The sequence below is a fragment of the Nicotiana sylvestris genome, chromosome 7 (assembly GCF_000393655.2).
Source record: "Nicotiana sylvestris chromosome 7, ASM39365v2, whole genome shotgun sequence".
Classification (NCBI taxonomy): domain Eukaryota; kingdom Viridiplantae; phylum Streptophyta; class Magnoliopsida; order Solanales; family Solanaceae; genus Nicotiana; species Nicotiana sylvestris.
Window position 1 is genome coordinate 104,835,616 of NC_091063.1, and position 60,948 is coordinate 104,896,563.

The window sequence follows — 60,948 nt, forward strand, 5'->3', positions numbered from 1 at the left end:
TATAAGCTATTATTGCAAAATGTGCAATTCTAGCCTAAAAATGCAAATATAATTATAAAAAATGAAATAAAAATATTTAAACACTTTATGGGCATAAATGATGAATTTAGATGATTAAATCATCACAAAATAATATGACGGATAATTATTTGGTATTTGTATACTAGAAATGCAAGGATCAATTGATTTAAAGCCCTTTAAAAATTTATAGAAAAATTGTAAAAATACTTGTACATGCTTGTATGTCTAATAACAATCTGTGTGCACTATTTTAAATATACATATATATATATATATATATATGCATATTTAAAATATATGAGGGAAAAATTGGGTATCAATAGTATTTAGTTGAATTTCAGTGCGGGATTATGGCAGTAATAGAGTATGGGTATTGTGAGTTATTTAATGTTTTGTTCTATGGCTTTGGGCGGGGAGTCTGCTATCAACGATTTGATTTCATGGTTGGGTGTTGTATTAGTTTCGGTTTGAGGCATAGTTGTGAATCAATTATGACTTACAAAGGTTGAGATCCAGGATGACTCGAGTAAGGGAATTTCTGTATACAGGTTATATTACACTTTATGGGATATGAAAATCATGGAATATTTTGAGTTGTTATTCCTGACGGATATAGTGCGCATGGAGTAGGAATTTACTCGGTTGTGTTAAGGCGGGGTTACTTCTTCAGGTGTTGTTGTGCTAATGGGGAATAGGTCGTTCGGCCCGCTTGGGTGGTGCAATTGAGATTTGAGAAGAGTGGATGACTCTCGAGAGGGTTCTGATGGATTGAAGATTTATATGTGGCAATTTAGAATTTTTCAGACTTGTATATGGCTAGAGTCTGAGATTTACATACGATGGTGTCGATACTCGTGGTATTTCTATATCATTATAGATTCTATATTTCAGTATCAGGAAGGTGAAGGAAACGGATTTAAATTCACAGAATATCTCTTCAGAATGGGTGTCTTGTTTGTGATACTTTTGGGGTGCTTAAGATGGAATACAACGACTTATGGGTCTTAGGGCGTTGTGGTTTTATTCTAGGATCTCTTGTGATGAGCTTTAGGTAAGGATCATGGTGTTTTGGCAAGGAGAAGTGTTAACTTGAGGGAAATTTGAAACGAGCTCGGAGAAATAGCATAAAACCATATAAGATGTGGCCATGGTTGACAAACTATGACAATGTTTGGAAGTGAAAGAAGTAAGAGCGAGATATAAAATGTGGCCATGGTTGTTATAACTAGAGCGCATGGTTTCAATTTGTGTTTCAATAGTAAATCACCATGATCTCCCTTGTAAGAGTTTTCAATGTGTTTTGAGTTTTTATTTACCCATGAGTTGAAATTGTACATTGCCTATTTAGAGAAGTATTTCAAAAAGAAACAATGTATTACTCATTTATGATTTTTAACTTGTGTTCCGATTGCAAGTCATTTTGCTCCGTACTTTGGAAAGAAATTTATTGTGTTTAAAGCCTTCATTGCTATTGAACTTAAAATTATGATTTCTAGAATATTCTATGTGTTGATGTTTATGATGATGATCCTTGAAAGTAAAGGAATGAAAATGTGGAATATGAGATATGACCATGGTGCCACGAATGAAGAATCATATGAATGGCTAAGAGAGCCAATAAAATAATGATATTGTGAGTGGTTGAAAGTACTAATGAAGCGATATATGGTGTGAAAGGTTATGAGGCAAATGTGCTTGTATTTCTATTTCCTTTGTGTGCAAAAATATTTTTTGGTAGTATCATTAGCGAGCTGAGGAAGGGTGGGTTGTAACGGCCCACACCCAAAACTACACGTGCCGATGTAGGAGTTGATTGAGATTATTTCCCTTAATTGGGATGAGATTGATGTGTAGAGATTATGCCCCTTGATTAGGATGAGATTATTGTTGGCCTTGGATTTAATGTCGACTCACACGGCATATGTAGGGAGACGACCTAGCTAATCTGGTAGTGATCGGACACCATGTCGCGCGCATGATGGTTCATACTCTTGACATCACTTTTTTCCGCATCACCATGTCGATCCATATTAATCGTAGAGAGATGGCTTTGCTGATCGATCTTGTGATCGGACTATATGCCTCGTGTATGGTGTGATGATCGGAGGCTAATAATCTTGTTTACCGTGAAAATGGTAACAACAATTAAATTTGTAAATGGAATTCTAAAAATATGCGATCTATTTTTATGCTAGTTGTTAGGGCAGACAATTCTATGAATATGAAGTTTAATGATGAAATGCTAAAATGAGGCAGTAATCAAACCGAGAGGCCTGCTTCCTGGGCGTAGGACTGGTCGATGAGAGACCTCGGGGTCGACGTCTGGGTCGAGCTCGAGCTATCAGGAGCAGTCAGGAATGGGATAACAGCTAAGATATGATTAAACAAGGATCTTTATGTCCAATACCAAGCGATAGAATGAAAATAAGTAAGAAAACGATAAATATTAAAGTGGCCTTGGGCCAGTTAGAACGAGCAAGTTAGAAAGAAGAGAGAGAGAGAGAGAGAGAGAGAGAGAGAGAGAGATATTATTGTACTATTTTGTAGAATAGTTGGAGCTCTGGCTTACAGGGTGTTAGCGACTCCCTTTTTATAGGAGGGGGAGCCCAAACTTAGTACAAGATACATTGCGTAAAAAATAAAATAGGATGGGACAACCGGCTTGCTTTATGACGTATGCATAGGCCGATGTCGAGCTGCTCAAATAGACCTGATCGACCCCGGATGCATTCCTCGGGAGATTCTTATGTTCGTTGGGACTTCGGTCGGCATTATCCTTGGCAGGGCATCGATAGATCTTGAGGGAAGTGACTGGCTCGAGATCCCGGGCCTCCAGTATCACCCTCCGAAGCATTTTGTCAAGGAGAAATCGGCATCCCAGATTTCACCGCACACAGATAGTCTCCGCGTTTCTTAGAGGGAAGTGATAAGAAATGATTTTGACACCCCCACTTCTCGGTCTCCCTTAGCGATGTCGTGCTGATGGTGTAGCCCCCCTTTTTATAAGTGCTGAGGCATTTCGCCTTTCTGCTTCTCCAAGATCATCCGAAATTTCACCACCCTTCATTCTTCGGAGTTGTGTTATTGCTATCGGCTCAGCTTCTATGAACTCATTGATTGTGCCTGCTGTTATGCTTTTCAAGGGTGGTAATGGCACCGTCGGTTACTTTGCCCTCCCCTTATAAATGGGGCTTCTTGTGGTCAGCTGCTTATTCAAACTTCTTTTGATACCCATCTTTTCCCCTTTTCTTACTATATTTAGTCTTTGTCATCTCGTTATTTTTTAGGCATGTGGCCTTAATATATTACTTCATGTGTGCCTTGGCTTAACTCTCGATCCCTTTTTGGTTGGATAAAGTTATGCCGCTGTGATGCTATTGTTGTTGTTGTTGTTGTTGTTGCAATCATCGTTGGCTCGAGGCGATGAGGCAGAGGGCCGATTTCCTCTGACCCTGGGAGATACTTTTGATTATGCACCGCTGCTCAAGAGGGGGCTCGGATTATACACTGCTGCTCACCCTACTCCCTCGACTTGGCGTGTTACACCCTTTTGGATTCCTAGGGGGTGTGGTGGCGGTATTTGCTGGCTATTGCCTCCTGGGCTGAGGCAACGTCTCAAGAAGTGGCTTCGAAATGGTAGTCTTGGCGGAGTTCGTACTAGCCAAATGTTTTACCCAGCCACTTCTTGTCTTCTTCCGGCCTCTCCTTTGTCATTTTACTCTTCTCTCCCACCTTCCTCTTCTATATCCTTCCTTTTAAAGACGCCATTCTGGGAGGATTAGGATGAGGTCTCCAAGGGGATTGGACTTGGAAGATATTGTCTTTGTGGTCATACGCCTAAGGGGATGATGACAGAGATGCCGCATTTATGGAATAGGACATATCCTTAGGCTCTTGTTGTATGCATATCCTTTGTACCTCTTTATTTTTATGTAAGGATCCCCCTGCGGGCTTTTGTAATCATATGTAAGGACCCCCTGAGGGTCATTGCAAGCGAACCTTTTATAAATACAAAGATATTTCCTTGATTCCTTCCTTCGATACTTGTTGTATTTCTTTATATTTTCAACAGCTCTGAATGCGCGATCTTGTTTTGTCACCTCTGATACTGACCTTGGACGCGCATATTCTTCCTGGCCTTCGAATGATAAAACGGCTTCACGCGGGGTCCTTCGTGACTTCTCGAGCTGGACCCGAATAAGGCCAATAACCTTGGGCCGTCGGGACCCTGTCCTTGCATGGAGGCATGGATAATGTTTTCGGGCCTCATAATAACCTTTGAGAAGTAAATTGCCCGAGGACCCGCGGACCAGGGACGTTGGTGACCTCTTGAAGGCGGTCTCTGAATGGAGGCCTACATATGCTCGGACCATCTTGGTCAGCACCCGAAGCCTATTTCGTATAGGTATTTATTAAAAATGCTTATTTCTTCGCAAGCTGGTTTCTATTGGCAGAGGCCTTTAAAGCTGTATGCCAATCTTTTGTTGGTGAAGGCGTTGTTGGCCTTCTGGAGCACTATCGTACTATGACGGAGGTCTTTGGGGTTGAGCATTACCTCGAGACTGGAGGAGGTGCTGATGGTTGGTGTCTTTGGTTGGCTTTGAATCATTGCCGCTCTTCCCATATGTAATGTGAGGCTGCTTCCGCCTCCTTGGGGGTCATCGGGGTCTTCTTGACTTCATGGTGCCCGTGGATCATGCCCTTAACGGTAGTTTATTTGGGGGACAGCAGAGACCGGACACGGGCGAGTCGCTCCGCTCGGGTGTTAACCGCTGATACCACACCTTTGGAACCTGCATTATTTTTTTGAAAAAATGGAACAATACCCTTTAGGCGGTGCGCCCCGCTCTTTGCCAGCTCTGCGTACGGCGGTAGCGAATTTAGTAGTCATGCTTTCCTTCCTTTGTCGTGTTTGTACAGACGTTGTTGGTACTGGATGGTCCCTCAGGGGTGAGGTTGTGCCCCTTCCGAAGGGGGGAGGAGTTGTAGGCTTCCGAGCTTGGGGACAACGGCGATAAATGAGATATACGCTCATAATGCGATGGAGCTTTTATCGGGGCAAAACGGGCCCGTGCTTCTGAGGAGAGTGCATCAACTGAGCATGCTATTCCTGGTGTCACGACCCTAGTTCACCAACCGTGAACATGTCATGACGGCACCTAGTCTACGTGACCAGGTAAGCCTAACACTTGCGGAAACATAATAATTGCGGAAAAATAGAATCCCATATTTAATTATCTAAAAAAGAAATTGTACTGAATGTCGCTCGGCATATACGACTCAATATCTCAAGACTAAAACAATCCCAAAACCCGAAAACTCACGGGAAAACACAGTCTATAGAAATGTATAGTAAGGCTCCAAACTCCAGAATATCTAACAAACAGAAGGAAAGAGAACTAAGTACTAAAGATAGAATAAAGAGGGAGACACATCGGTCTGCGGACGCAGCAGATCTACCTTGAAGTCTCCGTAGTCCTCCTACCTCACTGACAGTGCACCTGAGTAGAGGTACCTGGATCTGCACATGAAAATATGTGCAGAAGAGGCGTGACTACACCACAACGGTACTTAGTAAGTGCCAAGCCTAACCTCGGTTGGGTAGTGACGAGGAAGGTCAGGGCCCTACTGAGGTTATATAAAATATAAAGATGTCAAGATAAGATAAGCAGTGCAATTGCGAACCTACAGTAAGAATCTATGCAAGATAATAAGAGTACAATAACGGAAACAATGATGAAAGCAAACCATAAGGAAAGTAACCGGGGATCTCTAAGTATCCCGAGGATCTCTTAGTATCATCGACATGTACTAGGGATCTCTTGGTATCCCGAGGATCTCTCGGTATCCTAAATATAAGCCAGGGATCTCTTGGTATCCTCAATATGTACTAGGGATCTCTTGGTATCCCGAGGATCTCTCGGTATCCTCAATATATGTGCCGGAGATCTCCCGGTAATCTAACCCGTAGTCCCAAAGTAAATGTGCAGGGGGAATCTCTCGGGAATCTAACCCGTAGTCCCAATTTAAAACACAGAGCAACAACACAAGAATATTAAATTAAACGCTAATTTCGTACCAAGTAAACATTTACTTCTAGCCTAACATGCTTCACGTAATGCAATTCAGGCAATTAAGTCAACTAAACATGCCTTTCTAGACTAGCAACATGCTAAATTCACAAGTAGAATAAAACAAGAAAAGAACTCAATTGAAATACTTAAGGAAAAACCGGATTTTCAACAATTAGCTCAAGTACGCGCTCGTCACCTCACGTACAGGGCATTTCAATTATCAAATATAGCACATCCTAAGGGGAAAGGTCCCCCACACAAGGTTAGACAAGCCACTTACCTCAAATGCTCCAAACTCAACTCACGCTTCTAGAATAGCTTTACCCCTCGAATTCACCACCCAACCGCTCGAATCTAGTCACAAATTGCTTGAATGCATTAATAATTACTATTGGAACTAACCCCAATGCATAAAAATAGTTTTTACAAGGTTTTTCCCAAAAAAGTCAAAAATACCCCCCGGACCCACGTGGTCGAAACTCGAGGTTCGGACCAAAACCCGGTTACCCATTTTCCCTCGAATCCAAATATATATTTTGTTTTGAAATCGGACCCCAAATTGAGGTCCAACTTCTCAATTTGTAGAAAACCTAGGTTCTACCCAAAACACCCAATTTCCCCATAAAAATCTTTGATTTGAAGTTGAAATCATGTTAAAATATGTTAAGAAGTGAAGAAATTAAGTTAGAAATCACTTACCAATGGTTTTGGAGAAGAAAAGTTGTTTGGAAAATTGCCTCTTAGGTTTTGGGTTTTTGAAAAGTGGAAGAAATGACTGAAGTCCCGAATATATATACTTTTGCTGGGAGCTGGCGCGGACCGCGCAGAAATGCACCGCGGTCGTGCCGAGGGTGGGAAGAAGTGGGCTTTCTCTGAACCCACCCAGCGCGGACCGCACTGATTTGGTGCGCGGCTGCGCTGGTCGACCCTCTGAACTCCACCATGCGGACCGCACAGAAAAGCACCGCGGCCGCGTGGCTGCCAGTGTGGACCGCGCGGAAATGACCGCGGCCGCACGGGGGCCTGCAACATCTGAACCTGCATTTTTAAGCCTAAGACCTCTGGGGCCCCACTCAAAACTCACCCGAGCCCTCGGGGCTCCAAACCAAACATTCATATGATCTCGAAAACACCTTACGGACTTACTCGTGCGATCAAATCGCCAAAACGACATCATATACATAGGATCAAGCCTCGAAACACATGATTTTCTTTCAACTTTCATAAACTCAAATTCCCCATTTTAAGTCCGAAACACGTCATATGATGTCCGTTTTTAGCCAAACTTTACATATAGTACTTAAAACATATTTAAGACTCGTACCGGGCATCGGAACCAAAATACTAGCCCGATACCACAGTTTTCTGATCAATTTTCTTCTTCCTTTTCCTTAATTAATTTCAGAAAACAATTTCACACAAAAATTCATTTCTCGGGCTTGGGACATCGGAATTTGATTCCGGGCACACTCCCAAGTACCATATTTTTCTACGGACCCTCCGGGACTGTCGAATCACAGGTCCGGGTCCGTTTACCCAAATTGTTGACCGAAGTCAATATTATGCATATTAATATCAAAATTCATCAAATCTTTCACATAATTCACATATTTCAACATAAAAGCTTTCCGGCTATGCGCCCAGACTGCTCACGCAAATCGAGGCAACTAATAGCGAGGTTTTCAAAGCCTCGAAAGCACGGAACAAGGAAGAATTACGATGATGACCCTTTGGGTCGTCACATTCTCCACCTCTAAAACAACCGTTCGTCCTCGAACGGGCAAAAGAAAGAAGTACCTGAGTCGGGAAATAAATGAGGATAACGGCTCCACATATCAGACTCGGACTCCCAAGTCGATGCCTCAGGAGGCTGACCTCTCCACTGAACACGCACTGAAGGAAAACTCTTCGACCTCAACTGTCGAACCTGCCTGTCTAGAATAGCCACCTGCTCCTCCTCATATGACAGATCCTTGTCCAATTGGACAGTGCTAAAATCCAACACGTGTGATGGATCATCGTGATACTTCCGGAGCATAGATACATGAAACATGGGATGCACAGCTGACAAGCTAGGTGGAAAGGCAAGTCTATAAGCCACCTCTCCCACACGATCAAGAATCTCAAATGGACCGATGAACCTAGGGCTGAGCTTGCCCTTCTTCCCAAATCTCATCACGCCCTTCATAGGCGATACACAGAGCAATACCCGCTCACCAACCATGAAAGCAACATCTCTGACCTTGCGGTCTGCATAACTCTTATGTCTGGACTAAGCTGTACGAAGTCTATCCTGAATAATCCGGACTTTATCCAAGGCGTCCTAAACCAAATCAGTACCCAATAATCGAGCCTCTCCCGGCTCAAACCATCCAACTGGAGACCGACATCGCTTACCATACAACGCCTCATACGGAACCATCTGGATGCTGGACTGGTAGCCGTTGTTGTAGGAGAACTCTACTAAAGGCAAAAACTGGTCCCACGAGCCTCCAGAATCAATAACACAGGCTCAGAGCATATCTTCATGAATCTGAATAGTCCTCTCGGACTGACCGTCCGTCTGGGGATGAAATGTTGTGCTCAACTGCACCTGGGTGCCTAACTCTCGCTAAACTGCTCTCCAGAAATGTGAGGTAAACTGCGGACCCCGGTCCGAAATGATAGATATGGGCACCCCATGAAGGCGGACGATCTCCCTAATGTAAATCTCAGCTAATCTCTCGGATGAATAGGTGGATGCAACGGGAATAAAATGCGCTGACTTGGTTAGCCTATCAATAATAACCCAAACCACACCAAACTTCTTCCGAGTCAATGGAAGTCCAGTAACGAAGTCCATAGTGATTCGCTCCCACTTCCACTCGGGAAGCTCAATCCTCTGAAACAACCTACCACGTCTCTGATGCTCATACTTAACCTGCTGACAATTCAAACACCGTGCCACATATGCCACAATATCTTTCTTCATTCTACGCCACCAATAATGGTGCCGCAAATCCTGATACATCTTCGCGGTGCTCGGATGAATGGAGTACCGGGAGCTATGGGCCTCCTCTAAAATCAATTCCTGAAGCTCATTCACATTAGGCACACAAACTCGACCCTGCAATCTCAATACACCATCATCTCCCAAGGTCACTTTCTTGGCACGTCCACGCTATACCGTGTCTCTCAAGTCACACAAATGGGGATCATCAAACTGCCGATCACGGATATGCTCCAATAACGAAGAACGAGCGACCGTGCAAGCTAATACTCGACTAGGCTCAGAAATGTCCAACCTCACAAACTGATTTGCCAAAGCCTGAACGTCCAAAGCAAGCGGTTTCTCACTGACCGGGATATAAGCAAGACTGCCCATACTGGCTGACTTCCTACTCAAGGCATCGGCCACCACATTGGCCTTTCCCGGGTGATATAAGATAGTGATGTCATAATCTTTCAACAATTCCAACCACCTCCTCTGCCTCAAATTCAACTCCTTTTGCTTGAACAAATACTGAAGACTCTTATGATCCGTAAACACCTCACACGTCACACCATATAAGTAATGGCACCAAATCTTTAGGGCGTGAACAATGGCGGCTAACTCAAGGTTGTGAACAGGGTAGTTCTTCTCATGTATCTTCAACTGTCTGGATGCGTAGGCAATCACCTTACCATCCTGCATCAACACCGCTCCGAGGCCAACCCTTGAGGCATCACAATAGACTGTATAAGGCCCCGAACCTGTAGGCAGTATCAAAATTAGGGTTGTGGTCAAGGTTGTCTTGAGCTTCTGAAAGCTCGCCTCACACTCCTCCGTCCACTGAAATGGAGCACCCTTCTGGGTCAACCTGGTCATAGAGGCTGCAATTGATGAAAACCCCTCCATAAAACGACGGTAGTAGCCAGCCAAACCAAGGAAACTGCGGATATCGGTAGCTGAGGATGGTCTGGGGCAACTCTGCACGGCCTTTACCTTCTTCGGATCCAACAGAATACCTTCACTCGAAATCACGTGGCCTAAGAATGCCACTGAATCCAACCAAAACTCACATTTCGAGAACTTAGCATATAACTTCTTCTCTCTCAGAGTCTGAAGCACAGTTCCCACGTGCTGCTCATGATCTTCCCGACTCCGGGAATACACCAGAATATCATCAATAAAGACAATGACGAACAAGTCAAGATATGGTCGGAACACACTGTGCATCAAATGCACAAAGGCTGCTGGGGCATTGGTCAGCCCAAATGACATAACAAGGAACTCATAATGGTCATACCGAGTCCTGAAAGCAGTTTTCGGGATATCTGGTTCTCGAATCTTCAACTGATGGTAACCTGAGCGCAAATCAATCTTAGGAAACACCTGTGCGCCCTGAAGCTGGTCAAACAGATCATCGATACAAGGCAAAGGATAACGGTTCTTAACTGTAACTTTGTTCAATTGGCGATAATCAATACACATATGCATAGAACCATCCTTTTTCTTTACAAACAAGACAGGAGCACCCCAAGGCGATACACTGGGCCCAATAAAACCCTTATCAAGCAATTCTTGTAACTGATCCTTCAACTCCTTCAACTCAAGAGGAGCCATACGATATGGGGGAATAGAAATGGGCTGAGTGCCTGGCAACAGATCAATGCCAAAATCAATATCTCTATCAGGCGGCATGCCTGGAAGATCAGCTGGAAACACATCGGGAAAATCTCGTACTACTGGAACTGAATCAACTGAAAGAGTATCAATACTAACGTCTCTCACATAAGATAAGTACACGGCACACCCCTTTTCAACCATACGCTGAGCTATAAGAAAAGAGATAACTCTACAGGGAGTGTGATCTAAAGTACCACTCCACTCAACACGCGGAATACCTGGCATAGCCAGCGTCACGGTCTTGGCGTGACAATCAAGAGTAGCATAATGGGGCGACAACCAGTCCATGCCCAGAATAATATCAAAATCAACCATGTTGAGCAACAATAGGTCTTCTCTGGTCTCAAAACCACGAATAGTAACCAAACACGACCGATAAATGCGGTCCACAATAATAGAATCTCCCACATGAGTAGATATATAAACAGGAGAACTCAAGGAATCTCGGGCTACACCCAAATGCGGAGCAAAATAAGAAGACACATAAGAATAAATGGAGCCTGGATTGAATAGAACCGATGCATCTCTGTGACAAACCAGTATAATACCTGTGATGACGGAATTGGAGACAACAGCCTCGGTACGGGCAGGAAGGGCATAGTATCTGGCCTGGCCTCCCCCCCCCCAGGGAGACCTCTACCTCCCCGACCTCCACCTCTAGCTGGCTTAGTAGGTGGGGTAGCAACTGGAGATGTAACCATAGCCTGAGAACTCTGCGGGGCACGTTGTGGCTGAGAAGTGTGTGGAGGTGCACCCATCCCAAGTCTAGGGCAATCCCTCACCACGTGGCGTGTGTCACCACACTCGAAACAAGCTCTGGGAGGACGTGGTGTCTGTGACTGGCTAGGGCCAGGTCTGCTAGGCTGACCTCTGAAAGCACCCCGCACAGGAGGCGCGCTAGAAACTAGAGGTGCATAATATGGCTCCTGAGATCCGGGAGGAGCTGGAGCATTGTTGGCTATTGGAAGAGCTGAATGAATGGGGAGACTCATATAGCCCCTACCATGATGACCTGCAGCTGGGGCACCGGCACCAGAAAAATGGCCCGACTCATGAGACCTCTTGGCCTCCCTCTCCTCTCTCTCCCTAGCATGCATACCCTCAACCCTCCTAGCAATGCTCACTACCTGCTGATAAGAAATATCCATCTCCAACTCACGAGCCATGCTAGATCTGATGGGAGGTATAAGCCCCTCAATAAACCGGCGAACCCTCTCGCGGACAGTAGCAACCAAGGTTGTTGCATGCCTAGCCAATCTGGTGTAACGGATAGCATACTCTAAAACAGTCATAGCACCCTGGCGCAAATGCTCAAACTCTGCACGCCACACATCCCTGAGGCTCTGAGGGACGAACTCTCTCAAAAACATGTCTGAGAACTGGGGCCAAGTCAGTGAAGCAGCCTCGTCTGGACTGTCTAACTCATAGGTGCGCCACCACTCATAGGCGGCTCCCCGAAGTTGGAAAGCAGTGAAAGAAACCCCAGTCGATCCGGTAATACCCATAGTATGAAGAATACGGTGGCAATCCTCCAGAAATCCTAAGGCATCATCTGTCGCTAGTCTACTGAAAACCGAAGGATCATACTTCTTGAACCTCTCGAGTCTCCGCTGCTCATCCTCAGAAGAAGTTGCCCCATCCTCGGGCTGAACTGGAACTGCAGTCTGTACAGGAATGATCTTTGGGACCTTCTCAACTTGCACTCGCTTCTCAGGAGTACGGTCGGCGGGAGTCTGTGCCCCTCCCCCGGCCTGGGATGTGGCTGCAGCAAGGGGAAGCAACCCTGCCCGAGCCAGCGTGGTGTACATACTCATAAACTGTGCTAATGTCTCCTGAAGGGCTGGAGTAGTAGTGGTTATAGGCATGTAGTTTGCCTGAACTTTGGCTGGATCTGCTGGATGTACCTCAGTGGCAGCTCGCGCAGGTGCTCTGGCTGCACCCCGTGTGCGTCCACGGCCTCTGCCCCGACCCTTGCCTCTGACAGCTGCAGGAGGGGGTGCGGGTGCCTGATCGTCCCGAGTAGCACGTGTCCTCACCATCTATGAGAGAATAGAAGACAGAAGTTTAGAATTGATGTCAAAAATATCGCACGACAAGGAGATCAATGAAGTGAAGAATTTTTCCTAAACAGTTACATAGCCTCTCGTAGATAAGTACAGACGTCTCCGTACCGATCAGCGAGACTCTAATAAACCGGCATGTGTTCCATGACTCCTATGAACCTAGAGCTCTGATACCAACTTGTCACAACCCTAGTTCACCAACCGTGAACATGTCATGACGACACCTAGTCTCCGTGACCAGGTAAGCCTAACACTTGAATATAATAATTACGGAAAAATAGAATACCATATTTAATTATCTAAAAAGGAAATTGTACTGAATGTCGCTCAGCATATACGACTCAATATCTCAAGACTAAAACAATCCCAAAACTCGGAAACTCACGGGAAAACACAGGCTACAGAAATGTATAGTGAGGCTCCAAACTCCAGAATATCTAACAAACGAAAGGAAAGAGAACTAAGTCCTAAAGATAGAATAAATAGGGAGACTCGTCGGTCTGCGGACGCAGCAGATCTACCTCGAAGTCTCCTTAATCCTCCTGCCTCACTGATAGTGCGCCTGAGTAGAGGTACCTGGATCTGCACATGAAAACATGCGCAGAAGAGGCATGAGTACACCACAGCGGTACTCAGTAAGTGCCAAGTCAACCTCGGTTGGGTAGTGACAAGGAAGGTCAGGGCCCTACTGAGGTTATATAAAATATAAAGATGTCAGGATAAGATAAGCAGTGCAATTGAGAACCTACAGTAAGAATCTATGCAGGATAATAAGAGTACAATAACAGAAACAATGATGAAAGCAAACCATAAGGAACGTAATCTGGGATCTCTAAGTATCTCGAAGATCTCTTAGTATCCTCGACATGTACTAGGGATCTCTTGGTATCCCGAGGATCTCTCGGTATCCTCAATATATGTGCCGGGGAACTCCCAGGAATCTAACCCGTAGTCCTAAAGTAAATATGCAGAGGGAATCTCCCAGGAATCTAACCCGTAGTCCCAATTTCAAACACAGAGCAGCAACACAAGAATATTAAATTAAACGCTAATTTCGTACCAAGTAAACATTTACTTCTAGCCTAACATGCTTCACGTAATGTAATTCAGGAAATTTAAGCAAATAGGCAATTAAGTCAACTAAACATGCCTTTCTAGACTAGCAACATGCTAAATTCACAAGTAGAATAAAACAAGAAAAGAACTCAATTGAAATACTTAAGGAAAAACCGGATTTTCAACAATTAGCTCAAGTACGCGCTCGTCACCTCACGTACAGGGCATTTCAATTATCAAATATAGCACATCCTAAGGGGAAAGGTCCCCCACACAAGGTTAGACAAGCCACTTACCTCGAATGCTCCAAACTCAACTCACACTTCTAGAATAGGTTTACCCCTCGAATTCACCACCCAACCGCTCGAATCTAGTCACAAATTGCTTGAATGCATTAATAATTACTATTGGAACTAACCCCAATGCATAAAAATAGTTTTTACAAGGTTTTTACCAAAAAGGTCAAAAATACCCCCGGACCCACATGGTCGAAACTCGAGGTTCGGACCAAAACCCGGTTACCCATTCTCCCACGAATCCAAATATATGTTTTGTTTTGAAATCGGACCCCAAATTGAGGTCCAACTTCTCAATTTGTAGAAAACCTAGGTTCTACCCAAAACACCCAATTTCCCCATGAAAATCTTTGATTTGAAGTTGAAATTATGTTAAAAGATGTTAAGAAGTGAAGAAATTAAGTTAGAAATCACTTACCAATCGTTTTGGAGAAGAAAAGTTATTTGTAAAATCGCCTCTTAGGTTTTCGGTTTCTGAAAAGTGAAAAAAATGACTGAAGTCCCGAATATATATACTTTTGCTGGGGGCTGGCGCGGCCCGCGCAGAAATGCACCGCGGTCGTCCCGAGAGAGGGAAGAAGTGGGCTTTCTCTGAACCCACCTAGTGCGGACCGCATTAATTTGGTGCGCGGCCGCGCTGGTCGACTCTCTGAACTCCATCATGCGGACCGCACAGAAAAGCACCGCGGCCACGTGGCTGCCAGTGCGGACCGCGCGGAAATGACCGCGGCCGCACTGGGGCCTACAACATCTGAACCTGCATTTTAAGCCTAAGACCTCTCGGGCCCCACTAAAAACTCACCCGAGCCCCCGGGGCACCAAACCAGACATTCATATGATCTCGAAAATAGCTTACGGACTTACTCGTGCGATCAAATCGCCAAAACGACATCATATACATAGGATCAAGCCTCGAAACACATGATTTTCTTTCAACTTTCATAAAACTCAAATTCCCCATTTTAAGTCCGAAACACGTCATATGACATCCGTTTTAAGCCAAACTTTATAGATAGTGCTTAAAACATATTTAAGACTCGTACCTGGCGTCGGAACCAAAATACGAGCCCGATACCACAGTTTTCTGATCAATTTTCTTCTTCCTTTTCCTTAATTAATTTCAGAAAATAATTTCACACAAAATTTCATTTCTCGGGATTGGAACCTCGGAATTTGATTCCGGGCACACTCCCAAGTCCCATATTTTTCTACGGACCCGCCGGGACCGTCGAATCACAGGTCCGGGTTCGTTTACCCAAAATGTTGACCGAAGTCAATATTATGCATATTAATATCAAAATTCATCAAATTTTTCACATAATTCACATATTTCAACATAAAAGCTTTCCGACTATGCGCCCGGACTGCGCACGCAAATTGAGGCAACTAACAGCGAGGTTTTCAAGGCCTTGGAAGCACGGACCAAGGAAGAATTACGGTGATGACCCTTTGGGTCGTCACTCCTGGAGTCCTTGGTTCTAGGGCGGTGGTTCTTTCGATTGATTATGCCCCGGCCGGGGTTGGTTCTTCCTGGACAAAAGGATCGGGCCAACAGGAATGTGCTTCGGCCTTCGTGGAGGTCCTCCAGCTTCATTTTGTGGTGAGTTTCAGCATGATTCCTCCGCAACTTGGATCTTCCTCTTCTTATCGGGTTTTCCTTCCGTAGGACTTCGGTAGGCTCAGGTTTGAGCTGCCCCGCCAAGGGTCTAGATTTTGGGGAGCCCTAGATTAGGGTAAGTCCCTTAGGCTTCTTAACGAGGAGGGGTTGAGTTGGTGTACTGGTGATTCGGGACGTATCGGAGCTTGCATTATAAGAGCCTTTTGATGAGGCAGATGCCCTTTTGTGGTAAGTGTTTTGCTTTTTCAACCTTTGAAGTCAGGCTTTTGCTTATTTTTTTTAGAAAAAAGGATGAAGGCTCAGGAGTACCTTAGGAGCAAAGTTGGCCGAGTCGGAAATGCTTGTGGTAAACTGAAGGTTCAAGTGTAGGCTCGAGCTTCGATTTGAGTGGTCATGATCGTGAAGCTGTAATCCGATTCCTCGAAAGTCCGGGTTAAAAATAATCAGTGCTCAGACTGATGTAGCACTGAGTCGGACCGAGGATGATGAGGAAGTGGTGACCCATTTAAAGGACATCACTGATGTTCGAGTTGAGCTGGAGTGGGCCCTCGACCTTGAGAAAAGGAACGAGGGATACGTTCATCGTAGATCTCGGGAGAGGCTCTTGAAGTGATCCGTGACAAGGGTTCCGTACTCCTGGAAGGGTCTGCTTGAGTGATGGCAGTCGAGCGTGATGTTTGGTTGCTTTCTTGCCGATGCCACGGAGAGCGAGGCCGGGTCCGGTAGGCTGTAACCTTTTTGGGGTAGAGCGTATATTTTGTTGCCTTGTGTTTTCTCCTTTGCATCTCTTCCCGTATATGCTTTTGACCAGGAGGGCTATTTTTGGTGTTTGGCAAGAATCTCGTGGGTCTAGAGCTAATTATCCTGGAGGCTTTTAAGAGCGACTTTTGTCGTAAGTAGGTGTTTGGGGCCTCTGTGCTTCTCCCGGCTGTTCAAGCTTAATCTTTGAGCCCAGCCTTGACTCAAGCTTACTGGACCTCTGGTCTCCTGTGCCTGCATGAGCGGATGATAATCATTTTTATTTTTCTCCCTTGGGCATTTGTTGTTCCCACTTTTTTGGTTTTTAGTCTCTGAGTCGCGTTGTGACTCGAGCTTCAATTGACCCTCAAGTTTTTTCGTGCCTGGATAGGCAGAGACAATGGTTTTTATCTCTCGCCTTTGGTCTTTTGTTGTTTCAACTATTTTGGGTCCAATCTCTGAGTCGCGTTGCAACTCGAGCATCAATTGACCCTCAAGTTCTTTCAATTTTTCAAGCTGGCGACAATGGCTCTTATGTTGTTTGTTCATTGAGACCTTTTGATATGTGGCCCGGAGGCTTGCATAGTTAACTATTTTAGATCCGGTCTCCGAATCGGGTTACGACTCGAGCTCATTTTAATCCTCAAGTTGTCAATTTTCAAGCTGGTGACTATGGCTCTTACGCTATTTGGTCGTTGAGACCTTTAAGTGTGTGCCCCGGAGGCTTTTTTGGCTGGCGACAATGGCTCTTACACTTTTACCTGTAGGCACTTTGTAGGCTTTGTATTCCTCTCATTAATGTCTTTTTGAAATGGTTTTGACTGACCCGTCGTTGTTTCGGGAAGAACCTCGATTTCAAGTAGTTAGCGGCAATGTTCGAGCACCTCGGAAGGTTCATAGCTTGTAGGCTAAGTAGGTTGAAGCCTTGTGATTTGGAGCTGATGTGATCGAAGCTTGTTCGCCTATTGAGGGAAGCCTGTTTTAACCGGTTCGTTTCAAAGTATATTCGAAGTAGTGGCCTGCGATTTTGTTTAGCGACGGTCGGGCGTCCCCGAGTCGCATTGTTTTGGCTGGATCAGCCATTTTGACCCTAGTCATATGTGTTTGGCCAGAGCCATTTTTGATCCCTAGTGATAGTTTAGGCGTCTACACCGAGGGTATGCCCTTTCATGATTCTTACAAATGCGACGTATAGCCTAAACTTCGGGATTTCGAGTTTTATGCCTGTAGTAAGGTATTACAATTTGTCATGCCTGTTGAGGTCTTAAAGTTTGTCATGCCTATTAAGGTCTTATAGTTTGTCATGCATGTTGAGGTTTTACAGTTTTTGTTGCTCTGTAGAATAGATCTGGTTATACCGAGTCTGCCCGCTCGGGGTCTTCCAGTTTTGGGTTTTCTAGTGCATAGCCATTGATGACAGTCTCCGAGTCACCGAGTTTGCTTGGGCTCGAAGGCCGCTATTCATGAGCTCGGAGTTGCCTTGCTGGGGCTTTATGAGCCCGGAGTTCCGACCCTGGTGTCGTGTGGGTGCCAACTTGTTGATGCTAAGTCGTCGAGTATTTCGGGATGCATTCGGTGGAGGGGTCCCTGCCGAGAGTATACTGAGATTTCCTTGTTTGGCTTATAAGATGATGAAAAGATATTCTTTTATTGCTTGGCATAAACACATATCGTTTCATTGTTGTAAGATCGGCCCGCGCGGGCGCGGCTCCTCAGACCATTTGGTCCTGTACAAGATTCCTTATTGAAACAGAGTCAGTCGTTCCCCGGCCCTTCTGAGCGGTCGACGCTTTTCAGATAGAGATGGGGGGTGCCCTTCATCATTTGATTGCAGAAGAAAGGAATGCGATCTTGTCGGATCCTCCTCAAGGAATACGCTGCTCTGCTAAGAACCTTGCTGGCGAGACCCTCTTTGGGGCGGAAGTCCGATTGAGGGAGAAGAGTGCGATGGGTCCTGTTAAGGCTTTGGGGTCCTCGGGTAGAATTAACACTTCCGAACACCCCGGCCGGATGCCTGCACATAGATTAGTGAAAAATAACGAAGAAGAAAGGTAGTTTTTCTTTACCGCAGGGTGTGTAGGCGATACTCCAGGATTTGATATGTTCCTGCTGCTTTGGAGTATGGGTTCTAGTTCGTCTCTCCGCCGTGTTTAATCGGTCTTTTCCAAAGATGTGGTTTGATTACCCTTTGATTCTTCCAAAAGTGGAGATATTAGTGTTGGCGGTGTGTCATGTGATGTGGAATTTCATTCTGCCACGTATTGCTTCCCACTCACGGTTTTAATTCTGTCCCTTGCATGGAATTTCATCCTTCGAGCGAAGTGGGGGCGGCACTATCTTTGTACGGTGTGCCCGTGGCCGTCTGAGTAAGACGTATGTGCCTTGCATCCCCTTTATCGGTATGGGATTCGGTGTTCCCGTCTGAGCCAGTCGTGCTGTATTGAGAGAATGGTCTTTCTTCTTGCTGTAGCGATCGCCATCTGGAATCTGTTACAGGTTCGAAAGATGGTCGTGTTTTGACCCGGCGGTCTGAGCTTCCCTATTAACCTTGGCCCGATAATGTCGATGAGTTGATCGAACCACCTGAATTCATGAATACATATTTTATTTTAAATAGATCAAATGAGGGAGAAGGTTACCAATGTGTTAGTGTGGGGCCGAGGCAAAGTCTCAGTTTCTTTTTTGCTAGATGTAAGGACGTCCTCCGGAACATATCCCCGGAGCTGTCTTTTCCTGGTAACGAGCATTTTTACTTTCCATTGTATGAGTCTTTGGAGGGTGTCGACGCTCCTCCACTATCGTGGAAATATGTCGCGGCTCATTTTCTTAATTCTTCCTGGTTGTCTTCATCCTCGGGGCTGAATTCGAGCCTAATCGCTTGACGGTACTCGGCAGTGATTTTTATTGGGTAGCACGGCTATTTTCCTCCAGAGCTGGCGGCCATTTTCGACGCTGTGGTCGTACGCACCATGCGGTTCCTGTGCCCGATTGTGGTTTCTTTGAGGGGGATTCGATCGAATATGTCTGAGCCATTTTGTGTCCCTAGATGGTGAATACGATGTTTGGTATAGTGATGCTGAAATTGTACTTTGATGGGCGAGGTGCCCTTGTTGGCCATGCCTCGTCGAATCTGGCTTTGTTGAAGTTTCCTCGAAGATGTTGCCCTCAGGCCATTTCCAGACTGTTGCGAGGTAGATTGCGTCTTGGGGAGTTCCTCCTATCTGCATTGTACGGGTGGTACCTCTCTCTATTTGGCATTAGTCTCTTTGTTGGGAACCTGCTTGGGTACATTGAGCCCGAGAAGGCTCCCAGATGGTCGTCCTCGATCCTTATTCGCGACTGGTGCCGGATTCGGCTGTTCGACCAGATCTTGGCTGGGTACTCGACCAAGTTTCGTTTGAACTGCCTCGAAATCATTGGGCTTGGTTTGTTTATGCTTTGGGCGACCTGTGCTGCCCAGTCATCCTAGACCGGGGGCAATCTCGTTCATTCTATCAGGGAATGAGGTGCGAATTCCCATGGCATTTTGCTCTCCCTTTGTTCGGCCCTGGATGTGTTGGGCTCTCTCATCGCTGCTTCGATGGTATCTATGTGTGCTTCTATGGAGGAATCTGCCGGTGTGGTAAGCGAGTTTACGAGGTCGGGTGCTAAGTCATGATGCCACATCATGGTTACCTTTGAGAGTGTTTCCCCGAACCTCTTCAATAAGACGAGCTCGGACTCTTCATCTTGTGGGTCGTTGCCTCTTCCCGCCCACGTATAAGTGGTGATGTGACTGTCAGGATCTGAGGTCCCATTGTACATAGGGAGTTCTGGCATTCCGGACTTCTTTGAAATGGGTTTCGGGACCGCTTCCTCGGGGGACGGCCGTTACATGGACTTCCACGAACCTGACTCGATCCTTTTGGAGAGATCCCCAAGCATCTTTGCTATGGTAGGGTCAGTTACCGATCCGTTGTTGTTTGATCTCTCGGGAACTCATTTGGCAGGGGGAGCTGTTTCCGGGGCTACTGTGTTGGGAGTATCCGGATGGCTTTGCAACTGAGCGATAGCCAACTGTTGTGCCTGCAACATTTCCCAAATAACATGAAGCCTAACTTCCTATTCTTCCCGGGCTGGGGCTTTTTGGGCTTCCTGTCGGTCATTGTGCCATATGCTCATGTCTATGTGAGAGGTTTCGTCAACTTGTTGTGCGTCCTGCGAATCCGCATCTGCTAGAATCGGTCTGGGTGCGTTATCAAGATTTTGTAGTGGCGCTCTAGCAGCCGGAACAACCACACCGTTTTCCCCGTGGTTTTTGAGGTTGTCGTTCTCGACTCTATTTACCGAGCCAAACATTTTGAACTGAATTTAAGAGATCTTGGACAAGAAAAAGTGTGAAAGATAACTTGTGTTTGTGCAATGAAACCAGCAAGAAAATAATCACTATTATTTTTAGCCCCACGGTGGGTGCCAAACTGTTTACCGTAAAAATGGAAACAACAATTAAATTTGTAAATGGGATTCTAAAAATACGTGATCTATTTTTATGCTAATTGTTAGAGCAGACGATGCTATGAATATGATGTTTAATGATGAAATACAACCTAAAACGAGGCAGTAATCAAACCGAGAGGCCTGCTGCCTGGGCGTAGGACTGGTCGATAGGAGACCCCGGGGTCGACGTCTGGGTCGAGCTCGAGCTATCGAGAGCAGTCGGGAATGTGATAACAATTATGATATGATTAAACAAGGCTCTTTCTGGCCAATACCAAGCGATAGAATGAAGGACAAGTAAGAAAGAGATAAATACTAAAGTGGCCTCGGGCCAGTTAGAACGAGCAAGTTAGAAAGAAGAGAGAGAGAGATATTATTGCACCTTTTTGTAGAATAGTTGGAGTTCTGGCTTACAGGGTGTTAGCGACTCCCCTTTTTTAGGAGGGGGAGCCCAAACTTAGTACAAGATATGCTGCGTAAAAAATGAAATGGGATGGGACAACCGGCTAGCTTTATGATGTACGCATGGGCCGATGTTGAGCTGCTCAAATAGACCTGATCGACCCCGGATGCATTCCTCAGGAGATTCTTGTGTTCGTCGGGACATCGGTCAGCATTATCCTCGGCAGGGCATCGACAGATCTTGAGGGAAGTGACTGGCTTGAGATCTTGGGCCTCCGGGATCACCCTCCGAAGCATTTTGTCAAGGAGAAATCGGCCTCCCAAATTTCACCGCACACAAATCTCCCAACCAAAAATATTAATTTCTTAATTTGAAAATTATTACGGTTTAACTCAGCATTTGGATATCAGTGGTTATTACTTGCTACTTTCATGGTTATTCCCTTGTTATGTTGGCATTCTATTTCATGAGAGGATATTTAGTCCTCCATACTAGTACTATTCCATATGTACTAACGTCCATTTTGTCGGAGGCACTGCATCTTTAATGGATGTATGTGGTTCGTCAACGAGCAGGGTTGATCCTCGTTAGTTGTTACCAACGACTCGGCAGGTTTTGCTGAGCCATATTCTATTTCGGGCCTTATGTTACTTGGCGTTGTGCTTTGTGTTTTGAGGTATAGTCGGGTCCTTTTCGTCGGCACCTTCATACTACTCTTCTATTGTACTTAGAGGCATCGTAGACATATTGTGGGTGGTGTTCTATGTTGAGTAATGAACTACAAGTGTTGGTATTTGGTAAACATGCTTCTTTAGTAATTATGAACTTGTAATATTTTGGAAATTGTAAATGAAGCTCCTTTAAGTAATGGAAAAGGAATGCGGAATACTTTACTCTTCTCATGTCTATCTTTTGTTACTGACTCTTATATTATGGTATCATTGTTCATAGGAAAGGTAGGGTAGAATGCATCAAGTAGGCTTGCTTGACTGGAGTATTTCGGTTGAGCCCCGGTCGCGCTCCCTGAGGTCGGGGGCATTACAAACTTGGAATCAGAGCCTAAGGTTTTAAAGTGTCCTAGAATGTCTCGGAGCCGTATCTAGTAGAGTCCTTCTATCGGTGTGTTGTCGACCACAACTATAATTAGGAGGCTACTTGGACATTTAGGAACGCCACCCTTCATTGATACTCTAAGATCATGCGCTAGAGCTCAAGATAAGAAGCTAATTTCCTCGTCATGTCTCCCTTTTTCCAGATGAGTAGTCCACGAGTTCGAAGCAGCGAAGGGAGAGTGACCCCTCCATTGAATCTGGGGGAGATTGCACAAGCGTTTGTTGGGAGAATGGGTCGAGCCGTTGAGGGATTATAAAGAACTAGTTGCTCGGGGAAGTGCCTTTGTCCCTATCAATATCACTGCGCTACTGGATCATGTGGTGCGAGAACCTAAGAAACGAAGGAGGGTTGTTGGTACCGATTAGCTGGATTGTTTGATTTGTAAGAAGCACCACTTGGAACATGTTGGATTACTCTTGAAATATATTATGGTTGTGGAAAGAGGGGGCACGAGAAGAACAAATGCCCTAGGTTGGGTACACCAATCCCGGTCTGCCCGATATGCGGGAGGTAATATTTGGTGTCATGTTGCGAGTATGCTCAGGAGAGTGTTAGGGTGGAAGGATTGAGAAATTCCAAAAGTCCACACAAAAAATCGGTACATAGATTGTTACTCCTTCCATGGGGACCTGGAAGAATGATAGGGGGGATGCTTATGATGTATGTAAAAAGGGTAAATGCCAGGGCAGTAGGGAAAGTTAGTTTATCGGACCTCATCCCCATTGCGTGAAGTGTAGGAGATATCATTCGTGGGTATGTAACGATGGAACCAATGTATGTTATGGATGTAAAGTTAAGGAGAATCAGTTAAGGCACTGCCCTGTTAACCTAAAGTCACCAAGTAAGTCACTCCTTGTTTCATTATTCTGAACACTGATATTTTCCTTGTTGTATATGTACATCTATATTGAAGAGCATACATAAATATGGTATTAACAAGAAACTGAATCACAAAACATTGCATGTATCTACTCTTGGAACGAGATGCATTATTCCTGAAGCCTCTTTATCACATTTATCTTGCTTACAACCTCTTGAGCAATTGAGCTCTACAATGATTTCCTTGAATTGAGTAATAACCCTAGGCTAATACTTCCCACTTGTTTTCCCAAATTCTCAACAAGGGACTACACATGATGAATTCTTTATAGAAATGGATAACATCAGCTCACTTGTGTTTACACGTGCACCACCATAATGTTTGCCTACATGATATCGAATCTAATGTAAAACAGCCTAGTGTTAAGATCTTTCTTGAGCCACTTCCTCTCTCCTGTGTATGTGGCTCACCCGGTTCGAACAGTCACTTTACTCCCTTTGTGAATTATCATAAACCCTTTTCACTATCTAGTAATATAAGAGCGTATCTCAGCACCTATCATATTTGTACATGTCAATTGAAATGGTCACTTGTTTGCATAATGTTTGTCGGAAATTTTAGATTTTCACAAATTCTTCATAGGAAGATCTTTTGTTTTCCCATCTCAGCATAATTTTCAATCCACCTAGAACATACCCCAGTGAGTAAGTCACCTAGTCCTAGTATTGTAGCTACTCATGACGTGGTCGGGTACTACAGCTTGAGAGTTGTTATTCTAGAAACGTGTCTAGTTCATAACAAGTGTTCATTTTCTCCTTGCACCTCTATAACCTATTTCTAGTCCAAACCTTTTCGAAACACATTTGAAACTCATCCAAACCCTCGGGGCTCCAAACCAAATATCCATACAAGTCTAAAAATATCATGAGAACTAATTGGCGTGATCGAAAAAATACAAAATAACATTTGGAACATTGAATTAGACTTCAAAATGCATGAATTTTAAAGAAAAGTTGAATAACCCCTAGAATTCCAACCAAGAATCCGAATCCTATTAAATCAACTCCAAAGGATACCAAATTTTGCAGAAAAAATCAAAATAGCATAATAGACCTATTTCAAGTCCCAAAATCAAATTCTGCACCTGATAGCCAAAAGTCAGCCTACGATCAAACTTGAAAAATATTCAAAATCTCAAATTGCCAACTTCCAGAAAAACAACGCAAATCAACTTACGGACCTCTGTATACACCCAAGTCCAAAATCACGATACGAATCTATCAAAACCATCAAAATACCGTTACGAGATTGTTTTCACAAAAGTCAAATAATCAACATTTCTAACTTAGGCTTCTAAACCATGAACCAAATGGTCCAAATCAACCTAAAACCTTCTCGGAACAAAACTGACCAATACCGCAAGTCATAAAAACCACAATTACACATGCATCAAGCATCAAAAGGGGAAATGCGGCACAAATACCTTAAACGACTGATCGTATCGTTTTAATATACTTACAGAGTGTACTATAATAACGAGTATTGTAGTATACCAGGATAACTGGTATAACCAGTATCATTAATCATTACTAGTATTTTCAGTAGGTCTTTAGTATAACAACAGAGTGTATAATTAATTAATAGACTAAAACAAATTATAAAAGCATAGAAAAAGTTATGATATTAACGTAACATTGCACAAGGAGCACAATTACAATACAAAAGACTAAATTTAATATTGCTAAAAAGAAGTTTAGAAGATGTTTGCATATACCATACTCAGAAGTAAAAAAATCAGCAATTCCTAAAGTACATCAGTAAATTTGCAATGCTCACAACTATAATACTACTTTTTCAAAAGGCTGAATGAAAGTACTAATTTATCAACACCACCACTAATACCTGCAACCTAAAAAAACTACTTGTTGCTCCTCGCGATGCGCCATTTTGAAACACAAGGTTTGTCCAATCTTCGAGTGATCTCATCTTCACTAAACAGATTTTTCACCGACTTCTTCTTCCTCCCATAATGGTATAATAACGTTCCAAATCTGGTTCGAAGATGTTTAGAATCAAATATATCACTGTCTGCAGGAATCTTTTTGCCTTCAATGATATACTCCGCAAATGCATAATAATATACATCATAATCACTACATACAAAAACATATAAAAAAAGAAAGTAAGATAACATAAAACAACAAAAACTGAAAAAGATTATATAAAAAACATACAACTTAGGTTTTTCCCTGTTTAGGCATGTCATTCACTGGTAAAAGAGGAAATAGACCAGCCAAATTTGTTTTTCCAAAATAATAAGAGTAATACCTTGCAATGTTGTCTTTTCTCATAAAATGGAGTAGCAGCCATTAATAATGGTATTAAGACAGCAAAAGACTGCAACACTTCACGAACAACTGCATCATGACTTGCAAAATTGATAGAGTAGTATATGTAAATACACCCATCATGGAAAGACAGGACATCCAATACCCAATGTCATATAGTTTTCACATTAATTGGAATAAGCACATAATCAACGTCAACTCATGGGGTCTTACAAAGAATGTAATACCCAAGAATATACTTTTTAAATTTCTTTGTCAAGTCGAGCATCTTGTTTCTTACATTTGTGCTCCATGTAGTTGATTTAGCGAACAACTCGTGAATGCTACAATTAAAAAAATTATCAGTTGTTGTCATCCTCGCATTTTCATATTTAATTTTCTTTTGGAGGTAGTAGAATATCACATAATATATTGCAAAAAGAAAGAAAGGCATTACTCCGATACATACACACACCTCTCAACTAAACAAAAATAAAAAATTAATATCTATTGACATATCGTCGAACCGATGCCTATACCAGCATAGTGTAATTCATAAAATCATGTCCTCTGAGCTATGCATGCAACTCCAAGATCAAACTTTTGCTCAAGTATATCATCCATCATTTTGTACACTTTCTTCCAAAAGATATAATAAATATATAAATAAACTAGTCGAAACTATCATAAATTAACCATAAGTAAAACTGTAACATTACCTGCGAGTTACAATTAACTTTTTTTCAACAAATTGAGAAAACTCATGACTAACTAATAGAGGAACTTCTTTTTTAATTGAGGTTTTAAAAGGGTGATCCTCTTTTACAACAGCACGAGGTACAACATGTTCTCTCATTCTTGTTTCATCTTCTTGACTTGAGTCATTTGAAATCTCATAAGCTTGAACCTCTTCACCTGTTGACTGAATCGGCAAAGAACACGTTGCAGCACCTTCAGGTATAGAACAATTTGGCATAAAACACATTACATGATTTACACCTATGGACTGGTTCACAATCTTAGAAGTTAGTTTATGAATCTAAGACTCAATCTGAGAGTCTCTCATCTTAGAAAGATAAACTTAAATAAATAAAATAAATATAGAACAATAGAGTTAATTACCAGAAGTCCCTTTCTTTATCCCTTCAAAATTCACATCTTCTTCATTCACATCTTCAATATTGCCATCATTTTCCTTGATATCATGGGGATCCGCTCCAGAGCCAGACACTAAAATATTTTTAAAATTCATATTATAGAACAGGTAAAAAATTACAACTAACATAAAATAAATAGTATGTTGAAACTAGAAAAATAGACCATATACTAGTATATCTTCCTTTGTTTTGTTTTTATCGACTGCATCCTGATTAGTATCACCATCTTCATCTTTTTTGACATCTCTATTTTGTTGTTGCTACATCAGAAATTTCAAAAATCTTATTAACTTTAGAACTACCAAAAATATAAAAATAATACAATAAGAAATACTAGTATACCTCTTAATTTCTCTTTTTAATTGAATTAATGGCATCGAACAACTCCACAAATTTCTCGGTAAGATAATTCTTTAAAACCAGTAGTTCATCTTTATATTCCTTCTTCAATAACACTACTTCTTTCTTCAATTCCTCTTGGTCATCTTCCCGAACATCCCAATTATTACCTATGGGCAAGGCATTTTTAATTTTAGACTATTTTTCTAATTTTTCAGGTAGAGGGTCGACAGAGGCATTCCCAAAACTATGATATTTGTCATGAATATTCTTTACCACCTACTTCTCCAAGTCATTTGCACACTTTGGTTTGCATTTTTGATGGTTCAGGTGGAGGATAAATAAGGTCATTATGTGCCACTTTATTGTCTAAGTCAACTACAACTTTCCCTTACCTTTTGCGCTGCCTTTTTACCTGCTTTTTTGAGCTCTCGGATGGATGATCAACAAAGTCATCATATGAATTAGGGTGTTTCTGATCAACATTATCTGTTATTTCATTTTTCAAGTTGTCAAGAGACATATTCCTTATATTTAACTACATAAACAAATATTTAATAAGTAAGTAGAAAAAAACGAAGTATTTACTGATGGTATATTATTTTACATAAGAAAATAGCATAGTTATACCAGTGACTTAGTATAACAGAAATACAAATGAGTATATCACATATATACCACTTTTAACTGAAACAAATGTCTAATAACTTAGTTAAATAAAAAAATTATTTACTTATGGTATACCATTTTACATAAGAAAAAGTTACAATTATATTACTGACTTGGTATCATTTATATTTCTGATGGTATACTATTTTACATAAAAAAAAGTCACAGTTATACTAGTGACTTGGTATACCAGAAATACAAATGAGTATATTACATGATATACCACTATTAACTAAAACAAACATCTGATAACTTAGTTCAAAAAATGAAGTATTTACTGATGGTATACTATTTTACATAAAAAAAAGGTATAGTTATACTAGCAACTTGGTATACTAGAAATACAAATGAGTATATCACATGATATACCACTATTAACTAAAAATACCTAGGGAAAGAAGAGAAGTAATTTACCTTGTTAGAAGGAAAACAATACACATTCTCATGTAATTCCTCGAACTTTAGCAGCCTTGTGACCTGCCATCTAAGAATTCGTAAATATTTATTCCCACACTGAACAACAACACCATTATACCCATATCCGCAATATTCATTGAACCATATCTGAATAGCCAAAGGAAACCTATAAATCCAATAATATTGTCGTCGCCTATCCAAATTATAGACATTGATTCCAAGAGAGATTTGTATACAGCTCTCCCCATGGATAATGTCACGATTCCAGTTCGCCCTCCATGAACTATCGTGACAGCACCTAGTCTCGAAAACTAGGTAAGCCTGACAAATGCGGAAAAGAAAACAATTGCAGAAAGAAAATAATTAAAAACTAAGATAACCAAAATAAAACAGTGTTTAAGATGTCGCCTGGAATACAATAGTAAAAAATCTCCACCTAACACTTCCAAAATCCGGAACCCCATGAATTACAAGCTAAGAGTTTACATAAAAAACTCTAACTCCAGAAATATCTATCAACAAGGAAAAATACAAAAAGGGATATACTAGTACTGAGAATAGAAAGGGACTCTTCGGTCTGCGGACACAGCAGATATACCTCGAAGTCTCTATGAAAGCGCATTGCCTCAAGTGTGATGAGACAGAGTGGAAGTACTTGGATCTGCACATGAAAGACATGCGCAGAAAGGGCATGAGTACACCACAATAGTATTCAGTAAGTGCCAAGCCTAACCTCAGTCGGGTAGTGACGAGGAAAGTCAGGGCCCTACTAAGATTAAATGAAATATAAGGTATAACAGTATAGAATGAGACAATATAACTAAGTGCAATAGTAAGAAATAACACATAATAGAAAGAACAACAGCAACTATAACAGAGACAGAATAAGAACGGAAAAAAGTACAACTCAACACAGAGATAACAACGGGGATCTCTCAGTATCCCGAGGATCTCTTAGTATCATCAATACATGCTAGGGATCTCTTGGTATCCCGAGGATCTCTTAGTATCCTCAATATGTGCTAGGGATTTCTTGGTATCCCGAGGATCTCTTGGTATCCTCAATTTATATGTAGGGGATCTCTCGGTATCCCAAGGATCTCTTAGTATCCTCAATATACGTGCTGGGGATCTCTCGGTATCCCACACCTCAGTCCAAATCAATATATGTGCAGGGGAGCTCCCGAGATACCGTCCCGTAGTCCCAAAGTAAACACACAACAGAAATATGAAGAATACTCAATTAAATTCAATTTTATACCAAGGTAAAACAGGTAATTCTAACCTAGCATGCTGCACATAATCTAAATAAGGCAGTTTGTGCAAATAAAGCATTTAAGACAATTAGGCATGATTCCTTAAGCTAATAGCATGCTTAAATTGCAGTGAAATAAACGGGAAGGGAAAACATGATTAAAGTTACTTAATGAAAATAAGATTTTTAATAATTAGCACAAGTACACACTCGTCACCTCATGTACAAGGCATTTCAAATATCAACTGTACCAAATCCTAAGGAGAGTTTCCCCCACGCAAGGTTAGGCAAGCCACTTACCTCGAACCGGCTCAAAAATCAACCCGAGACCACGTTCTTGCCATGAGTACTCGACTCCAAATGGCCCAAATCTATTCAATTCAATTGCATAATGTAAATATAACTTCAAGTAACTGATTCCACAAATAAAATCTAAGCTAATACGTGAAATTAGATAAAATAATCAAAATGCCCTTCGGGCCCACATCTCGAAATCGGATAAAATTTACATTTTCAAAATCCTCATACTCTCATGAGTCTAACCATAGAAACATTATCCAAATCCAATGTCAAATCCCTAATCAAAACTCGAAATTTTGGTCTAAGAACTTTCCCCCAATTTTCATCCCAAATTCCAAAATTAAAGGATGGATTTAAGTGTAGATTTATGGAAATTTGTCTAAACCTAGTAGGAATTACTTACCCAAATCGCCCAGGTAAAAATCTCTTCAAAAATTGCAATTTCCCAAGCTCCCAAGTCCAAAATATGAATTATGGCTTAAACCCTCGATTTTGAAATTTATGTTCTGCCCAGACGCGTTCTTCTTCGCGAACGTGAGACCATTGCTACGAACGCGATGCACAAAAATTCCACTGGCCAGTCTTCCTCTTTGCTAACGTGAGTGCCCACTCGTGAACGCGTAGCTTACTCTGATGGACCCTTCGCAAACACGAGGACCATGTCGCGAACGCAAAGACCAAATGGTCCATACCTTCGCGAACGCTGGACATCATCGCGGATGCGAAGCACGATTCTGTTGCTTAACCCATATGCTCACGCGAATGTGATACCCTCTTGCAAATGCGAAGAACATTTTCTTTGCAACACAACAACAGAAAATCTACAATCTTTCCAAGTCCAAAAATGATCCGCTGAGCATTCGAAACACACCCGAGGCCCCCGGGACCTCAACCAAACATGCCAACCAATCCTAAATCATCATTCAAACTTGTTCCAATATTCGGAACGCTCAAAACAACATCAAAACACCAATTTAACATCAGATTCAAGCCTAAGAATTCCAAAAACTCTCAAATTACACTTTCAATCAAAAAGTCTATCAAACCTCGTCGGAATGACTTGAAATTTTGAAAGCATGTCAAATTCAACACTACGGAGCTACTCCAACTTCCAGAATTCCATTCTGACCCCGATATCAAAATCTCACTATCGAACCGGAAACTTCAAAAATTCAACTTTCGGATCCCGGAAGAGTTATGGCGGTTTAGACCACGACTTGAGGTTTGTATTTTCTGCGGTTGCACGAATTCAGTTGCATGTTGAAATAGTTCTTCTAAAATGATGAAGTGAAAGGTTTCTAGCTAATGAAGTTTTTATTCTACTGGTAGTTCGGGGGTTATGATGAATTCTTGTACTATCGCGTAGCGGCATGATAGGTGTAGTGAGTGGCATGGAAATTAGAAGTTGAGGATCAAGGTTACGGCTCGGTGTTGATAAGAAAGTCACGAGCTCGGATGAGACGGGAAGAATTTAGTATGTTCAGAGTAAGCTAGCATTATCCTAGTGTTGATTGAGAATGTTGTTCTATGGAAGAAGCATTGTGTATTGATTTGCGGATCGTTGAATTAATTTACAAAATTAGTACAGTTGGTAGTATGGAGGTGCAGACTTTTCTACCTGGTGCGGAAGGTCGTGGGAGCGTACCTCACGGGAGAATTGTATAAGTGTGGCATGTTAGTCACTTGATGATTATAAATTGGAACCAAGTATGGAGATTCCTGTGCTAGCACTAATGAAAGAGTTTATGCTTGAAAGGCGTTCTATTCCTTTGGTTGTGGACTCTGTGAGTTTGTTCTGGATTTGATGACTATTCTTATCTGTCATGGATAGGGATATTGTGGATCCTTGAAAGGTATTAGCCCAGTATGGGATGATCAAGATCGGCTCGAGGTCCATTGTTGGGTCTAATATGAATGTACGCTCTACATCAGATCGTATGTGTTCATTCAGCACAACGTTTCTTATGGAGGAGTCTTCAAGCATTGGATGTTATTCCTGTTGTTAGCTATTACATGTAATAATCTATTGTTCCATGCGGGTTGTGAGACAGCTTGATTGTTGTCACATGTGTTGTGATCCTGTGCAGCGTATTATATGAGCAAGATGGCTCTCGAGATGCAGGTCATTTATTGCACCTTAGTTGTGCTTGGGTTTTTATAGCGTATGGCTCTATCCATATCCCCAAGGTTGTATTAAGAACCTGGCATGCTTGTGATCGATATTCGGGCATTTTGTAAGTATAAGCATTACGGCTTGATGGGTGCTTCTTTAGTAATTGTTATGCGTGGATTGGGTGGCACGCTGCCACGGGTAACTTATGGATCGGGTGGCACGCCGCCACGTATATGTTGTATGGATCGGGTTGCACGCTACAACGATGTCAAGTTTGTGTCGGGTTGCACGCCGCAACAGTGTTACATTTGGATCAGGTTGCACACCGCAATAGTGAGATGTTGAGTATTATTCCCTATATATAATATTTTGTATTTTGTTCTCTTTCTCTGAGAAGGGTTCATAGCGTATGTTCGATCGTTTTATTCATTATGCGGGATGGGTAGTTCTTATACAGAGTTCGTTCTTCGTTACGTGTCATATTCAAGTTGTAGCTTGTTGGCACATTGATGGTGTCATATGAGATTTTGTTCAGTATTTGAGGTGGTTTATTGTCGAGCAGCTTGTAATGGGTGAGATGATGTTTTTAGACCTGAAATCGGTATGATCGAATTTATGCAAGGTGTATTAAAGAAAGAATGTCAATATTTAGCTTAGAATGAGGTAACGGTTCTTGCCAAGCGAAGAAATTCCGTGAGCTATTTATTTGATGAGTGGTTATGAGTTCCTGTGTATCTCTTTCATCGTTGCAGTATTGTGAGGATTTAAACCAAGCTTCTATATGTTGTGAGATATACTATGGGCACCGTGTCAATGAATTTGCAGCTATCGTGCTTGGAGGAGGTTGCCTTGGGCAAATGAGTGATGCGGTGCATTGTATGATGTCAGAATGGGTGAATGATTTTGTGTGGGCTCTGTGTAGAGATTTGGTATGGTGTCTGTATGTTCGAATCAGGTCTGGTAGAGAAATTTGGAGGCTAGAATTTGGTTCTAACGCTTATTGGCTAAATAAAAGGGAGAATCTTTAGTTTGGACCTAGCTAATATGCTCAACTAGGTTGTAGTGGCATGGGTAGGTGCACAAGGTGTTGAATAGTAATTTTGGGGCAACTCCGGAGCAGTTCTTAGCACGTTCGATGACAAACGTATGTTTAAGTAGGGGAGAATGTAACGATCCGACTGGTCGTTTTGATCAGTAGCACGTCATCCAGTGGCTTGAGGCCTTAAATAGCTTCATTTCATGTATTATGACTTGTACGAGTGCTGGAAATTGGATTTTGGGAAGTTCGGAGTTGATTCGGAAGAAAACAAATTCTAATTTCGGAAGCTTTAAGTTGGAAGAATTGACTAAGGTTTGAATTTCGAGCTAACGACCTCATAATCGGGATTCAAAGGTTCCAATAGATTTGTGTGATGATTTCGGACTTGGGCACATGTTCGGGTTGAGTATCGGGTGGTCCAGGAGCATTTCGGCGCTTATTGTGGAAAGTTGGCATTTTGAAAGTTTAAGAATTTCTTAAGTTTGGCTTGAAGTGGATTTTGATGTTATAGATGTCTGTTTGGAATTCTGAGCCTTGGAATAGGTGCATATCGTGACGTGTGACTTGTACGCAAAGTTTGGCATAATGTCGGAATGTTTTGATATGATTCGGACGCGTTCGTCGACTTAGATTGTCGATTCATAGTTTTGATGTTGTTTGGCGTGATTTGAGGCCTCGAGTAAGTTTGTATCGTATTTTGGGAGGTGTTTGTATATTTGGTTAAGGCCCTGAGTGTCTCGGGTGAGTTTCGGACGGGGTTTGGATCGATTTGAGCCTTGTTGAAGTTACTGGGTTTCTTGATTTGCTGATGCAACCGCTTCTACTAAGCCTTGGTCGCAGAAGAGACTTCGCAAAACTTGGGTGAGCTGGGTGTGTGGTCGCAGAATCAAAGAAGAGTAGTGCACCTACGTGTGTGCAGAAGCGACTCCACTGCTGCAGGTGCGAGAAAAGGCATAGATGCGCAAGGCAGTATCGCACCTGTGATTGCATAGGAGCGGAAGAATTCTGCAGGTGCGATGGGTTGCTGGTAGAGGACTTCCACAGGAGCGAGATTTTTCTCACAGAAACAAGCTCGCTGGCGCGCAAATTCATCTGCGGGTGCGAGATTATCGCTAGGCAGAAGGGTTCTTTAAATCGAGACTTAGCTCTCATTTTTCTCATTTTTCTCATTTTTTTCATTTTCCCCTTGGATGGCCGAATTTGGGGAGCTTTTTGAGGAGGTTTTCATCAAGAAACACAATGTAAGTAATTTCCCACTTTTTGTAAGTTAATTTCATGGATTCTAAGTAGATTTGTACATGAAAATTTGTAAAAATTTGGGATTTTAGTGGAAAACCTAAAATTTGATAATTTTGAAATTTGACCACGAAATTGGACATGGAATTAGGAATAAATTATATATTTGAGTTCGTGGTGTCACGGGTAAAGTTTATCTTCGAACAATTTCAGAATTGGGACACGTGTGCCAAGGGTTGACTTTATTGACTTTTCGACCTAAGTTGGCAATTGTTATAAATTAATTAATTATGATTTTGGAGTATATTTTTATTGGTTTTCATGATTGTTTGACTAATTTCGGATCGATGGGCCTTTGGTTGAGGTGCTAGAGAGGTGTTGAGTCGGTTATAAAACTTTGGGACGAGGTAAGTCTCTTGTCTTACCTTGTGAGGGGGAAACTACCCCTAGCTGATGTGATTGTTATGTGCTACTAGTTGTGGGTGTACATACGCACGAGGTGACGAGAGTCCGTACGTAGTTAAAGTATGTTTATGTCCGGGTAGACTTCTAACTTTATCATGCAATATTTGAATTATTTGGACTTATTCTGTTGGCTTAATCAATCGAATTTATAGATTGAAATTGATTTAGAAATATGTATATATATTAGGCTGAGCCTTAACATCTTGAGTTGTTGGCGAGTTACTTGAGAAACAGTAAAGGTTACATTCACTTTATACTAATATACTGTATTGTAAGCACGTGTCTCGTAATGCGATATGTTTCTTCCTTTGTTGTAGAGTGGGTTGAACGCCTCAGTAATATAATAGACGCATATATGGTTTGTGCCGCTCGACCCTCAGTAGCGTACACATTATTCTGGATCGGGTCGTACGACCTCGGCATAATCGTGCGTTATATCAATAGCAGTCAAAATGTTCATGGGATTATCCTTCCACTGATGCCCTACAATTTATATGGTAATTCCTTATCCGTTTGATATTTGCACTTGATATTTCTAAGCTGTTGGGATAGAATACAAAATTAAAAAATCGATATTGTTAAAAGAAATTTTGGAAGATTGTGTTAATTATAGATTTACCTCACTACTACTATGGTTGTGCTTCTTATCTATTTATGATTTGCCATATTGATTTATTGGACCACTAGTAAGAGTCGATGTCGATCCCTCGTCACTACTTCTCCGGGGTTAGGCTAAATACTTACTGGGTGCGCGTTAAATTATGTACTTATGCTGAACTTTTGCAGCAAATGTGCAGGATCTGACATGTTTATTTGGTGATCATCTTGGCACGCCGGCGCAGCCGTTGAGGAAACTTTATGTGAGCAGCATTTCAGGCTTCGCATCGTAGTCCACAGAGTCCCCGTCATACTATTCACTTTGTCCTGTCTTATTTACATTTCAGACAGACATTTTGTTACTCCTTAGTAAATGCTCATACACTTGTGACACCAGGTTTTAGGATATACTAGTTAATGCTTACAGTTTTGTATATTATCATCGCCTTTCATTTCTTTTATAAACTACTAATTTTCTACGTTCCCGTAGATTTAAAAGTGTAAATTTCCTCCCTTATTAAAATTTATGATTTTGAAATTACTAAAATGAACAACTAATGTGATACTTCACCGTTGACTTACCTGACAGTGATATTAGGCGCCATCACAACCTATAATGGATTTTGGGTCGTGACAGAAGGTGCCTGACATAATAGGTGGGGCACGCATGTGATAAACTGAAATTTTGGGGCAAGACGCATCATTTTTAAAAACTGGGACCATTTTGGTCATTAAATCTTTAAATAGGACTCCAGGTGTCATTTTTTTCCTTATTTTTTACATTGATATTTTTTTAACACTTTGATAAAATTATTCTTCCCTTTTCCCTTCTCTTTTATAAGTTTCTAGTTTCAAATTTATCCTTCAGTTCTTTTGCTTTACATATGGAATGCAAAGTTAACCTTCTACAACAAAAAATAGAAAAGGCTAAACAAGGAATAACACATGGCAAAAATAACTTCTTATCATATATACTTAGAAATATTGAAAGGTGTTATAAAATAAAGACTGTAAAATAAAGACAAGTATAGAGAGAAACTGATTTATTCGAATTTAAATTGATGTACATAATAAACTGAAATCTCTTCTATTTATAGAAGAAAGGAAGTTGTTGTGTAAGCTGTTACTGCAAGCTGCTGTATAAGCTGCTACTATACCAGATATGGATAATCTTCTACTGAGAGTAATGATTATCCATAATGGAGTACCTAAAGGATAAGCTCATTGTACCCGATATGGATAATCTTCTACCGAGGGTAATGTTTATCCATAACCGGGTACCAAAGTGATAAGCTTCTTCAGGAAGGTTACTTCCCATAGAGTACTAAATAGATAAATATATTTACAACGGATTCCCATATGGATAAGCTTCTTCAGGAAGCTTATTTACAACGGAGTACTAAATGAACATCCATAACATAATTTATTTATAACACTACCCCTTGGATGTTCATTAAAAGATAATGTGTCTCATTAAAACCTTACTAGAAAAAAACCACGTAGTGAAGGAAAAAAAATATACATATTTAGTAATACGCATTGCTATGTGCCTCATTAAAAACCTTATAAGGAAAACCTCATGGTAAAAAGTCTTAGTAAGGAAAAAAGAGTGCATCACGTATTTTACTCCCCCTGATGAAAACCTTGTTTTAAATATTTGAGTCTTCGCATTCCAATCTTGTATACCATCTTCTCAAAGGTTGAAGTTGGCAAAGATTTAGTGAATAAATCTGCTGGATTGTCACTTGAACAGATTTGTTGCATATCAATGTCACCACTTTTCTGAAGATCGTATGTGTAAAATAATTTTAGTGAAATGTGCTTCGTTCTATCTCCTTTTATAAATCCTCCCTTCAATTGGTCTATATATGTAGCATTGTCTTCGTATAAAATTGTGGGTCTTTTCTCACATTCCAAACCACATTTTTCTCGAATAAAATGAATTATTGATCTCAACCATACGCATTACCTACTTGCTTCATGAATAGCTATTATCTCAGCGTGATTTGAAGAAGTAGCAATAATAGATTGCTTTGTGGAGCGCCATGATATGACAGTACCTCCATATGTAAATATGTACCCGGTTTGAGATCGAGCTTTATGGGAATCAGATAAATAACCTGTATCTGCATAACCAACAAGATCTGCACTATCTTTGTTAGCATAAAACAAACTCATATCAAGAGTTCCCTTTAAATATCGCAATATATGCTTAATCTCGTTCCAATATCTCCGTCTAGAAGAAGAACTATATCTTGCTAGTAAATTAACAGAAAATGCTATGTCAGGTCTTGTAACATTAGCAAGATACATTAGTGCACCGATTGCACTGAGATAGGGTACATCAGGACCAAAGAGTTCCTCGTCCTCTTCTAGAGGTCGGAACAAATCCTTATTCACTTCAAGCGATCGAACAACCATTGGTGTACTCAATGGGTGCGCTTTGTCCATGTAAAAGCGTTTTAAGACCCTTTCTGTATAGGCAGATTGTTGGATAAAGATCCCGTCTGCTAAATATTCAATTTGCAGACCAAGACAAAGTTTTGTCTTTCCAAGATCTTTCATCTCAAATTCTTTCTCAAGATATTCAGTTGCCTTTTGGAGCTCTTCTGGAGTTCCAAAATGATTTATGTCATCAACATAAACAGCAAGTATAACAAATTCTGATATTATTTTTTTATAAAAATACATGGACAAATAACATCATTTATGTAACCTTCTTTCAATAAATATTCACTAAGGTGATTATACCACATGCGCCCAGATTGCTTTAAACCGTACAAAGATCTTTGTAATCTAATTGAATAAATTTCTTGAGATTTTGAATTCGCTTCAGGCATTTTAAATCCTTCAGGGATTTTCATATAAATTTCATTATCAAGTGAACTGTACAGATAAGCTGTAACTACATCCATTAGATGTATTTCAAGCTTTTCATGCAGTGCTAAACTGATGAGATATTGAAATATTATGGCATCCATAACAGGTGAATATGTTTCATCAAAATCGACTCCAGGTCGTTGTGAGAATCCTTGTGCAACAAGGCGAGCTTTGTGTCTTTCAACTTCATTTTTATCATTCCTTTTTCGCACAAAAACCCATTTATGACCAACTGGTTTTATACCAGCAGGTGTTTGGACTACTGGTCCAAAGACCTCTCTTTTAGCAAGTGACTTTAATTCCGATTGAATTGCCTCTTGCCAATTTGGCCAATCAGATCTCTGTCGACATTTTTTGATAGATCGAGGTTCAAGATCCTCACTATCTTGCATAATATTAAGTGCAACATTATATGCAAAAATATTGTCCACCACTATTTCAGATCAATTTAAATTAATCTCATCATCGGTCGAACTTTTTAAAAGTTCTTCACTCACATGAGCTTCGGGTTCATTGATTTCTTCAGGAATCTTAGAACTAATCAGATCGTGGGTCTCTTTAGGAGATCCCTTCATAGTATCATTTTGATCATTTGTCGATATTCTTTTTCGAGGATTTCGATCCTTAGAACCCAAAGGCCTACCACGCTTCAGGCGTGCTTTAGGTTTACTAGCTCTCATGCTAGTAGACGGTCCTACTGGGACATCAATTCGCATAGGCACATTTTCTTTTGGGATATATGACTTAGTTATCCTTTTCAAATCAGTAAATGCGTCTGGCATTTGATTTGCTATATTCTGTAAATGGATGATCTTCTGGACCTCCTAATTACATATAGGGATACGGGGATCAAAGTGAGATAATGATGACACTTTCCACACAATTTCTCTTTTGATTTCCTTTTTCTCTCCCCCTAATTGTGGGAAATTTGTTTCATCAAACCGACAATCTACAAATCGAGCAGTAAATAAATCTCCCGTCAATGGTTCAAGATAACTAATAATAGAGGGTGATTCAAGCCCAACATAAATTCCTATCCTTCTCTGTGGTCCTATCTTACTGCGCTGTGGTGGTGCTACTGGCACATATACAGCACATCCAAAAATTCGTAGATGGGCAATATTTAGTTCATGACCAAAAACTAATTGTGACGGGGAATATTTATCATAATGTGTTGATCTGAGACGGATAAGTGATGTTGCATGCAAGATAGAATGGCCCCAAACAGTAGTGGGCAATGTTGTTTTCATAAGTAGTGCTCGTGCTATCAATTGCAGGCGTTTAATAAATGACTTTGCAAAGCTATTTTGAGTATGAACATAAGCTACAAGATGTTCAACTTTTATCCCAACTGATAGACAATAATCATCAAAATCTTGAGATGAGAATTCTTCAGCATTATCAAGGCGAATAGTCTTTATATGATAATCTAGGAATGTTCCCTTAATCGAATTATTTAGGCTAATAGCTTTACAAATGTCACGTTGCGAGATGATAGTAGGCACACATGAGACCATCTTGAAAATGTATATATTAGGACCATAAACTATCTAAACGACCCATTTGATGGGCGAATAGGTCCACATATATCCCCATGTATACGCTCTAAAAAGGAAGGGGATTCAATTCTAACCTTCATTGGTGATGGTCTAGTGATCATTTTGCCTTGATAACAAGCATCACAAGAAAATTTGTCATTTGTAAGAATCTTTAGGTTCTTTAATGGATGCCCACTCGAATTTTTCAGTAATTCGTCGCATCATTATTGATCCAGGATGGCCCAAATGGCCATTCCAAAGCACAAAAGTATTTGAATCCGTAAAATTCTGGTTTACGATAGAGTGTGCTTCAACTGTACTAATTTTTGAATAGTATAAGACAGAAGATAAAGTTGGTAACTTTTCTACAATGCATTTCTGGCCAAATATTCTTTGTAATACAAAAATATTCCCTGTTCATTTCATTTATTGTCTCAACTTGATACCCATTTCGGCGGATATCTATAAAACTCAACAAGTTTCTTCGAGACTTGGAGGAGAACAATGCATTGTCTATAATAAGTTTTGTTCCCTTAGACAGAAATATAATGGCTCTTACGGAGCCTTCAATCAAACTTATATTACCAGAAATTGTTGAAACATTTGCTTTTTCCTTATGCAAATAAGAAAAGCATTTCTAATCCTTGAATATGGCATGAGTTGTTCCACTATCAATAACACAAATATCTTCATGATTTGTCTTTGATCCAAACATAATTTGAGGATTATCCATATTCTTCAAAATGACATAAATAAAATATATTATAGTAAACATCATTATCAAAGCATAACTTTTACTTATGTACAACAATTACATAACCATACTATTTATTATAAATAACAAAAATTAAAATATTTACATTTATAGAGATTCACTACCGATTACATGACTTGTTTCTCCTTCTGAGAGTGCAAAGTAATCAGCTACATCCAAATGCATGAAGTCTAAATTATCTTCAAAAATAAATTTTGCTTCAGCATTTTTCTCTGTCTTCTTCAGGGAGGCTTAATAAAGCTCAACCAGGTGCTTTGGCATATGACATGTACGTGACCAGTGCCATTTTCCTCCATATATATAGCATGCATTTTCTGCATTTGGTGCTTGCACCGCTTGATGCTTTTGTTCCTTCCTTTTCCACTGCTAGTGGTGAGGAGGCTTCTTTGGTGCATTATTATTACCATGATTGGGGTTTCTTCCCCGACCACGGCCATGACCACGACTGGGGCCACGACCTCTTCCACGTTTAGCTTGGTGGAAGTTCGTCTCATTCACTTCAGGGAATGGACAAGAACCAATAGGTCGGCTTTCATGATTTTTCATTAATAGCCCATTATGTTGCTCTGCTATAAGAAGATGTGAGATAAGTTCAGAATACTTTTTAAATCCCATCTCTCGATATTGCTGCTGCAGGAGCATATTCGAGGCATGAAAAGTGGTGAAAGTTTTCTCCAACATATCATGATCAGTAATATTATCACCACATAATTTTAATTGGGAAATAATTCTGAACATAGCAGAATTATACTCACTGATAGATTTAAAATCTTGTAGCCTTAGATGAGTCCAATCATATCGTGCCTGTGAAAGAATGACCATCTTCAGGTGGTCATATCTATCTTTCAAATTATTCCACAGTATGACTGGATCTTTAACAGTAAGATACTCCATTTTCAAGCCCTCATCAAGGTAATGGCGTAGGAATATCATTGCTTTGGCACGGTCTTGGTTTGATACCTGATTTTTATATTTGATGGTGTCTGCCAGACCCATCGCATCAAGATGAATTTCAGCATCTAGCACCCAAGACATGTAGCTTTTGCCCGATATATCCAGGGTTACAAATTCAAGTTTAGAAAGATTTGACATTATTTAGGAAAAGAAAGTTCATACCTCTAATACTTTCAAAGTATTTGCTCGAGATGACAGAGTCTCGTGCTGATGACGTATTATAAAATAAATACTTTGTAAAGACAAGTATAGAGAGAAACTGATATATTATTCGAATTCAAACTGATGTACATAATAAACTGAAATCTCTTCTATTTATAGAAGAAATGAAGCTGTTGTGCAAGCTGTCGTGTAAGCTGCTACTGCAAGCTGCCGTGTAAGCTGCTACTGCAAGCTGTGGATAATCTTCTACTGAGAGTAATGATTATCCATAACGGAGTACTGAAAGGATAAGCTCATTGTACCCGATATGGATAATCTTCTACCGAGGGTAATGTTTATTCATAACCGGGTACCGAAGTGATATCTTCAGGAAGCTTATTTCCAATAGAGTACTAACTAGATAAACATATTTACGGCAGATTCCCATATGGGTAAGCTTCTTCAGGAAGCTTATTTACAAGGGAGTACTAAATGAACATCCATAATATAATATATTTATAACAAAAGGAAATCTGTTATTTAACTTTTTTGGTTTACTTCGGTCTCCTTTGTTTGCACTTAATGGAGGTCTGAATCTTAATCATTTAGATCTCAGGCATTAAGTGTGTTTGTTTTTAAAGTCTGAATCTTAATTATTAAGTGTGTTTGTATTTTTTACATCACAGCCACTTAATGGGCCTGAATAAATCTGTATGATTAAGATCTATAATAAATACTTAATTTCATTAAGATGCTAGCATTAACATTCATTACTAACTGCTGCCACCGCTTACCATTGTCAACTACCATGACCATTATACTCAACCACCACCGACTCCATCCTCAACCGTACCCGCCATCACTACCACCCCCACCCTCCACTCCAACCACCACCATCCTCAACCACAACCACACACTCACCCACCTAAACTACCACAATCAATACCCTATCACCATCAACAATAATAGCCGGCACCACCCACCATTATAAACTACCACAATCCACCATCACCTTCCTCAATCACAATCACAACCACCACCACCATCACCCATTATTAACTCTCACCACCCACCACTATCATCCTCAGCCATAATCGCCATCGCTATCAATCACCACTAGCTACTAGCCAGAACGACCACCATAAACCAAAACAATGTCAAACATTGCCTCGAGTTGGCATTCACAAGCATCACAGTTAGCCATCACCACTAGCAACTACCATATTTTAAAATATACATATTTTTTATTGATAAAATATTAGATAATTAATATTTTATCAAAATTTTATGTTTATTAATTTTTAAATTAAGATAAGTTTTATACGTTCAAATGTTAAAAAACAAACAGTCTGAATCATTTAGTATTCAGATCTTAATATACATCTTAATATTGAGATGTGTATTCAGATTCAAATATCTTAATTTTAATTTATATACATATTGATATTCAAATATGTATTCAGATTCATACGTCTTAAATCTTAAAAAAAATTACAAATAAGGCCGTTGTATCCTTTCACTTTGCGTTTCTTATTTTTACGAGTTAAAAAAATTAGCTACGGCCTGCTCGGACAATGAATTTCAATCTGTTATTATAAACTATATCCTGTTGTTATCCTTCTATTTGTTTTTCCGGATGTCCTTTTCGTCCCGCTAGCACATATTCACCTTTTTTCTGCGATCTTCACCTCCTCTACTGCATGTATCTCACAAACAACATCATCTGCTTTTATTGCAGCTACTGGATTCACCTCCTCCACTGCGATTTTCCCTGCCGATTCTGTACAATCATGTATCTCTATCATAACAGAAGCACCAGTACTATTGACGTTGTCATCCTCCAAAACAGGAATCAGAAGCCGTGGCCGAGGCGGTGGTTTCTCCAATGCCTTGGCCGAAGAAGAATCGTCCTTCTTCTTCTTCTCCTTCTTTTCCTCCTTGTTGAAACGTGCTATAATTGAAAGCTCTTCAACAGCCTCCGAGATTTTGTCGATGCACTTGGTGACGTCAATGAGTATTGACACCACTGACATTGCTCCGATGACATCAATGGTGTCTGCTTCTTCGAACAAGAAGAAGGTTTTAAACGTAAAAAGTGTCTCTTTAAGATCAGCAATGGCAGTTCTTGCGTTATACGTGTGGGATTCCGTTGTAATGGTAGAAAGTTTCGTCACAATTTTGATGGAGAATGCAAGCTCTTTTAAGGTTTTGCTAGATTCCGTTATCATTCTTTTGCATGCTTTTTCTGTTCTTCTATTGAACTCAGTTGCTGCCTGGAAAATCAAGCACGTGTGATAATTAGAAATTTCATATAGCTCCAAAATAGCTTCTAGCTTAACAAATGCTATAAAATCACCTAAAATTTTGGTGAGAAAGAAAAAAGAAAGAAATGATAATTGAGTAAGTTTTACGAGTTCAAATGACACTACATATTAGTAGTATGTAACTATACGTACTACCTCAGTTCAATTTTATATAATAGGGTAAAATTTTACGAATCTATATATATATATATAAAGGAGGGCCAAAAAAGTGATGTGACACCTTCCATTGGACAAGAATTCTAATTATCTTTTTTCTCCTTTTTTGGCATTTTCTCTTTAACTTTCCTTCTAATTTTTCCATTAACCTCCAACTAACAAAAGCGAAACGTTTCGTTGCCAGGCGGTTTCTTCAAACCTTTTAATAATGAAGAAACTAATGTCCGAAACGTTTCATTGAAAATCATTAAAGAGGCAAGGTTTTGTGGGCTGGGTGATCAATTAGTTCCTTATGCCTTTTTATTGTCGGCGCATTGGACTTCTCAACGTGCAAGTGCAAGGGCACGTCTTTTCTTGCTGTTTTACTTTTTGCCTATTCCTCTTTTTTTTCTTCTTATATTACTCGGAAGAAGGCTGGGATAATTCCATCATACAAAGAATTTGCATCATAGAAAGGTTTGGAAACCTTAAAAGTATTCCAAACTTCTTACAATGCTGTAATTCATCTCTGTTCTTGCTTCTAATATCTATCTCGATTCTTGATATTGTTTGCCTATGTAAATTAACAGATTTTTTATCTTGAAGGTTTTGATGTTGGGATATTCTCTTTACATTTTTTTGATTCTTTTATTTGGTTGAAGGGTGTTTTTGGCCTTTTGGATGCAAAAAAGATCGACAAATTAAGATGGAAAAAGGAAATTCATGCTGGGTAGTTCTGCTATTTTTTTCCATAATTCTTAAATTGCTCAACTATCTGTTTGAATGCAAAAGGGATCGGCAAATTTAAGTTGGGAAAAAAAGAAGTTATTTTTGTCTACAGTCGAAATACAAAGACTATAAGTCTGGGTATAAGCAGTGTGCAGTGATGCAGGTATATTCACTTTCTAGGACTTGAACCAAAAAACAAATATGTACATGTAGTAAGGGTATTTACATCTTAAGTATGGTGAATACACATAATACCACACACAGGCTTATGCTTTGAAACTTTGTTGAATATACGTTTCAATAAAGCTAGAAGGTTACTATAAATGTAAACATTCAGTTGAACAATGTATTAAAAGCAGAGAACTAATCAAAATTACAACTCTATCATTAAGTTACATTTAAAACAGGTATAAGCATAATTTCTTTATCATCTTTCTCTTTCTCATAGGGCAGAACTCGACTTCATGTTTTAGAGAATTTGTTAGTACCATTGCTTAATTTGTTAGTTGATATAAATAGTTTCAGGCATATAAGGTAGAAGCAGGCTTGGTTTAGTAGACACCATAAATTAAACCCATTTAGAAGTGGATAATCTTTATGGATATATTATTCTGATCATATTAAGTTATTTTATCTCCAATAGAGGGTGGGATAGATTAAGTCAACTATGTCTCATGGGATCTAAAGAATCTAATCTTACTTCAATCCCATATCAACTTGGAGTCCAGGATATTTTCTTCAATATGTGGCAACTATTTACTTTTAGAGTACATGCTATCTCATTGGTTTTCTGTATATAATTTAAATGACTCGATGATCGATTCTGGCTAAATATCATCACTTATAAATTTGCTATTAAATTCAAGAAAGTGATTTTAAGGTTAGAGATACTCAGACATGTATTGGAGGGTATGGAACCTACTCTATTGGCAAGATAATTTTTTCCTTAAAAGGATCTAGGGAAAAAGAGTTTTTGTTAATTGAGTAATATCTGTTAACGTGAATTAATTCAAAACAATTGATTAGTATATGAAAGCGCTAAGATATATTTTAGAATTTAGTATTCATCGTTTCTTTTGGGATGGAGGGGGTGGCGGAGGATCTTATAACCCTAATAAGCTAACATAATTAATTTTCTTTTGCATAATCTTTTAAACAAATCATAAGTTCATCTTTGATTTGCGATTTACGTAATCTATTGAATTGTTGTAATATTTTTATGCATATAGGGTGAACATGTATCTCTGCATTGACTAAATTTATAAACGGTATTAATACATTCTTAATACCTAATAATAACATTTACAGAATGCTTCAAAAAGTTTGTTGCAAAAAATATGTTACATTTATTAAATAGTACTAATAAATTGACAAAATAATTATTTTTAAAGTGTTTTTTCACGTCTTTAATTACCGCGCGAAGCGCGGCAGCTTCACTAGTGATTAAATAATTATGAATTTTTTCCAGCAAAGTCATATAATAATAATTTTTTTCAAACAAAAATCATATTGACAAGAAAACACAACTTTCGATAGTATTTTCTTATTTTATGTTTTTTTATTTTTTATTTTCTATTTAATAAATAATAATCTAGTTAAAATACGAATGATCCAACCCGATTCTACCCCACTTGACCCAATACCCATATATACAAATTAAAATAATATTAAGAGTGAATCCTCCAAAATGCGATACTTCTATCTTTTATTTTCTTTTCAAGATTTTCATTCAAATTAATAGTATTATTATTTCATGAGCTCTTTAATCATCCATATTTTTTTTTATTGTAATCTCATGCATTGTAAACTATTTTTATTTTTCTTTGAAGGGGGGCGGGGGACGAGTCATTTTTAATAATTTTTTAATTTTATATATATGGGGTATTGGATTAGGCCGGGTTGAGTCATTCTTATTTTAAGAAAAAAATATAAAATTGACTGGTGGATTAAAACTAATTGCATTTGCTAGCGATTTTTTTTATATATATATATATATATATATATATATATATATATATATATATATATATATATATATATATATATATATATATATATATATAAGAATGACACATTTCTACATTTGGAAATAATTCAACGTTTAACTTTTTATTTTACCCATTTTATCCTTAATGAGAACACAAATATCATGGCCCCTCTAAACTTTTGTCCCTTAAGCTTTTAGGATCACATGTTTCAAGAGTCTTTTTTTTTCCTTAAACTTTGTGCAAAATCAAACTATATCATCTAAATTGAAATACATGGAGTATATTTTATCGACTATTTATTTTTGGGGGCGGCTAAAAATATATTTTCTTCTATTTTAATTGGGTTATTATTTATTAAATTAAATTAAAAAATAAAAAGTATGAAATAAGAAAATAATACTTGAAAGTTGTGCTTTCCGGTCACTATATTTTTGTTTGAGTTAGTGAAAGTTTTATGATTTTTGTGTGAGAAAACATAATAACACTATTTTGATTTAAAAAAAGTTATATTTATTTGACCATTTGAAAATTTACCCCTATATAATAACAACAATAATGCTTCAATATCAAAAAAGCCGGGATCGGCTACATGAATTCTCACTTTACTATTTAAGCTCAACTTATGTCATCATCCAACCTCTTTTCAATCTTATATGGATGATACTTGGCTGAATTATACAGATTTTTTTTAAATTTGACATCTATATTATATTCGTGATGTTTGGAGAGACTGATTGAAAAATTAATTCTACGAATTGATGCCAAGCCTTTTGTGACTCCCAAAAATGCTGCTGTACTAGTTCAGACAATATTAGAGTTTTTTTATAATGATTAAAAAGTGCTAATGTTTATTATAATTCATTTCAGATTAAATTTCATACAGAAAAATGTCTTCACAATTATTACCATTGAGGTATGCGGTCTTATATGGATGCATATATAACATACCAAATCGAATATATTTATTAAATTCTCCGAAATTGTTTTAACTGTAATTTATGATCGTGCAAGTAAACTTGCAATATATATATATATATATATATATATATATATATACCTGAGACTTGGATTTTAAGTGGCCACTAAGAGATTGAAGATGGCCAGCACATTCTCTAGCAATTCCGCCAATCTTCAAGTATTGTTTCCATGGATGATTAAACCTGAATGATCCGTGTGCAGGCTCCCACCATGCAATGTTTGCCTGAAACATTTGTTTTTTAGTTTGTATTATTTTTATTTGCTACAGTGATAAAGAAGGGAGAAAAGAAAGGCAAGAAAATGTGTTTCTCTTGCTTACTGTATGCCTCCTGAATGTTTCTCTTATCAAGACAATATGATAAATCAATGAACTAAGACATTTCAAAGTTGCATATGCTATATAAATTATCACTATCATAATTTGTTTTTTGTTTAGGTATATTTCAATACTCAATACTTATGTACTGCTATTTAACACTAGGTGTTCTCTAATATACACTTGTGGTTATAATTTTTAATATACTAGTAGTAGGAGTTTTCTGGTTAGAACTAATTTTCTAGTTGGTATCACCTATTACAATTTGTTAACTTCCATTATTTTCTTCCTTTTGTTAGATTTGCTCGGACTCCTAGATATTACCTTTTGAGATTATTTTCTGCCCTGTAATCTTAGGTCTATTTCTCTATCTTTTAACTCCTTCAATCATCATAATTTTAGGTCTAAAAATCGGTGCATCTGAAGGCCTACGTATCAGGGGGCCAAAGTATCTCAAGCAACATTAATCTATTATGTTCTATTGCACTTTCTGATAAATGTGATGATTATTAATGATCTTTATGGAAATTTGTATGATCGTATATTTATCTTAACAATCGCATCAACGCGACACTAATCTTGTGGCTATCTAAAACCCAATATTCACTAATCTCTATAGATTATATGACAATATATAACTTCTTTAATTTTCTCTTACCTTCTATATTCCTTTTTATTTTGTATTCTCTCTTGAAAGTAATTATTGTTTCAGATACTAAAACTAAAGAGTTTCTCACCGCAACAACTGACTTAATATTCCGCCACTAAAGAAGGAACATTCAAACTTGTGAGAAAAATGCTCTTTTTAGTCGTTCTAAAGAAATTCCACAACTAAAATACAAATTAAGAGCATTGAATGGAAGTTGAATTATGAAATAGTCTAGCTCTATATCTAGCGTATTAGTGAATTAACAAGAAGGGAGATTTGGTGATCTCTAATACGCACCAAAGATTCCTCAGTGGCCTTTGAACCAAGAACACTTTTAAAGGCTTCAAAATAACCCTTTTCATTGTCCTTGTTTCCCTCGCCACTTGCCTCAGCCTCTGAAACGTCAAAATACTCACTTCCAAATCCTTCAAAAAAATATTCTTTTTTTCATCAATTTGTTGCTCCACATAAATTCTTAACAATGGAGTGACAAAGGTTAAACCGTACTTCCTCCATTTCAATTTATATAGTATAGTTTGACATAATGTGAAGTTGAAACAAATATATTTAAGAGTTTTAAAACTTGCGATCTAAAACATGCAGTAATATTTGTGTAAGTACGTGATAATAAAATTTTTGAAATTTGCGGTCTTAAATATGTTATAAAACCTTGTCCTTAAGGGTAAATAAGAAATATAATAAATTGATTTTAAATTTCTAATTCGATCATTCTTTTTACATGAAGTAAAAAGAATATACTGTCACATAAACCAAAGCGGAGGGAGCAAAAGAAATCAAGATATCCAACGGACCTTCTAAGAAGCTCGCTAGCTTTTCAAGGTTGGTAGTAACAAGGTTATGAAGATCTTCCCCAGCCCAGACTGGACAAATAAGCAAGGAGATGATCATGACGGTTCCAACACTGACCATTATGGTGGATATCCGCTGCTTATCCAAATCCAAGTACTTGTCACCGGAGACTGACACCAAACTGAAGGTTGCGACAAAGAGCATGCATCCATAGTCATACCTCATTTGCATATGTGGGTAAAACCTTGTAAATGTACCTATAGCACCTGCATGAAGCACACGAGTCTTTGATGTAACCAGGGGAGGATGCACCCTTACGATACCGGATTCATTTGAATCTATTTGCTTTTCAAATTTACGGATAAAATCCACTAATATTGTACTAATAAACAAAGATATGAACCAATAACTTTTAAATTATAACAAATTTATGCTAATAACCTTAAATGATGAATCCGTAAAGTTAAAATACCGAATCCGCCAATGTACCTACTACTGCATGTTGTTCGGTGAAACAATTATGATTTGATTATGAAAAAGGACTTCTAGCTAGATATATATCATCACGTAAAAAATTTAAAACTGAGAAAACTTTGAACAATATAATTTTTTTATTTTGTACATTTTGTTTAGAGAAAGAGTGTGTTGAGCTTCCATTTCATACCTAGAATGAAGACCAAAAACCCAAGAACTATAGGTTCCCCTTCTTTTCCACAAAGCTCAGCTAAATATTTAGCTCCAATACCTAATGTGCCACCTAGGGCCGTAGCAAAAGCTATGTTTATGCACTTAGACATAGTTGCACCTGAAAAAATAAAAGTCATTAATATGAAAAGTGTAAAAACGAATAAACAAGATCATCAAATCAGAAGAAATATGAGAATGCACTGAGATCACAAAAATTACCAGCAGTATACTCAAAAGCAACCATCACAGTCAGGCAAGCCATTATTGCTGATTGTTCAAAGCTATGATAGAGCGGCCAGGAATAGTAGAATAACAATACTAAAGTGAGAGCTAGTCCCACCTTAGCTGCATGCCAAATTTTCCTTGGATCATCTTTCCCAATCTGTTTTGTGTTCTTAGCAATGTTCCAAGCTTTGTCCTTCAACATCCTGGGAAATCCCTTGAGCTGGCTCCACGACCTGATGAAGACACCAGCTTGTTCTTTGCTTTTGGAGTCAGTCTTTCTTGTGGAGTCAATCTCCATGGAAATGGGGAAATATCTAGATTTGTATGAAGAGTTATTGGAAAGCAAGAACAGCCAAAAGAAGGTGATGGGTATAAAAATTTACAATGGAAGAGCCAAAAGAAGGTGATGGGTATAAAAGTTCACAATGGAAGAGCCTCAACCAGCTCAATTTATAGTTAGCAAGAAAAGTTGGGGTTGACTTTCTTTATTTTCATTTGCAAATGAGTATCTACCTTGTTGTCGATCTTTATTGATGATGTTTTATACTTCAATGTCATGGGGTAATTTGTGTGGTATCCAATTTTCGCGTGCACAAATTATAGAAGGATCTGGTTCTTTTATGTGTTCCTTATAGTACTATTGCGGAATAATAAATGCGGAAAGTAAAGAACACAAGTATTTTTACGTGGAAAATACCCCGCTCAAAATGTGAAAAAACCATGACCTACTATACAGTAGGATTTTTTCCAACACTTCACTAAATCACTGAGCCAAAACAAAATTTACAAAATTCTTTGTTAACCTAAGGATTACCATTAATTCCGTTGTGGCAACCAGCCTCTAACTGTTGAAGTAACTTCAAGTTAACTATAACTTGAATGCTCAGAGTACCTAATACAATTGCTTCCAGATAAAGCAGAAAGGTAAATTTTGAAAACCACATACTACAATAAAACTAGAATAAAAGATAGACAGTTGGAACTAGTTCTTCTATCTGGTTCATGTAGCTTCTGGTTCGCATACTTGAATCACACAAGAATTGCTTGCAAAATGTCTTGCTATTTAGCTCTCAACTCACGTTTAACTTCAGCTTTTGTGCATACCTATAAAGTGAGAATATCCTGTAATTTATAGAGTTAGTAGAATAGGAAACAACTAGAGTTCCAATGCTATACTATTCCTTGGTGGAAGAGTTCTAGTTATCTTCAACTTCTAACTCCTCCCTTATCTTGAATAAAGTTCTCTTCGAGTAAGGAGTCCTTCTCCTTATCATTTATGCAACTTTTTCGATTAGGAGATATTAGATATACCAACTTAAGCTTATCTCCTTCATGTGTATCCCTTATGCTCGAATCTGCCCGTGTATGGACCTAGTTTATGCTTGAGTTCCTTTGTCAATGATCAAACCAAACTTCACTTGGGCCAACAAATTCTCCCTTTTTGATGATGACAAACTCTGCACTTTTCATAAGCATATGCCGTGTTTCAACTCCGTTCAACATCAGCACAATGCTAGAATACTTTTCATTTTGAAGTTGCTAATCACCAAGGACCAGGTTCATTAGGTTATAAATATCACAGTCCAAATTAAAGGGCACAACCTAATTTTTCCCTTTTTGGCATCATCGAAAAGTTGCATAATTATATTAGATAATCAGATTTTAATAGAAATTACTCATGGCCACTGGGGCTACTTCAAATATAGACATCAAATCAAGCATCATTTATCAATCTAATGATATTAGTCATCTAAGAAGCATCAACAAATAGTTAGAGCACTAAAACAGCTGATTGTCATTGATACTTATCATCCACAAATCATAAAGAGAAATAAAACATTGGATTATGAGCAAAAAGAACAAAAAGAAATCCCATCCGGATCACTGGTTGATCTAACTAGGTTCGGAGGTCTTAAAGCTAGGAAGGACCAGGTTCTTGGTTCTTTTGTCAGCTCAGCTCTGACAACATCTCTTTCAGTTTTTACTTTTGCCAACATCTTCTTCAGCCTTTCAATTTCAGCATCCTTAGCCTCACTTTCTTGTACCAAGGCTCGCACTTTGCTGTTCACAAGTACCTTTTTGGATGAACTAGATTCTTTAGGAGTAGTGTGGACTTCATAGTCACAAGCAGTGAAAGTGTTTTTTCCAAAGTAATCCTTGCTTGTACCAACTTCTCATTTCTTGATGGTACCTTGAAGTGTGCAAGTACAGCCATGAGAATAAAACCATAGGGTATTGCATGAGTTTTGGTGCAAGTCAGAACCCTATCAAGAAGCTGGATGATAAATCCAGGCCAATTGATTTGCCTTTTACTGTATAGACATTCCATAAGGACCAGGTCCATGAATGTGGCAATGCGCTTCATTTCTTGCCTAGGCAGTACAACTTTGTTAACAAATTCGAATAGCACTTTGTGGGATAGCTTCATCTCACTTTTGTATATAACCTTGGGCTGAAGTTCTTCTTCATTGTCACCAAACTTCCTTGTAATGGAAAGGGAGGTAGGGAGATTCTCTAGACTTGGCCATTTGAGCTTTTTGTAAATACCCTTCATCAGGTACACCTATGATCTCTCCCAGTTCTTTATCATCAAAACTCACTATCACTCCCTTCACCATACTGGCGACTCTGCCATTTTTGATCTCACAATTTTTCATGAACTCCACAATCTTAGTTCTGGCAAGCTTTCCATTCATCTAAAGAACCATGTCCTTCCAACCCTACAGTTGTAACTTTTCTACCAGCATCATCAAACCTTCCTCCTCCAAGTTCCTGATGAGTCTACCCTTCAAGATTGTTCTTTTCCCAAACTTGACCATCTTATCCTTATCTACATGAGATTCTTATTCTTCTTCTCCACTCCATTCTTCTTCCTCCACAACTTTTACTTTTCTAGATTTTAATGCAGACCTAGTTCTTTTAGCCAAGGTAGAAAGCTTTGCAGATTTTGTCTTTGAAGTAGACTTCTTTATGGAAGTCTTGACTTTCTTTGCCTTTGGAGTCACAACCTCCATTCCTTCTGCCTCCTCTTCATCTTGAAGGACCAGGTCCATCTCATCAATCTTTACTACCTCAACAGGCTCAACCGCCTTTTTCTTTCATTCTGCAATAACTTTTCTCTTACTTTCTTCTAAGGCCTTTTCCAGTTCAGCCTCACTCTGCTTCTTCTAACTCCTTATAGCTCTTTCTCTTATAGGAAGAGTCTCTACCGAGATAGACGAAACACCCTTTCTTTTCTTGTTTGCTCTAGTAGTACTAGGGGATTTGACACCTGAACTCCTTTTATTTTTAGGATTATAACTATCAAATACCTTTTTCAGTAGGTCTGCGAGGGGTTCCTGCTCAAATGAAACAATTTCTTGAACTTTCATCCCTAATATACCCAACCCCTCAGCGGCTTCTCCAGACCCACTTCCCCCTGTTTCTCTTACACTTTCTTCTTCTCTAGCAGATTCCTCACCCCACACTACCATAGCTCCTGTTTCTTCATTCAAACCAATAGGAGTGGGTGAAGATTCAGCCACTCCTTTCTCACTCTCCTTACAATACCTTGAACACCCTCACTTCTTTTCTTTTCTCTTTTTATCTTTACCACCTATTCTCCTAGACTCAGTGGTCTCAACTCCACCCATAGTACCTACTAGAACAAACCTATTCTCTAAATTTACAGCAACCTCAGAGATGATTTCAGAAGTAATATTTAAGCAAGATTTTACTTGCTCTATTTTAGAAGAAATAGTTTCTTCCCCCTTAGTAGCAAATTTGAATGATTCATCGGATTTCTGGGGTTCTTCTTCTCGACTTGCTTTCAATTTTTCTTTAATTTTCTTGATTTCTTCTCCTCCAGCAACAACCTTATGAGCAATCATCTTAGACCTTCCTTTCTTAGAGGTGGGTGTGGTTAAGGGTGTGATGGATGGTATGGGTGTAGTTTCCTTGGGTGGTGATGATGGATTCTCAGAAGGGTTTGTCATTTCAGTGTTTTGGGTATGAGAGAGGATGAGTGTATGTGTGTAGGTTTTTAGAAGATGAGCGAAGATAGAGAGAATTGTTTGACGTCTTGGAAATTTAGAACTGAATAAACAACTAAGCCTAATCAATTTTATGTGGACGAGTTTAATTGGGTAATGACAGCTTTTTCAGAAATCTAATCAAACCGGAAGTCATTTTGAAAAGACGTTGGAGACTCTCCCTAGAATCTAGTCACTTATTGCGTTTTTGGTATCTACTGATGCGGGAAAGGTTGTTGAGAAGGGGACACGTGATCAATTTGTTCTCCTTTCTAACCGATCCACTTCTTCTGACTATTGAAAGTGGAAGTTCAAGCTTTGAAGCTCATTTTCCAACATTCCTTTCATTTCTTTCAACCGATTTGGCATGAAACTATTTCATTTCGTAACGGATAAGTTCAAGGAGGTTAGGATTAAATTGGAATCTCCACCTGATCATAACCGAAATATAATTATTTCAAAATTTACAAAGTGGAGAGTACGTACCAAGTAATCTTGATGAACTAGGTTTTTTACTGAGAAATCTCTTGTGTAAGTCTACATTTTCCAAGAAAATAGAGACAATATCATTAGATATTAATGAGTCATTTTAGCACATGACACAAAAGTATAATAATGAAAGTATGAGACTGAGAAAAATCTAATCTAATTATGTACAAAAATTCACAAATTTTCTAACCAATATTTGAGTTAGAATTGGTTCTTTTTAGGTGATCTTAATCATTTTTGATTCTAACATATTCCTTTCAAAGTTATCTCTACTTAGAGCTTTTGTGAAAATGTTAGCTATTTGCTTGTCAATAGCACAAAATTCCATAGTGATCAAACCCTTTTCATAGTTGTCCCTAAAAAAATGATGCCTACCATCGATGTGCTTAGTTCTCTTGTGATGAACCGATTTCTTGGTCATACTAATTGCACTAGTGTTATCACAAAAGATGGGGATACAACCTACATCAATTCCAAAATCCATTAATTGCTGTTTGAACCACAACAATTGAGCACAACATGAGGCAGCAACAACATACTCAGTTTCCGCAGTAGATAAGGCCACAGAATCTTGCTTTTTGGTAGCCCAAGACAGAAGACATGAGCCAAGAAAGTGTGCCATATCTGAGGTGCTCTTTCTATCCACAAGAAAACATGCATACTCAGCATCAACATATCTCACTAAGTTGAAATTACTACCTTTAAGATACTATAAACAAAGGTAGTGGTGCCTTTTAGGTATCTCAAGATCTTCTTGACATCAGTCAAGTGAGACTCCTTTGGATTTGCTTGAAATCTAGCATAAAGGCCTACACTGAAAATAATGTTAGGTCTGCTAATAATGAGATAAAACAAAGAACCAATCATTCCCCCATACAACTTCTGATCAATAGATGAACTAGGTTCATCTACATCCAATTTTGTGGCTTTTTCTATAGGAGTGTCAATTTCTTTGGATTCTTTCATTTTAACCTTTAAAGCCACTCTTTCACATACTTCTACTGTTGGATCATAGTTCCATTTGGGTTTTGTTTAATTTTGTAAGCCTCAAAAGAAAGTAAGCTCACCTATCATACTCATTTCAAATTCACTCCCCATTAGTTTAGCAAATTCTTTACTTAACTTATTAGTAATTGCTCCAAAGATTATATGATCAACATATTTCTGAACTACCAAGAGATTTTTACCTTTTTCTTTCAAGAATAAAGTATTGTCAATTTTACCTCTCTTGTAGTCATGCTCAAGCAAGAATTTTGATAATCTTTCATACTATGCTCTTGGAGCCTGCTTGAGCCCATAAAATGCCTTGTCAAACTTGTACACTTGATCAGTACATTCCTTCCTTTCAAAGCCCGAAGGTTGATTGACAAACACTTTTTCCTTTAGATAGTCATTAAGAAGGCACTTGACATCCCTCTGGTGGAGAGTGAATTCCATGTAAGAAGCAAAGGCTATAAGGAGTCTAATTGCTTCCAATCTTGAAACTAGAGCAAAGGTCTCATCATAGTCTATGCCATCCTCTTGACTATATCCTTGAACTACCAATCTTGCCTTATTCCTTGAAACTATTCTATCTTCATCAAGTTTGTTTTTAAATACCCATTTGTGCCAATTACTGATACGTCCTTGGGTCTTGGTACCAGATGTCATACTAGACTTCTCTCAAAATTGTTGAATTCATCTTGCATTGCATTCACCCAGTCTGCATCTTGCAAAGCCTCAGCAATATTTTTAGGTTCAATAAGAGATAGAAAAGTATCAAAAGCACAAAGATTCTTCAAAGAAAATCTGGTTTTGATTCTAGAGGTTGGATCAGTAATTATGTCCTCAATGTGATGAGAATTTTGGTACTTGCAAGGTTTCACAACCAACTGGTTTTTCCTAGATATTCCTTCAATGTTTTGTTGCTGAGGAACATGTTCATGGATAGGTTCCCTCAAGGTTTGAGAATCAGTTCTTCTTTGTTCAGTTCCTTCTGTCAGGCTGCCATGGGTAGAAGGACCTGTTCCATCACCTGTTCCTTCCTATGGTGCAGCTTCAGTCTGGGTTGTGGTTTCATTTGAGTTTCTTAGCAGCCTAATTGCTTCATCTTCATGTTCCTGCCTCTCATAAAGAATGTTAGTTTCATCAAAAATCACATTTATACTTTCTTTTACACACATAGTTCTTTTGTTATAGATATTATAAGCTTTACTATGTGAAGAATATCCCAATAATACTTCTTCATCACTTCTGGGATCAAACTTACCTAGGGAGTCGTTACAACTATTGTGCACAAAGCACTTGCATCCAAATTCCCTAAGATGGGATATATTTGGCTTTCCCCTTTTAAGTAACTCATAGAGAGTCTTCTCAACAAGAGGTCTAGTCATGCACCTATTTATGATGTAGCATGCAGTGTTCACAGCTTCTGCCAAAAAACTATGGGGCAGTTTACTAGAAAGAAGCATAGTCCTAGCAATTTCTTCTAATGTCCTATTCTTTCTTTCAACTACTCCATTATGTTGTGGAGTCTTAGGAGCAGAAAATTTATGATCTATGCCATGTTCAATACAAAATTCAGCAAATTTAGCATTTTCAAATTCAGTACCATGATCAGACCTAATTGATGCAAGTTGATTACCTAGTTGTTTCTGAGTTTTTCTAACAAAGAAAGTGAACATGTCAAATGCTTCATCTTTAGATGTTAGAAACAGTTTCCAAGTAAACCTATTAATCATCAACAAGCACCATAACATATCTTTTACCACCTCTGCTTAATATTCTCATTGATCCATAAAGATCTATATGGACCAGTTCCATCGTGCTGGCGGTGCTCACCATTTTCTTGCTTTTGAAAGAGGATCTTAACTACTTCCCCCTTATACAAGCCTGATAGAATTTATCTTCCTTAAACTTAATATTAGATAGTCTTATTACCAAGTCCTTGGAGATTAGTTTGTTGAGTTGACTTACACTGGCATGTCTAAGTCTCGTGTGCCAAAGGAAGGGATCATTATCCATCACACTTAAACAAGTGAGTTCATTATCAGACGGTGTGGACAAATCTACAACATATATGTTGTTCACTCTTTATCCCTACAAGACTATCTTATCAGTGATAAGATTAATCACAAAACATTTTGTAGAGGTGAATGCAATTATGTTACCTCTATCACACAATTGTGATACACTTGTTAGGTTGTACTTCAGTCCATCTATCAAGTAGACATTCTCAATAGAGTGAGAGTTAGTCCTACCTGCCTTGCCAACCCTAATGATCCCACCTTTCTTTCTATTTCTAAAAGAGACATTACCTCTATTAAGATCCTCAAGTGAAAGGAACTGGTTCTTGCTTCCTGCCATATGCTTTGAGCAACCACTATCCATGTACCATATTTGGCTGCTCCCCTTCACTTGGACCTCAGCTTCTTCATCAGATTCTTCAATGGCCATAAGTGCTCGTTCATCATCATCATCATCTGAGTTTTCATCTGAGATATCTCCCTAAGTAGTGACCATAGTGTTTGTTGATCCTTTGTTGCCACTTTTCTTGGACTAAACATGTTCCTTCAATCAGCTCTTTCCTTCTTCCATTCAATTTCTCACAGAGGACATTTCTTAATGTGGTGATCAGTCTTTCCACACTTGTAGCATCCATCATTGGTTTGTTTCTCAGGAGCTTTTGATTTGATGTAGCTTCCACTCCTTGAAGAACCCTTTCCTTTCCTCAGGCACTTCTTGAAGTCTTTGGTAATCAATCCATTTCATCATCTTCCAGATCAGAATCTTCAGTGAATCGGAGAGATAAGTTCATTTCCTTCTTAGGTACATCTATCTTCATGGTCTGTCTCCTAAGTTCATAGGCAGTAATATTTCCAATTAATTCATCCAGTGTGAGTGTGACAATATTCTTTGATTCCTGGATTGCAGTGATTTTACTCTCCCAAGTGATATGCAAAGCTCTAGTCAATATCTTTTCGACCCTTTCTTCTTCAGGAATAATCCTTCCAAGAGATTTTAGCTCATTTATCAGTGTAGTGAAATTTGTGTATATTTCTTGAATGGTTTCTCCTTCCTTCATAACAAAACTCTCATATTAAGAGTACAATAGAGTTCCTTTGGACCTCTTCACCCGAGGTGTTCCTTCGTAAGCTACTTGCAGTGTGTCCCAAATTTGCTTAGTAGTGGTACAACCTTGGATTCTGATGTACTCATCTGAACCAAGCCCACAAACAAGCCATTTCTTAGCTTTAGCATTCTTCTCCCACTTCCTCAAGTCCTCAACAGTGCAATCAGCTCTTGTCATTGGCACATCAACTCCTTCAGCATTTTTCTTCATGGTAGTCAGTGGACCATTGGTGACAATATCCAATAGCTCATAGTCCTCTCCTATAACATGATCTCTCATCTTATTTTTCCACCAAGAGTAGTACTATCCATTAAAGAGTGGTAGCCTAGCAGTGGATTGCCCTTCCTAGTTCCAGGTGGTGCACTCATGTTGATATTTTCCTAAGGTGTAACCCTTTACAATGATAACTGCTCTAGTACCAATTGATATTTTATACTTCAATGCCACACAAGAGGGGGTGATTTGTATGGTGTCTAATTTTTGCGTGCATAAATTATAGAAGGACATGGTTCTTCTATGTGTTCCTTATACTACTATTGTGGAAATAATAAATGCGAAAAGTAAATAACACAAGTATTTTTACGTGGAAAACACCCGGCACAAAAGGTGAAAAAATTACGACCTACTACTCAGTAGAATTTTCCCCAACACTTCACTAATTCATTGGGCCAAAATAACATTTACAAAATTCTTTGTAAACCTAAGGATTACCTCTAGTTCCGTTGTGGAAACCAGCCTCTAACTGTTGCGACAACTTCAAATTAACTCTAACTTGAATACTCAGAGTACCTAATACAATTGCTTCTAGATAAAGCTCAAAGGTACAATTTGAAAACCACCTACTATAACGAAACTAGAATAAAAGACAGACACTTGGAATTGGTTCTTCTATCTGGTTCATGTAGCTTCAGGTTCACATACTTGAATCACACAAGAATTGCTTGCAAATTGCCTTGCTATTTTGCTCTCAACTCACGTTTAACTTCAGCTTTTATGCATACCTATAAAGTGAGAACATACTGTAATTTATAAAGTTAGTAGAATATTAAATAACTAGAGTTCCAATGCTATACTCTTCCTTGGTGGAAGAATTCAAGTTATCTTCAACTTCTAACTCCTCCCATATCTTAGATAAAGTTCTATTCGATTAAGGAGTCATTCTCCTTATCATTTATGCAACCTTTTTGATAAGAAGATATTAGATATACCAGCTTAAGCTTATCTCTTTCACGTGCATCCCTTATGCTCAAATCTGCCCATGTCTGTATATACTGTTGTGAGGACCCAAAAGGTCATCACTTGTTTAAAAATGAAATTCTGTGTTCTGAGGCCTTGAAAACCTCATTTAGAGTCACCTCGATTTGCGTGCACAGTCCGGGCGCGTAGCCGAAAAGTTTAAAAATGAAATTCTGTGAAAAATGATAAAATTTGGTTATAAAATGAGTTAATTTGACTTCGGTCAATGTTTTGAGTAAACGGACCCGGACCCGTGATTTGACGGTCCCGGAGGGTCCGTAGGAAAATATGGGACTTGGGCGTATGCCCGGAATCAAATTCCGAGGTCCCAAGCCCGAGAAATGAATTTTTAAAGAAAATTATTTTTTGAAATTGTTCAAGAAAATTTGAAATGAAATTTGATTAGAACATGGTGGTATCGAGCCCGTATTTTGGTTCTGGCACCCGGTACAGGTCTTTTATATGACTTAAGCCGGTTCTGTGGAATTTGGTGAAAAATGGATGTCATTTGACGTGATTCGGACTTAAATTGCAAAAAATTGATATTTAAAGAAATTTTGAGAAAATTTCATTGATCTTGAGATTTAATTTGATGTTCATGATGTTATTTTGATGATTTGATTATACGAATAAATCCGTAAGATGTTTTAGAAGTTTTGTGTAAAAATACATAAACACATGAAACAAATTGAAGAAACAATTAATTAAACTTCAATTTGTATCTCACCAACAT

At 39.2% G+C, this 60,948-nt stretch overlaps 1 protein-coding gene across 1 annotated transcript; it reads right to left on the reverse strand.

The window, feature by feature from the left end:
- Positions 1–43,007: 43,007 nt before the first annotated feature.
- On the reverse strand, positions 43,008–50,774 carry LOC104210474 (aluminum-activated malate transporter 8-like). Its single transcript, XM_009759379.2, has 6 exons — positions 50,364–50,774; positions 50,122–50,262; positions 49,460–49,723; positions 48,945–49,072; positions 47,762–47,905; positions 43,008–43,801 (listed from the first exon to the last, which is right to left on the reverse strand). The coding sequence occupies exons 1-6, from the start codon at positions 50,665–50,667 to the stop codon at positions 43,193–43,195; spliced, it is 1,590 nt and encodes a 529-aa protein (XP_009757681.1). The 5' UTR covers positions 50,668–50,774; the 3' UTR covers positions 43,008–43,192.
- Between the last annotated feature and the right edge of the window lie 10,174 nt (positions 50,775–60,948).

Bases quoted from the DNA above. Each gene is read 5' to 3' on its own strand.
- LOC104210474 (XM_009759379.2), bottom strand. From the start codon at position 50,667: ATGGAGATTGACTCCACAAGAAAGACTGACTCCAAAAGCAAAGAACAA. The intron at 49,724-50,121 runs GTATGAAATGGA...TGCTTCATGCAG, and splicing joins GTTTTTGGTCTTCATTCTAG to GTGCTATAGGTACATTTACA. The intron at 49,073-49,459 runs GTCCGTTGGATA...ATTTTTTTGAAG, and splicing joins GCTAGCGAGCTTCTTAGAAG to GATTTGGAAGTGAGTATTTT.